This window comes from Somniosus microcephalus, unplaced genomic scaffold (genome assembly GCF_052327205.1).
Source record: "Somniosus microcephalus isolate GS21.2 unplaced genomic scaffold, FLI_Smic_1.0 unresolved_chr2, whole genome shotgun sequence".
NCBI classification, from domain to species: domain Eukaryota; kingdom Metazoa; phylum Chordata; class Chondrichthyes; order Squaliformes; family Somniosidae; genus Somniosus; species Somniosus microcephalus.
The window spans coordinates 12,847,030-12,917,678 of NW_028225180.1; the positions used below are offsets into that span (position 1 = coordinate 12,847,030).

Consider the following 70,649-nt stretch of genomic DNA (forward strand, 5'->3'; position numbering starts at 1 on the left):
AAGTTGCTCTATCTGTAGTTGTGAGGTGACTATTGAAGAGCCTGAGGCAGGTAACGGGGGATGAGACACAATCTGAGTGGTGAACTGCGCCCTGCCTCATTCTTCAAACGCACAGCACTGTTCAATTCAATTATATTCAAATCGCTTTATTGGCATGATGACAAGGTACATCTTATGTTGCCAAAGCATCGAAAAACATTCATGGTTGAACACATAAACACTGATCTATCCATACAGTGTAGAAACAGATATATCCCTGAGTGTATAAATATACATTCAAATATAATTTGTATATACTCTTTTCTTATATTCAGTGGTTGTCCCTCTGTTTATGGCAAGCTGTAACATAGTGTGCCGCTAAGGTTACACAATTTCTCTCTTCCCCTAATAGGTATGGGAGTTTTTGGTCATCATTCAAATTTCTGAATTCCGGGCATATTTTTGTGAATTTTGGGTAGAAATTCTCCCTTATGCCCTGATATTTTCTACAAGCTGTGAGGAAGTGCATCTCTGTCTCCACCACACCCTGACTGCAATGAGAACATATCCTGTCCTCTCTTGGTAGCCGGGTCTGCCTGTGTCTACCTTTTTCGATCGCCAGGCTATGTTCACTAAGGTCTGTACATTGTCAAGGTTTTTCTCAGTTTGCTATCCTTTACCATGGTCAGGTAATCAGCCATGTTGTGTTGCACTAACGGGAATGAGAGCAATCCTGTATCAGTGGCTCCATAGCTCAGGGGTTAGAGCACTGGTCTTGTAAACCGGGGTCGTGAGTTCAAATCTCACTGGGGCCTGCAGCAAAGTTAGTTTTCTGTTTCTGAACTAGCCATTAATCCACCACATGTTTTCTTTTAAGTATGAAACAGTTCAGAGACCATCCCAAGAACAGGCGCTCACTCCCTCCCCCTCTCCTTCCATTCAAATCCCCTGTTCTCCCCTTCACCCTCGCTACCATTCTCTCACCTTCTCCCTCCCCTCTCTACCCTCCCCTCCCACTCTGTCCTTTCCTCTTGGGGAGACAAGAAGGCGGATGGGGAGAGGGAGAGTAAAGGGAAGGAGAGAGACTGTGGGTGAAGTGCAGAGAGGGCCAGAGATAGAGAGAGGGAAGGAGAGAGAGTGTGGGGAAAGGGATAGAGAGAGGGGAAGGGGAGAGAGTGTGGGGAAAGGGATAGAGAGAGGGGAAGGGGAGAGAGTGTGGGAGAAAGGGATAGAGAGAGGGAAGGGGAGAGAGTGTGGGGAAAGGGATAGAGAGAGGGGAAGGAGAGAGAGTGTGGGGAAAGGGATAGAGAGAAGGGAAGGAGAGAGAGTGTGGGGAAAGAGATAGAGAGAGGGGAAGGAGAGAGAGTGTGGGGAAAGGGATAGAGAGAGAGTGTGGGGAAAGGATAGAGAGAGGGGAAGGAGAGAGAGTGTGGGGAAAGGGATAGAGAGAGGGAAGGGAGAGTGTGGGGAAAGAGATAGAGAGAGGGGAAGGAGAGAGAGTGTGGGGAAAGGGATAGAGAGGGGAAGGAGAGAGTGTGGGGAAAGGGATAGAGAGAGGGGAAGGAGAGAGAGTGTGGGGAAAGGGATAGAGAGAGGGGAAGGAAGATTGGGGATAGAGAGAGGGGGAAGGAGAGAGAGTGTGGGGAAAGGGATAGAGAGAGGGGAAGGAGAGAGTGTGGGGAAAGGGATAGAGAGAGAGGAGATGTGGGAAAGGGATAGAGAGAGGGGAAGGAGAGAGAGTGTGGGGAAAGAGACAGAGAGAGGGAAGGAGAGAGAGTGTGGGGAAAGGGATAGAGAGAGGGGAAGGAGAGAGAGTGTGGGGAAAGGGATAGAGAGAGGGGAAGGGGAGAGAGTGTGGGTGAAGTGGAGAGAGGGAAGAGATAGAGGAAGGGGCGAGAGTGTGGGTGAAGTGGAGAGAGGGAAGGCAGATAGAGGGAGGGGAAGTGGAGAGATGGAAGGAGAAAGGCGGAATGGGAGAGAGAGAGTTAAGCGGAGAGACAAGAGTGAAAAGAATAGAGAGGGAGAAGAGAGGAGGGAGGGAGAGCGAGGGGAAGGGGAGAGAGAGGCGGATGGAGGAGGGGAAAATGAGAGAGGGGAAATGGGAGAGACAGATTGGGAAGGGAGGGAGAGAGAAAAGGAGGGAAGGAGATAGAGAGAGGGAAGGAGAGAGGTGGAAGGGGAGAGAGAGCGAAGCAGAGAGACAGAGTGAGAAGGGGAGAGAGAGAGAAAGCGAGAGAGCGAGTGCAAGTCAGAGAGAGGGAGAGAGAAAGTAAGAGAGAGAAAGAGAGAGAGAGAATGTGAGAGAGAAAGTGAGAGTGAAAGTGAGAGAGAGTAAAAAGAGCAAGAGAGAAAGAGAGAGACAGTGACAAAGGAGAGAGAAAGTGATAGAGAATGTGATAGAGAAAGTGAGAGTAATAAAGCAAGAGAGATAGAATGTGAGTGAGAGAGAAAGTGTGCGAGAGAGAGAATGAGAAAGTGAGAACAAGAGAGATATAGAGAAAGGGATGGAGGAGAGAAAATGAGAGATAGAGAAAGTGAGAGAGTGAAAGAGAGAGAAAGAGAGAGGAGGTAGCGAAAGTGAGAGAGAGAAATTGAGTGGGAGAGAAAGTGAGAGTGAGAGAGAAGAGAGAGTGTGAGAGAGAAAAGAGAGAGAAAGTGAGAGAGGGAGAGCAAGTGAGAGAGAGCAATTGAGATAGTCAACGCGAGAGAGAGAGAAAGTGAGAGAGAGAGAGAGAGAAAGTGAGGTAGAGAAAAATTGAGAGAAACTGAGAGAAAGAGAGAGAGAAAGTGACAGAGAAAAACTGAGAGAGAGAAAGAGAGAGGAGAGAGAGAAACTGAGAGAAAGAGAGAGAGAGAAAGTGACAGAGAAATTGAGAGAGAGAAAGAGAGAGGAGAGAGAGAAACTGAGAGAGAGAGAGAGAGAACAAGTGAGAGGAGAGAGGTAAAATGAGAGTGAGAAACAGAGAGAAAGTGAGAGAGACACAGAGAAAAAGAGAAAGAGGTAGAAAGGGAGTGACAGAGATGACCAAAAACTCCCATACCTACTAGGGGAAGAGAGAAATTGTGTAACACTAGCGGCACACTATGTTACAGCTTGCCATAAACAGAGGGACAACCACTAAATATAAGAAGAGAGTATATATAAATTATATGAAAGTATATTTATACACTCAGGGATATATCTGTTTATACACTGTATGGATAGATCGGTATTTTTGTGAGCAAACATGAATGTTTTTCGATGCTTTGGCAACATAAGATGTAACTTGTCATGCCAATAAAGCGATTTGAATTGAATTGAATTGAATTGAATTGAGTGACAGGAAGATAGAGAGAAAGATAGAGAGAGAGTGGTAGAGACACAAAGAGGGAGAAATATAGAAAGAAGGAGGCAGAGAGACTGAGAGAGAGATAGAGTGTAACTGAGTTGCCTTCGGACGTTTTAGCATGGGAAAGTTGCTCTATTGTAGTTGTGAGGTGACTATTGAAGAGCCTGAGGCAGGTAACGGGGGATGAGACACAATCTGAGTGGTGAACAGCGCCCTGCCTCATTCTTCAAACGCACAGCACTGTTCAATTCAATTCAAATCGCTTTATTGGCATGATGACAAGGTACATCTTACGTTGCCAAAGCATCGAAAAACATTCATGGTTGAACACATAAACACTGATCTATCCATACAGTGTAGAAACAGATATATCCCTGAGTGTATAAATATACATTCATAATAATTTGTATATACTCTTTTCTTATATTTAGTGGTTGTCCCTCTGTTTATGGCAAGCTGTAACATAGTGTGCCGCTAAGGTTACACAATTTCTCTCTTCCCCTAATAGGTATGGGAGTTTTATGGTCATCATTCAAATTTCTGAATTCCGGGCATATTTTTGTGAATTTTGGGTAGAAATTCTCCCTTATGCCCTGATATTTTCTACAAGCTGTGAGGAAGTGCATCTCTGTCTCCACCACACCCTGACTGCAATGAGAACATATCCTGTCCTCTCTTGGTAGCCGGGTCTGCCTGTGTCTACCTTTTTCGATCGACAGGCTATGTTCACTAAGTCTGTACATTGTCAAGGTTTTTCTCAGTTTGCTATCCTTTACCATGGTCAGGTAATCAGCCATGTTGTGTTGCACTAACGGGAATGAGAGCAATCCTGTATCAGTGGCTCCATAGCTCAGGGGTTAGAGCACTGGTCTTATAAACCAGGGGTCGTGAGTTCAAATCTTACTGGGGCCTGTGTAAAGTTATTTTCTGTTTCTGAACTAGCCATTAATCCACCACATGTTTTCTTTTAAGTATGAAACAGTTCAGAGACCATCCCAAGAACAGGCTCTCACTCCCCTCCCCCTCTCCTTCCATTCAAATCCCCTGTTCTCCCCTTCACCCTCTCGAACTTCCCCTCTCTCTCACCTTCTTCACCTCCCTCTCTACCCTTCCCCCTCCCACTCTGTCCTTTCCTCTTGGGGAGACAAGAAGGCGGATGGGGAGAGGGAGAGTAAAGGGAAGGAGAGAGATTGTGGGTGAAGTGCAGAGAGGGCCAGAGATAGAGAGAGGGGAAGGAGAGAGAGTGTGGGGAAGGGAGAGAGTGTGGGATAGAGAGAGGGGAAGGGGAGAGAGTGTGGGGAAAGGGATAGAGAGAGGGGAAGGGAGAGAGAGTGTGGGGAAAGGGATAGAGAGAAGGGAAGGAGAGAGAGTGTGGGGAAAGGAATAGAGAGAGGGAGAGAGAGAGTGTGGGAGAGGGAAGGAGAGAGAGTGTGGGGAAAGGAATAGAGAGAGGGGAAGGAGAGAGAGTGTGGGGAAAGGGATAGAGAGAGTGTGGGGAAAGGATAGAGAGAGGGGCAGGAGAGAGAGTGTGGGGAAAGGGATGGAGAGAGAGTGTGGGGAAAGGAATAGAGAGAGGGGAAGGAGAGAGGTGTGGGGAAAGGGATAGAGAGAATGTGGGAAAGGATAGAGAGAGGGGAAGGAGAGAGAGTGTGGGAAAGGGATAGAGAGAGGGGAAGGAGAGAGAGTGTGGGGAAAGGAATAGAGAGAGGGGAAGGAGAGAGAGTGTGGGGAAAGGGATAGTGAGAGGGAAGGAGAGAGTGTGGGGAAAGGGATAGAGAGAAGGGAAGGAGAGAGAGTGTGGGGAAAGGGATAGAGAGAGGGGAAGGAGAGAGAGTGTGGGAAAGGAATAGAGAGAGGGAAGGAGAGAGAGTGTGGGGAAAGGGATAGAGAGAATGTGGGGAAAGGATAGAGAGAGGGGAAGGAGAGAGAGTGTGGGGAAAGGGATAGAGAGAGGTGAAGGAGAGAGAGTGTGGGGAAAGGATAGAGAGAGGGGAAGGAGAGAGAGTGTGGGGAAAGGGATAGAGAGAGGGGAAGGAGAGAGAGTGTGGGGAAAGGGATAGAGAGAGGGAAGGAGAGAGAGTGTGGGGAAAGGGATAGAGAGAAGGGAAGGAGAGAGAGTGTGGGGAAAGGGATAGAGAGAGGGGAAGGAGAGAGAGTGTGGGGAAAGGGATAGAGAGAGGGGAAGGGGAGAGAGTGTGGGTGAAGTGGAGAGAGGGAAGGAGATAGAGGGAGGGAAGGGGAGAGAGTGTGGGTGAAGTGGAGAGGGAAGGCAATAGAGGGAGGGAAGTGGAGAGATGGAAGGAGAGAGGCGGAATGTGAGAGAGAGAGTTACGCGGAGAGACAGAGTGAAAAGAATAGAGAGGGAGAAGAGAGGAGGGAGGGAGGAGAGAGAGGCGGATGGAGGAGGGGAAAATGAGAGAGGGGAAATGGGAGAGACAGATTGGGAAGGGAGGGGAGAGAGAAAAGGAGGGAAGGAGATAGAGAGAGGGAAGGAGAGAGGTGGAAGGGGAGAGAGAGCGAAGCAGAGAGACAGAGTGAGAAGGGGAGAGAGAGAGAAAGCGAGAGAGCGAGTGCAAGTCAGAGAGAGGGAGAGAGAAAGAGAGAGAGAGAATGTCAGAGAGAAAGTGAGAGTGAAAGTGAGAGAGAGTAAAAAGAGCAAGAGAGAAAGAGAAAGACAGTGAGAAAGGGAGAGAGAAAGTGATAGAGAATGTGATAGAGAAAGAGAGAGTAATAAAGCAAGAGAGATAGAATGTGAGTGAGAGAGAAAGTGTGCGAGAGAGAGAATGAGAAAGTGAGAACAAGAGAGATATAGAGAAATGGATGGAGGGAGAGAAAATGAGAGATAGAGAAAGTGAGAGAGTGAAAGAGAGAGAAAGAGAGAGGAGGTAGCGAAAGTGAGAGAGATAAATTGAGTGGGAGAGAAAGTGAGAGTGAGAGAGAGAAAGTGAGAGAGAAAAAGATAGAGATAAAGTGAGAGAGAGAGAAACAGAGAGAGAGAGAGAGAAAGAGAGTGTGAGAGAGAAAAAGAGAGAAAGTGAGAGAGGGAGAGCATGTGAGAGAGCAATTGAGATAGTCAACGCGAGAAAGAGAAAGTGAGAGAGAGAGAGAGAGAAAGTGAGGTAGAGAACAATTGAGAGAAACTGATAGAAAGAGAGAGAGAAAGTGACAGAGAAAAATTGAGAGAGAGAAAGAGAGAGGAGAGAGAGAAACTGAGAGAAAGAGAGAGAGAGAAAGTGACAGAGAAATTGAGAGAGAGAAAGAGAGAGGAGAGAGAGAAACTGAGAGAGAGAGAGAACAAGTGAGAGAGAGAGAGGTAAAATGAGAGTGAGAAACAGAGAGAAAGTGAGAGAGACACAGAGAAAAAGAGAAAGAGGTAGAAAGGGAGTGACAGAGACGACCAAAAACTCCCATACCTACTCGGGGAAGAGATAAATTGTGTAACACTAGCGGCACACTATGTTACAGCTTGCCATAAACAGAGGGACAACCACTAAATATAAGAAGAGAGTATATATAAATTATATGAAAGTCTATTTATACAATCAGGGATATATCTGTTTATACACTGTATGGATAGATCGGTATTTTTGTGAACAAACATGAATGTTTTTCGATGCTTTGGCAACATAAGATGTAACTTGTCATGCCAATAAAGCGATTTGAATTGAATTGAATTGAATTGAGTGACAGAAAGATAGAGAGAAAGATAGAGAGAGAGAGGTAGAGACACAAAGAGGGAGAAATATAGAAAGAAGGAGGCAGAGAGACTGAGAGAGAGATAGAGTGTAACTGAGTTGCCTTGGGACGTTTTAGCATGGGAAAGTTGCTCTATTGTAGTTGTGAGGTGACTATTGAAGAGCCTGAGGCAGGTAACGGGGGATGAGACACAATCTGAGTGGTGAACTGTGCCCTGCCTCATTCTTCAAACGCACAGCAATTCAAATCGCTTTATTGGCATGATGACAAGGTACATCTTATGTTGCCAAAGCATCGAAAAACATTCATGGTTGAACACATAAACACTGATCTATCCATACAGTGTAGAAACAGATATATCCCTGAGTGTATAAATATACATTCATATATAATTTGTATATACTCTTTTCTTATATTTAGTGGTTGTCCCTCTGTTTATGGCAAGCTGTAACATAGTGTGCCGCTAAGGTTACACAATTTCTCTCTTCCCCTAATAGGTATGGGAGTTTTTGGTCATCATTCAAATTTCTGAATTCCGGGCATATTTTTGTGAATTTTGGGTAGAAATTCTCCCTTATGCCCTGATATTTTCTACAAGCTGTGAGGAAGTGCATCTCTGTCTCCACCACACCCTGACTGCAATGAGAACATATCCTGTCCTCTCTTGGAAGCTGGGTCTGCCTGTGTCTACCTTTTTCGATCGCCAGGTTATGTTCACTAAGTCTGGACATTGTCAAGGTTTTTCTCAGTTTGCTATCCTTTACCATGGTCAGGTAATCAGCCATGTTGTGTTGCACTAACGGGAATGAGAGCAATCTTGTATCAGTGGCTCTATAGCTCAGGGGTTAGAACACTGGTCTTGTAAACCAGGGGTCGTGAATTCAAATCTCACTGGGGCCTGTGCAAAGTTAGTTTTTGTTTCTGAACTCGCCATTAATCCACCACATGTTTTCTTTTAAGTATGAAACAGTTCAGAGACCATCCCAAGAACAGGCTCTCACTCCCCTCCCCCTCTCCTTCCATTCAAATCCCCTGTTCTCCCCTTTACCCTCTCACTACACATTCTCTCTCACCTTCTTCACCTCCTCTCTCTACCATTCCCCCTCCCACTCTGTCCTTTCCTCTTGGGGAGACAAGAAGGCAGATGGGGAGAGGGAGAGTAAAGGGAAGGAGAGAGACTGTGGGTGAAGTGCAGAGAGGGCCAGAGATAGAGAGAGGGGAAGGAGAGAGAGTGTGGGGAAAGGGATAGAGAGAGGGGAAGGGGAGAGAGTGTGGGGAAAGGGATAGAGAGATGGGAAGGGGAGAGAGTGTGGGGAAAGGGATAGAGAGAGGGGAAGGGGAGAGAGTGTGGGAAAGGGATAGAGAGAGGGGAAGGAGTGAGAGTGTGGGGAAAGGGATAGAGAGAAGGGAAGGAGAGAGAGTGTGGGGAAAGAGATAGAGAGAGGGGAAGGAGAGAGAGTGTGGGGAAAGGGATAGAGAGAGAGTGTGGGGAAAGGGATAGAGAGAGGGGAAGGAGAGAGAGTGTGGGGAAAGGGATAGAGAGAGGGGAAGGGGAGAGAGTGTGGGGAAAGAGATAGAGAGAGGGGAAGGAGAGAGAGTGTGGGGAAAGGGATAGAGAGAGGGGAAGGAGAGAGAGTGTGGGGAAAGGGATAGAGAGAGGGGAAGGAGAGAGAGTGTGGGGAAAGAGATAGAGAGAGGGGAAGGAGAGAGAGTGTGGGGAAAGGGATAGAGAGAGGGGAAGGAGAGAGAGTGTGGGGAAAGAGATAGAGAGAGGGAAAGGAGAGAGAGTGTGGGGAAAGGGATAGAGAGAGGGGAAGGAGAGAGAGTGTGGGGAAAGGAATAGAGAGAGAGTGTGGGGAAAGGGATAGAGAGAGGGGAAGGAGAGAGAGTGTGAGGAAAGGGATAGAGAGAGGGGAAGGGGAGAGAGTGTGGGGAAAGAGATAGAGAGAGGGGAAGGAGAGAGAGTGTGGGGAAAGGGATAGAGAGAGGGGAAGGAGAGAGAGTGTGGGGAAAGGGATAGAGAGAGGGGAAGGAGAGAGAGTGTGGGGAAAGAGATAGAGAGAGGGGAAGGAGAGAGAGTGTGGGGAAAGGGATAGAGAGAGGGGAAGGCGAGAGAGTGTGGGGAAAGAGATAGAGAGAGGGAAAGGAGAGAGAGTGTGGGGAAAGGGATAGAGAGAGGGGAAGGAGAGAGAGTGTGGGGAAAGGGATAGAGAGAGGGGAAGGAGAGAGAGTGTGGGGAAAGGGATAGAGAGAGGGGAAGGAGAGAGAGTGTGGGGAAAGGGATAGAGAGAGGGGAAGGGGAGAGACTGTGGGGAAAGGGATAGAGAGAGGGGAAGGAGAGAGAGTGTGGGGAAAGGGATAGAGAGAGGGGAAGGAGAGAGAGTGTGGGGAAAGGGATAGAGAGAGGGGAAGGGGAGAGAGTGTGGGTGAAGTGGAGAGGGAAGGCAATAGCGGGAGGGGAAGTGGAGAGATGGAAGGATAGAGGCGGAATGTGAGAGAGAGAGTTAAGCGGAGAGACAGAGTGAAAAGAATAGAGAGGGAGAAGAGAGGAGGGAGGGAGAGCGAGGGGAAGGGGAGAGAGAGGCGGATGGAGGAGGGGGAAATGAGAGAGGGGAAATGGGAGAGACAGATTGGGAAGGGAGGGGACAGAGAAAAGGAGGGAAGGAGATAGAGAGAGGGAAGGAGAGAGGTGGAAGGGGAGAGAGAGCGAAGCAGAGAGACAGAGTGAGAAGGGGAGAGAGAGAGAAAGCGAGAGAGCGAGTGCAATTCAGAGAGAGGGAGAGAGAAAGTAAGAGAGAGAGAGAATGTGAGAGAGAAAGTGAGAGTGAAAGTGAGAGAGAGGAAAAAGAGCAAGAGAGAAAGAGAGAGACAGTGAGAAAGGGAGAGAGAATGTGATAGAGAAAGTGAGAGTAATAAAGCAAGAGAGATAGAATGTGAGTGAGAGAGAAAGTGTGCGAGAGAGAGAATGAGAAAGTGAGAACAAGAGAGATATAGAGAAAGGGATGGAGAGAGAGAAAATGAGAGATAGAGAAAGTGAGAGAGTGAAAGACAGAGAAAGAGAGAGGAGGTAGCGAAAGTGAGAGAGAGAAATTGAGTGGGAGAGAAAGTGAGAGTGAGAGAGAGAAAGTGAGAGTGAGAGAGAGAAAGTGAGAGAGAAAAAGATAGAGAGAAAGTGAGAGAGAGAGAAAATGAGAGAGAGAAACAGAGAGAGAGAGAGAGAAGAGAGAGTGAGAGAGAAGAGAGAAGAGAGAGAGAGAGAAGTGAGAGAGCAATTGATATAGTCAACGCGAGAGAGAGAAAGTGAGAGAGAGAGAGAGAGAAAGTGAGGTAGAGAAAAGAGACTGAGAGAAAGAGAGAGAGAAAGTGACAGAGAATAATTGAGAGAGAGAAAGAGAGAGGAGAGAGAGAAACTGAGAGAAAGAGAGAAAGTGACAGAGAAATTGAGAGAGAGAAAGAGAGAGAGAGAAGAGAGAGAACTGAGAGAGAGAGAGAGAACAAGGAGAGAGAGAGAGGTAAAATGAGAGTGAGAAACAGAGAGAAAGTGAGAGAGACACAGAGAAAAAGAGAAAGAGGTAGAAAGGGAGACAGAGACCAAGAGACAAAACTCCATACCTACCAGGGGAAGAGAGAAATTGTGTAACACTAGCGGCACACTATGTTACAGCTTGCCATAAACAGAGGGACAACCACTAAATATAAGTAGAGAGTATATATAAATTATATGAAAGTCTATTTATACACTCAGGGATATATCTGTTTATACACTGTATGGATAGATCGGTATTTTTGTGAGCAAACATGAATGTTTTTCGATGCTTTGGCAACATAAGATGTAACTTGTCATGCCAATAAAGCGATTTGAATTGAATTGAATTGAATTGAGTGACAGAAAGATAGAAAGAAAGATAGAGAGAGAGTGGTAGAGACACAAGGAGGGAGAAATATAGAAAGAAGGAGGCAGAGAGACTGAGAGAGAGATGTGTAACTGAGTTGCCTTGGGACGTTTTAGCAAGGGAAAGTTGCTCTATTGTAGTTGTGAGGTGACTATTGAAGAGCCTGAGGCAGGTAACGGGGGATGAGACACAATCTGAGTGGTGGACTGTGCCCTGCCTCATTCTTCAAACGCACAGCACTGTTCAATTCAATTCAATTCAAATCGCTTTATTGGCATGATGACAAGGTACATCTTATGTTGCCAAAGCATCGTGCCAAAGCATCGAAAAACATTCATGGTTGAACACATAAACACTGATCTATCCATACAGTGTAGAAACAGATATATCCCTGAGTGTATAAATATACATTCATATATAATTTGTATATACTCTTTTCTTATATTTAGTGGTTGTCCCTCTGTTTATGGCAAGCTGTAACATAGTGTGCCGCTAAGGTTACACAATTTCTCTCTTCCCCTAATAGGTATGGGAGTTTTTGGTCATCATTCAAATTTCTGAATTCCGGGCATATTTTTGTGAATTTTGGGTAGAAATTCTCCCTTATGCCCTGATATTTTCTACAAGCTGTGAGGAAGTGAATCTCTGTCTCCACCACACCCTGACTGCAATGAGAACATATCCTGTCCTCTCTTGGTAGCCGGGTCTGCCTGTGTCTACCTTTTTCGATCGCCAGGTTATGTTCACTAAGTCTGGACATTGTCAAGGTTTTTCTCAGTTTGCTATCCTTTACCATGGTCAGGTAATCAGCCATGTTGTGTTGCACTAACGGGAATGAGAACAATCCTGTATCAGTGGCTCCATAGCTCAGGGGTTAGAGCACTGGTCTTGTAAACCAGGGGTCGTGAGTTCAAATCTCACTGGGGCCTGTGCAAAGTTAGTTTTTGTTTCTGAACTCGCCATTAATCCACCACATGTTTTCTTTTAAGTATGAAACAGTTCAGAGACCATCCCAAGAACAGGCTCTCACTCCCCTCCCCCTCTCCTTCCATTCAAATCCCCTGTTCTCCCCTTCACCCTCTCGCTACACATTTCTCTCACCTTCTTCACCTCCTCTCTCTACCCTTCCCCCTCCCACTCTGTCCTTTCCTCTTGGGGAGACAAGAAGGCGGATGGGGAGAGGGAGAGTAAAGGGAAGGAGAGAGACTGTGGGTGAAGTGCAGAGAGGGCCAGAGATAGAGAGAGGGGAAGGAGAGAGGGTGTGGGGAAAGGGATAGAAAGAGGGGAAGGGGAGAGAGTGTGGGAAAGGGATAGAGAGATGGGAAGGGGAGAGAGTGTGGGGAAAGGGATAGAGAGAGGGGAAGGGGAGAGAGTGTGGGGAAAGGGATAGAGAGAGGGGAAGGAGAGAGAGTGTGGGGAAAGGGATAGAGAGAAGGGAAGGAGAGAGAGTGTGGGGAAAGAGATAGAGAGAGGGGAAGGAGAGAGAGTGTGGGGAAAGGGATAGAGAGAGAGTGTGGGGAAAGGGATAGAGAGAGGGGAAGGAGAGAGAGTGTGGGGAAAGGGATAGAGAGAGGGGAAGGGGAGAGAGTGTGGGGAAAGAGATAGAGAGAGGGGAAGGAGAGAGATTGTGGGGAAAGGGATAGAGAGAGGGGAAGGAGAGAGAGTGTGGGGAAAGGGATAGAGAGAGGGGAAGGGGAGAGAGTGTGGGGAAAGGGATAGAGAGAGGGGAAGGAGAGAGAGTGTGGGGAAAGGGATAGAGAGAGGGGAAGGAGAGAGAGTGTGGGGAAAGGGATAGAGAGAGGGGAAGGAGAGAGAGTGTTGGGAAAGAGATAGAGAGAGGGGAAGGAGAGAGAGTGTGGGGAAAGGGATAGAGAGAGGGGAAGGGGAGAGAGTGTGGGGAAAGGGATAGAGAGAGGGGAAGGAGAGAGAGTGTGGGGAAAGGGATAGAGAGAGGGGAAGGAGAGAGAGTGTGGGGAAAGGGATAGAGAGAGGGGAAGGGGAGAGAGTGTGGGGAAAGGGATAGAGAGAGGGGAAGGAGAGAGAGTGTGGGGAAAGGGATAGAGAGAGGGGAATGGGAGAGAGTGTGGGGAAAGGGATAGAGAGAGGGGAAGGAGAGAGTGTGGGTAAAGGGATAGAGAGAGGGGAAGGAGAGAGAGTGTGGGGAAAGGGATAGAGAGAGGGGAAGGAGAGAGACTGTTGGGAAAGTGATAGAGAGAGGGGAAGGAGAGAGAGTGTGGGGAAAGGGATAGAGAGAGGGGAAGGAGAGAGAGAGTGTGGGGAAAGGGATAGAAAGAGGGGAAGGAGAGAGAGTGTGGGGAAAGGGACAGAGAGAGGGGAAGGAGAGAGAGTGTGGGAAAGAGAAAGAGAGAGGGGAAGGAGAGAGAGTGTGGGGAAAGGGATAGAGAGAGGGGAAGGGGAGAGAGTGTGGGGAAAGGGATAGAGAGAGGGGAAAGAGAGAGAGTGTGGGGAAAGGGATAGAGAGAGGGGAAGGAGAGAGAGTGTGGGGAAAGAGATAGAGAGAGGGAAGGAGAGAGAGTGTGGGGAAAGGGATAGAGAGAGGGGTAGGAGTGAGAGTGTGGGGAAAGGGATAGAGAGAGGGGAAGGGGAGAGAGTGTGGGGAATGCGATAGAGAGAGGGGAAGGAGAGAGAGTGTGGGGAAGGGATAGAGGGGGGAGGTGAGTGTGTGTGGGAAAGGGATCGAGGAGGGGAAGGAGAGTGAGTGTGGGGAAAGGGATAGAGAGGGGGAAGGAGAGAGAATGTGGGGAAAGAGATAGAGAGAGGGGAAGGACAGAGAGTGTAGGGAAAGGGATAGAGAGTGGGGAAGGAAGAGTGTGTGGGGAAAGGTTGTGATGAGGGGAAGGAGAGAGAGTGTGGGGAAGGGATAGATAGAGGGGAAGGAGAGAGTGTGGGGAAAGGGATAGAGTGGGGGTTGGGGAGAGAGTGTGGGGAAGGGATAGAGAGTGGGGAGGAGAGAGAGTGTGGGGAAAGGGATAGAGAGGGGAAGGAGAGAGAGTGTGGGGGAAAGGGATTGAGAGAGGGGAAGGAGTGAGAGTGTGGGGAAAGGGATAGAGAGAGGGGTTGGAGAGAGAGTGTGGGAAAGGGATAGAGAGAGGGGAAGGAGAGAGAGGGGAAGGGGGAGAGAGTGTGGGGAAATGGATAGAGAGAGGCGAGGTGGAGTGTGTGGGAATGGATAGTGAGAGGCGAAGGTGAGAGAGTGTGGGGAAAGGGATAGAGAGAGGGGAAGGAGAGAGAGTGTGGGAAAGGGAAGGAGAGAGACTGTGGGGAAAGGGGAGACAGGGAAGGAGATGGAGAGATGGAAGGAGAGAGGCGGAATGGGAGAGAAAGAGGGAAGCAAAGAGGAGAGAGGGAGAGAGAAAAAGAGAGGAGGTAGCGAAAGTGAGAGAGAGAAAGAGAAATAGAGAGAGGGAAAGTGAGTGAGAGAGAAAGAGAGAGATAGAAAGGGAGCGACAGAAAGATAGAGAGAGAGTGGTAGAGACACAAAGAGGGAGAAATATAGAAAGAAGGAGGCAGAGAGATTGAGAGAGAGATAGAGTGTAACTGAGTTGCCTTGGGACGTTTTAGTACGTGAAGGTTGCTCTATTGTTGTTGAGAGATGACTATTGAAGAGACTGAGGCAGGTATTGGGGGATGAGATACAATCTGAGTGGTGAACTGCGCCCTGCCTCATTCTTCAAACACACAGCACTAACTGGAATGAGAAGCAATGCAGTGCAGGTGGCTCCATAGCTCAGGGGTTAGAGCAGTCGTCTTATTTAAACCAGGGGTCGTGAGTTCAAATCTGACTGGTGCCTCTGCAAATTTGTTAATTCACAGCATGTTTACTTTTCAGTGTGAAACAGCTCCGAGACCAACACGAGAACAGGCGCTCTCTCTCCCTTCCCAATCTCCATCTCTCTCCCTCCTTCCGTTCAATTCCCCTGTGCTCCCCCCTTTGCCTGCCTCTCTCTCACCACATCTCTCCCCTTTCCTCTCTCACTCTGTCCTTTCCTCTTGGGGAGAGTAGAAGGAGGAGGATGGGGAGAGAAAGAGGTGAAGGGAAAGAGATAGAGAGAGGGCAAGTGGACAGCTGGAAGGAGGGAGGCGGTAAGACAGCGTGAGGAGAGAAGAGAAAGAAAAAGAAGAGAGAGGGGGGATGCCGAGAGCGGCAAGGTGAGATAGAGCAAGGGGAGAAGGAGGCAGATGGAGGAGGGGGAAATGAAACAGGGGAGACAAAGTGGGAAGAGAGAGAAGGGGAGGGAAGGAGATAGAGGCAAGAGGGAGTGACAGAGTTAGAAGGGGAGGGAAGAGAAGAATGAAGGGGAGGGAAGGAGATAGAGAGAGAGGGGAAGTGTAGGGGTTCGCAAAATTCCCCTATTTTCCTTGAAGATCGGGAAATATTGGTCCACATCGTGGTTGAAGAATTATGTGTTTTGAATTGCCTCTGGGTTGGATCAATGTTTTTAAAGCATACTCAGAGCCACGAAAGACTGCTCTGAGATGGACAGCACGTGGACAACACCGGAATCGAGGAGTTCTGTGGAAATATTCGCACACATTAAGACAGTACATTTGATTTGAATTTGTGCCCTTAAGCCTGGTCAATCACAAAAAGGTTTCAAAATGGCCGTCACAAAGCATTGGCCAAGAACAGTGCAGCTGGGAAAAGCAGCTTGTACAGCTTGTAATGTGTCTGTGTGAAAGACCTGTCAATCAAACCAGGGAGTTTCCCTTTTGTGGAGAGGCAAGGTTTGTTTATACGAAACTGCAGGATGTTGATTTACTTCAGGGATTAGCCCACTTGAACCGAAACAGCAGAACAATTGGCTTCTATTTACACAGAAAATCCAAACCCATTCAAAGCACTTACACACAATAGATACATCTAAACTCAGGAAAAAGGACTTTTGACATGCAACAGTTCAGGAATGAATGGGTTTTTGAATCACCCAATTCTAAACAATAAGGCAGTTGGATTCCCTTTTGTTTTAGCCCAGGTGAACTCCGGCTGTGGGCGGGTACACTTCGGCCCCAGAGTGCAGACACATTAAATCACTCACTTTGAATCAGCCAGTCATGGCTTTCTTTTGTGTATTGGAACTTTTGGGCGCGAATTTTGCACACAGACCTTTTCAGCGCCAAACAGGAGTTGGCAGGATAAAAAAGAGAGCTCCTGAGAAGCTATCTCTCTCTCTTACTTCGCTGGACCACAGGTGAGCAGGGTTTCTGACTCCTCAGCAAGGCCACCTAGTCAGGAGTTAGGGGGGGGGTGATTTAGGGGAAATTGCTAAGATTGTTTAATCAACATTGTAGCCATCAATCCCTCGTTTTTGCCGTCTGCCTTCCCCCATTTAAGCAATTTTACTGTAATTACTGTGTTCATGTGGTATAGTTTAAATTTGCTTACAGTTTCTTTAGGTTAATAAAGTTTGACTTTCTCACACCCAGACCAGTTGTCTGCTTTTAATATATCATTAATTATAAGTCCTTCAGTCAGAACTGGAAGGTGGGGTAGCGATTCGAAACCGCTGTTTGAATTGGTTTAAGGGTAGCAGGCAAAGGCTGCTGACCAGGTAAATTACCGTAAACCAGGTAAAAGGTTGGAATTGGTCAGGGTGCGGGCAAAGCTGCCTGACCAGGCAAATTACCGTAAACCAGTTAAAGATGCCCCCCTACAGAAGGAGAGAGGTGGAAGGGCGCAAGAGACAGAGTGAGAAGGGGAGAGAGCGGGAAAGTGGAGAGTGTGAGAGAATAGATGAGAGAAGGGTGGATGGAGGAAGAGCAATGAGACTGAGGAAGGGCGAAGGGGAGAGAGAGAGAAAGTAACAGAGAGGGAGAGAGAGAGAGAGAAAGTGAGAGAGCCACAGAGAAAAAGAGAAAGAGCTAGAAAGGGACAGAGAGTGACAGAAAGATAGAGAGAGAGTGGTAGAGACACAAAGAGGGAGAAATATAGAAAGAAGGAGGCAGAGAGACTGAGAGAGAGATAGAGTGTAACTGAGTTGCCTTGGGACGTTTTAGTCCGTGAAAGTTGCTCTATTGTTGTTGAGAGGTGACTATTGAAGAGCCTGAGACAGGTATCGGGGGATGAGACACAATCTGAGTGGTGAACTGCGCCCGGCCTCATTCTTCAAACGCACAGCACTAACTGGGAATGAGAAACAGTCCAGTGCCGTTGGCTCCATAGCTCAGGGGTTAGCGCACCGGTCTTGTTAAATCTAGGGGTTGTGAGTTCAAACCTTACTGGGGCCTGTGCAAATTTGTTAATTCACAGCATGTTTACTTTCAAGTATGAAAAATCTCTGAGGCCAACACGATAACAGGCTCTCTCTCCCTTCCCAATCTCCACCTCTCTCTCTCCTTCCATTCAATTCCCCCTCTTTGCGTCTCTCTCTCACCTCCCATTCACCTCCTCTCTCTACACTTTCCCCTCTCTCTCACCACTTCCCTTCCTCCTACTCTCTCCCCTCTCACTCTCTCCTTTCCTCTTGGGGAGAGTAGAAGGAGGATGGGGAGAGAAGAGGCGAAAGGGAGAGAGTGTGTAGGGGAGAGAGAAAAGGGAAGGAGATAAAGAGGGGAAATGGGAGGCGGGAAGCGGTAAGACAGCGTGAAAAGAGGAGAGAGGGAGAGAAGAGAAACGAGGGGAAAGGGAGAGAGAGAGGCGGATGGAGGAAGTGGGAGTTGGAGAGGGGGTTGCCGAGAGCGGGAAGGTGAGATAGAGCGAGGGGAAGGGGAGAGTAGAGGCAGGTGGAGGAGGGGGAAATGAGAAAGGGGAAACAGGAGAGACAAAGTGGGAAGGGAGAGAAGAGGGAAGGAGATAGAGGGAAGAGGGAGTGACAGAGTGAGAAGGGGGAAGAGGGGAAGGAGAGAGGTGGAAGGGGGCGCAAGAGAGAGAGTGAGAAGGGGAGAGAGCGGGAGAGTATGAGAGAACGGCGGATGGAGGAAGAGCAATGAGACTGAGGAAGGGCGAAGGGGAGAGAGAGAGAGTAAAAGTGAAATAGAGTAAAAGAGGTAGAAAGGGAGTGACAGAAAGATAGAGAGAGTGTTAGAGACATAAAGAGGGATAGAGTGTAACTGAGCTGCCTTGGGATGTTGTTGTTGAGAGGTGACTATTGAAGAGCCTGAGGCAGGTATCGGGGGATGAGACACAATCTGAGTGGTGAACTGCGCCCTGCCTCATTCTTCAAACGCACAGCACTAACTGGAATGAGAAACAGTTCAGTGTGCGTGGCTCCATAGCTCAGGGGTTAGAGTACTGATCTTGTAAACCAGGGGTCGCGAGTTCAAATCTCACTGGAACTCTGTGCAAATTTGTTAATTCACAGTGTGGCAAAGCCATTAAGAAGCTCCAAACAACTGTACATAATTCGCATTAGTGATGTGTTAACTACAGACTGAATCTGTACCATTGTATATACTGTTTGCATGTACAGAACATGGCCCTTTTAAGAGTGCAAGCAAACATGATGATGTCATGCTGCTAATCATGTGATCACCCAAAGGTGGGAAAAATGTGATGACATCATGATGCCATCCACAGGACCGCCCTGGTAGTCCTCGTGGTGCTTCAGACCTTTATTTATAGTTCTCTTGCATCAATCTGTTTAAACTCATTAGTTTGACATTATAAACCTTTTTGATTGATTGCCTGCATTGGACTCAATCTCTAGATAGGAATTTGACCATTCCTACATTGGTGACCATGACTTTTGTGAACGGATTTCGCGAAAGGAACACAGCATGGAGGCAAACGCCATTTTGTTGAAGCTGCCGCAGTTCTGGGAGCAACAAGCGACCTCGTGGTTCATCCAAGTTGAAGCCCAGTTCGTCCTGAGAGGCATCGTTGCGATCAGACCCGATACTTATACGTGGTCTCCGCTCTCGACGGCTCTGCCACCTCGCGGATCGTCAGTCTTCTCGAGAATCCACCTACTGACCGTAAGTATGAGACCCTCAAGGCGCGGTTGCTACAGGTTTTTGGGCTCACGAAATTGGAGCGCGCCCGGCGTCTGCTCGCTATGCCCGGGATCGGGGACTCCAAACCTTCCGAGCTGATGAGCCAGATGCTCACACTCCTCGGCTCCGAACCGCAATGCTTTCTCTTCAGAGAGTTATTCCTCAGCCAATTACCGGAGCAGGTGCAAGCGGCCTTGCCGAGATTCGAGGTCGAAGACTGCGCAACGCTCGCTGCTGAAGCAGACAAAATATTCAGTGTTACGCAACAGCACTGCGCTGCCACAAGGCGCCCATCCCCACAGCCGCCGCCCCAGCTCCTCAGCCTGCGGGGCTGTGCTTCTACCACGCGCGGTTTGGCACGAAGGCAAGATGTTGCCGCCCTCCCTGCAGCTTCTCTCAAAAAAAATCAACAACTCCGTCCAATGAAGAACGGGTCTAACGGGTGCCCCACAGCCGCGATGGCAATCGGCAATGCAGGCAAGCTTCTCTTCATCACAGATGCCATCTCCGGTCGTCGGTTCCTGTGCGACACCGAGGCGCAGTACAGCATTCTACCCGCATCAGCTCTTGATGTACAGGCTGGGAAGCACGGCCTCCCCCTCGAAGCGGCTAACGGCGTTTCTATTCGGACCTTCGGTAGACGGCGGGTCCAGGTGTGTTTCGGCGGCCAGCGGTTGTTCTGGGAATTCGTTATGGCCAAGGTTTCGCAAGCCATTCTCGGTGCAGATTTCCTGTGCGCCAACGGCCTCCTGGTCGATGTAAGGAACCGGCGGCTGATCAACGCGGCCACGTTTCACTCTATCCCTTGCCACCGTAGTAACACCATGTCACGCACCGTCTCCTGCGCTTTCCCGACTCCGGATGAGTTCGCTCACCTGCTGGGCGAATTTCCAGACCTGACCAGGCCCACGTTCTCCTCCACGGCCACGAAACATGGTGTGGAACACCACATCAGCACCACCGGCACCCCAGTCCACGCGCGGGCCCGACGCCTCGAACCTGGCAAGCTAGCGGTCGCGAAGGCGGAGTTCGCAACGATGGAGCATTTAGGGATTATTCGCATGTCAAATAGTCCCTGGTCTTCACCTCTTCACATCGTACTGAAACCTGGCGGCGGATGGCGGCCCTGCGGCGACTATCGGTGCCTCAACGACGCCACCACTCCTGATCGATACCCGATCCCCCACATCCACGATTTCTCTGCCCATTTGGCAGGAAACACCGTTTTTTCCAAGGTTGACCTTGTCCGGGGCTACCACCAGATCCCGGTGCACCCGCAAGACGTCCAGAAGACTGCAGTCATCACCCCTTTCGGTCTCTTCGAATTTTTAAGGATGCCGTTTGGGTTGAAGAACGCCACCCAGGCTTTCCAGTGCCTCATGAACTCCGTGCTGCGGGACCTCAAGTTCCTCTTCGTCTACTTAGACGACATTCTCATTGCCAGTCCTAATAAGGAGGAACACATCTCTCACCTCCGCATCCTCTTTCGACGCCTCAGCCAAAATGGCCTGATTATCAACCCAGCCAAGTGTCAGTTTGGTCTGCACCAAATCGATTTCCTGGGACATCGCATTACCTTAGAGGGAGCAGTTCCTTTGCAAGCAAAGGTAGAGGCGGTGACCTCCTTTCCACGCCCGCAGAACACAAAGGCCCTTCTAGGAATTCCTCGGCATGGTAAACTTTTACCACCGTTTCGTGCCTAAGGCAGCACTATTCATGCAGCCCCTGTACGAGGCCCTCAAGGGCAAGTCTGGCAAGGACCTGGTAAGCTGGATGGTTGACATGGACCGGGCATTCTTCAATACCAAGCGCGCCTTAGCCAACGCGACCGTGCTGGCCCACCCGCTACCAGGAGCCACCATCGCCCTCACCACCGACGCATCAGATTACACAATCGGCGCCATTCAGGAGCAGTGGGTGAATGGGACGTGGCAGCCGTTGGCACTCTTCAGCCGTCAACTGCGGCGTAATGAGCGGGCGTACAGTACTTTCGACATGGAGCTACTAGCCCTTTTCTGGCCATCCGCCTTTCCGGTTCTTGTTGGAAGGACGTCCTTTCACAGCCTTCGTCGACCACAAGCCACTGATGTTTGCCATGGCCAAGACCGCCGAACCGTGGTCATCTCGACAACAACGTCAGCTGACATACATCTCTGAATTTACCACAGACATTCAGCACGTGGCCGGTAAAGACAACCTGGTGGTAGATTGCCTCTCCCGCGCGACCATGCATGCGGTCCAGCTGGGCATCGACTACGTCCTCATGGCAGCAGACCAAGTCTCAGACCCAGAAGTGCAGGCTTACCACACCAACATCACTAGCCTCCAGTTGGCTGACGTCAGGTTCCATTCGGCTGGTACCACGTTGCTGTGTGACGTCTCTGTTCGGGACCCTCGCCCTATTGTGCCGGCCGCCTGGCGCCGCAAGGTGTTTGACGCCGTACATGGGTTGTCACACCCGGGAATGAAGGCTTCTCAGAAGCTAATGTCTTCTAAGTTCGTTTGGCGGGACATGCATAAAGATGTCCGCGACTGGGCTAACACCTGCGTGGTATTCCACAAGGCCAAGGTTCAGCGCCACATCAAGGCTCCATTGGCCACCTTTGCAGTTCCTGAGCGACGGTTTGACCTCGTCAATGTGGACCTGGTAGGACCACTTCCAACTTCCCACGATTTGACGCACATCCTGACCATAGTAGATCGCACCACCAGATGGCCAGAGGCGGTTCCCCTGTCATCTACTACTTCGGCGGACGTGGCCAGGCGTTCATCTCTTCATGGGTCACCCGTTTTGGAGTGCCTGCTGACATCTCTTCGGTCTGGGGCCCACAGTTTTCCTCTGAGCTCTGGAATGCGGTGGCTCAAGGACTCGGTGTCAAGTTACACCGCACCACAGCCTACCACCCACAAGCAAACAGTCTGTGCGAACGTTTTCACAGGTCGCTTAAGGCCGCACTGAGGGCCAGCCTCCAAGACACTGGATGGACAGACAAGCTGCCATGGGTCATGTTGGGCCTTCGCACGGCCCCCAAAGAAGATCTTCACACTTCCGCGGCAGAGCTCGTTTATGGTCAGCCGCTGCGAGTGCCAGGGGATTTCCTGCCAACACCAACGGAGCCATGGTCCGCCTCACGCCAGCTTATCAGCCACCAGGAAGCAGCCAGATGTTATGCGCTGGTTCCCACATCGCATCACGGGGTTCAGGGCTCTCACGTTCCAGTGGAGCTGAAACAAGCTGATTACATGTTCATCCGCCACGATGCTCACCGGGATCCGCTCAAGGCCCCATACACTGGACTTTTCCATTTGTTAGAGGCAGGAGACTAAATCTTCAAGGTGGGTGTCGGTGGTAAACCGGACCACATTTCGGTCGACCGTTTGAAGCCGGCACACCTGGACCTTGACCGTCCCATTGAGACCGCACAGCCACCGAGACGGGGTCGGCCGCCCACTGTCGTCACGCCAGAGCAAGTGCAACCACCTGGCAGACCGCCCGCCGTCCAACAGCTTCCGCTTCGGGAATACAGGAGTCGTTCTGACAGGCTTGTCAGACCCCCTCACCGTTTGACTTTTTCCATTAAAGACAATTCTGGGGGGGCACTTGTGGCAGAGCCACTGAGGGACTCTGAACAACTGTACATAATTCCCTTTAACCACAAACTGAATCTATACCATTGTATATACTGCTTGCGTGTACAGGGCGCGGTCCCTTTAAGAGCACAAGCAAACGCGATGACGTCATGCCGCTAATCACATGATCACCCAATCGCGGGAAAAACGTGATGATGTCATGACGCCATCCAGGGGACCGCCCTGGCAGTCCTCGTGGAGCTTCTGACCTGTTAAGACCTGTATTCATAGTTCTCTTGCAACAATCTGTTAAACTCATTAGTTTGACATTAAAAACCTTTTTGATTGATTGCCTGCGTCGGACTCAATCTCTAGATAGGAATTTGACCATTCCTACAACAGCATGTTTACTTTTAAGTATGAAACAGCTCCGAGACCAACACGAGAACAGGCTCTCTCACCCTTCCCAATCTCCATCTCTCCCTCTCCTTCCATTCAATTCCCCTGTGCTCCCCCTCTTTGCCTGTCTCTCTCTTCCTTACCCCTCTCTCTACCTATCTTCCCTCTCTCTCCCTCCGCCTCTCTCTCACCTTCCCCATCTCCCATTCACCTCCTCTCTCTACACTTTCCCCTCTCTCTCACCACTTCCCTTCCTCCTACTCTCTCCCCTTTCCTCTCTCTTTCCCCCTCTCACTCTGTCCTTTCCTCTTGGGGAGAGTAGAAGGAGGAAAGGGAGAGGAGGATGGGGAGAGAAGAGGCGAAAGGGAGGGAGAGGGTGTAGGGGAGAGAGAAAAGGGAAGGGGGTAGAGAGAGGGGAAGTGGTGAGGTGGAAGGAGAGAGGTGGGAAGCGGAGAGACAGCATGAAAAGAGGAGAGAGGGAGAGAAGAGAAAGAAGAGGGAGAGACAATGAGGGGAAAGGGAGAGAGAGGTGGATGGAGGAAGAGGGGGAGGGGGGATTCCGAGAGCGGGAAGGCGAGATAGAGCGAGGGGAAGGGGAGAGAGAGGCAGATGGAGGAGGGGGAAATGAGACTGAGGAAGGGCGAAGGGGAGAGAGAGAAAGTAAAAGTGACAGAGAGGGAGAGAGAAAGAGAGAGAGACACAGAGAACAAGAGAAAGATGTAGAAAGGGAGTGACAGAGAGTGACAGAATGATAGAGAGAGAGTGGTAGAGACACAAAGAGGGAGAAATACAGAAAGAAGGAGGCAGAGAGACTGAGAGAGAGATAGAGTGTAACTGAGTTGCCTTGGGACGTTTTAGTACGTGAAAGTTGCTCTATTGTTGTTGAGAGGTGACTATTGAAGAGCCTGAGGCAGGTATCGGGGGATGAGACACAATCTGAGTGGTGAACTGTGCCCTGCCTCATTCTTCAAACACACAGCACTAACTGGAATGAGAAACAAGGCCAGTGCAAGTGGCTCCATAGCTCAGGGGTTAGAGCACTGGTCTTGTGTAAACCCGGAGTTGCAACCCAGTAGTCGTGAGTTCAAACCTCACTGGTGCCTGTGCAAATTTGTTAATTCACAACATGTTTACTTTTAAGTATGAAACAGCTCCGAGACCAACACGAGAACAGGCTCTTTCGCCCTTCCCAATCTCCACATCTCTCTCTCCTTCTGTTCAATTCCCCTGTCCTCCCCCTCTTTGCCGGCCTCTCTCTACACAGCCCCTCGCTATTTAACCCTAATAAGAACATAAGGAGCAGCAGTAGACCATACGGCCCCTCGGGCCTGCTCCGCCATTCAATAGGATCATGGCTGATCCGAACCTAGACTCACGTCCACTTCCCTGCCCTCTCCCCGTAACCACTAATTCCCTTATCAGCTAGGGAACTGTCTATCTCCGTTTTAAATTTATTTAATGTCGCAGCTTCCACAGCTCTCTGAGGTAGCAAATTCCATAGATTTACTACCCTCTGAGTGAAGAAGTTTCTCCTCATCTCAGTGTTAAAAGGGCAGCCCCTGATTCTAAGATGATGCCCCCTAGTTCTAGTCTCACCCATCAGTGGAAACATCCTCACCGCATCCACCCGATCAAGCCCCCTCACAATTTATATGTTTCGATAAGATCATCTCTCATTCTTCTGAATTCTAATGAGTAGAGGCCCAACCTACTCAACCTTTCCTCATAAGGCAAGCCCTTCATCTCTGGAATCAATCAAGTGAACCTTCTCGGAACTGCCTCGAGAGCAAGTATATCTTTTCTTAAATATGGAAACCAAATCTGTACGCAGTATTCCAGGTGTGGCCTCACCAGTACCCTTTATAACTGAAGCAAGACTTCCCTGCTTTTATACTCCATTCCCCGTGCAATAAAAGCCAAGATTCCATTGGCCTTCCTGATCACCTGCTGCACCTGCATACTAACCTTCTGTGTTTCATGCACCAGGACCCCCAGATCCCTTTGTACTGTAGCACTTTGCAGTTTCTCTCCATTTAGATAAGAACTTGCTCTTTGATTTTTTCTGCCAAAGTGCATAACCTCACACTTTCCAACATTAGATTCCATCTGCCAAATTTCTGCCCACTGACTTAGCCTCTCTATGTCCTTTTGCAGGTTTTATATGTCCTCCTCACTCACTGCTTTCCCTCCCATCTTTGTATCGTCGGCAAACTTGGATATGTTGCACTTGGTCCCCTCCTCCAAATCGTTAATATAGATTGTAAAGAGTTGGGGTCCCAGCACTGACCCCTGCGGAACACCACTAGTTACTGATTGCCAACCCGAGAATGAACCATTTATCCCAACTCTCTGTTTTCTGTTAGATAGTCAATCTTCCACCCATGCCAGTATATTACCCCCAATCCCGTGATTTTTTTAATCTTGTGCAATAATCTTTTGTGTGGCATCTTGTCAAATACCTTTTGGAAGTCCAAATACACTACATCCACTGGTTCCCCTTTATCCACCCTATTTGTTACGTCCTCAAAGAAGTCGAGCAAATTTGTCAAACATGACTTCCCCTTCATAAAATCATGCTGACTCTGTCCGATTAAATTATGCTTATCCAAATGTCCTGTTACTGCTTTCTTAATAATGGACTCCAACATTTTACCAAGCACAGATGTTAGGCTAACTGGTCTATAGTTTCCAGCCTTTTGTCTACCTCCCATTTTAAAAAGGGCGTTACTTTAGCAGTTTTCCAATCTGCTGGGACCTTTCCTGAATCCAGGGAGTTTTGGAAAATTGCCACCAATGCATCCGCAATCCCTACCACTACTTCTCTCAAGACCCTAGGATGTAAGCCATCAGGTCCAGGAGATTTATCCACCTTTAGTCCCATTATCTTACTGAGTACCACCTCCTTAGTGATTTTAATCGTGTTTAGCTCCTCCCCCCCATTGCCTCCTGTTTGTCCAGTGTTGGGATATTTTTTGTGTCCTTTACTGTAAAGACTGATACAAAATATTTGTTCAGCGTTTTTGCCATCTCCATGTTCCCCACCACTAATTTCCCGGTCTCGTCCTCTAAGGGACCAACATTCACTTTAGCCACCCTTTTTCTTTTTATATAACTGTAGAAACTCTTGCTATCTGTTTTTATATTTTATGCTAGTTTACTTTCATAATCTATCTTCCCTTTCTTAATTAATCTTTTAGTTATTCCTTGCTGGCTTTTAAATGCTTCCCAATCTTCTATCATCCCAGTAGATTTGGCTACTTTATATGTCCTTGTTTTCAGTCGGATACTATCCTTTATTACTTCACTTAGCCACGGATGGCTGTCTTTTCTTTTACGCCCCTTTTTCCTCAGTGGAATATATTTTTCTTGAAAGTTGTGAAATATCTCCTTGAATGTACACCACTGCTCAAGTACCGTCTTACACCTTAATCTATTTTCCCAGTCCACTTTAGTCAACTCTGCTCTCATACCTTCATAGTCTCCTTTATTTAAGCTTAATACGCTGGTTTTGAGAGCCAACTCTCTCACCCTCCAACTGAATTTGGAATTCAACCATGTTATGATCACTCATTCCAAGGGGATCCTTTCCTGGGACATTTTTTATTAATCCTGTCTCATTACACAGGACCAGATCTAAGATTGCCTGCCCCCTGGTTGGTTCAGTAACATACTGCTCAAGGAACCCATCCCTAATGCACTCTATAAACTCTTCCTCAAGGCTGCCCTGCCCAATTTGATTTGTCCAGTCAATATGAAAGTTAAAATCCCCCATGATTATAGCTGTTCCCTTATTACAAGCCCCAACTATTTCCTGATTAATACTCCGACCAATAGAGTTGCAACTGTTAGGAGGCCGATAGACTACGCCCACTAGTGACTTTTTCCCCTTATTATTCCTTATCTCCACCCAAACTGTTTCACTATCCTGATCCTTTGACCCAATATCATTTCTCACTATTGCAGTGATTCCATCCTTTATTAACATAGCCACCCCACCTCCCTTTCATTCCTGTCTGTCCTTCCTAATTGTCAAATACCCCTGGATGTTTCGTTCCCAGTCATGGTCACCTTGCAGCCATGTTTCTCTAATGGCCACCAGATCATACCCATGTGTAGTTATTTCTATCATCAACTCGTCTATTTTGTTACGAATGCTGCATGCATTCAGATAAAGAACTTTTAAATATGTTTTGTGTCAATTTATTCCTGCTTTTACCCCCTTTACTACTTTACCTTTAGCTTTATACATTCTGTCCCTTCCTGACACGCTCTGGTTATTAATTCCCCCACTGCTACCTTGCTCTATTGCCGTCTCCGCTGACATTTTTATTTTTCGCTCTCTTGATACCTCCCACCCACTAATTAGTTTAAAGCCCTCTCTACAGCCCTAGTTATTCAATTCACCAGAATTCTAGTCCCAGCACTGGCCAAGTGAAGTCTGTCCCAACGGAACAGCTCTCTCCCATCCCAGTACTGGTGCCAGTGTCCCAAGAAGCAAAACCCATTTCTCCCACACCAGTCTTTGAGCCACGCATTTAACTCTCTGATTTTATTTACCCCAGCCAAATTTACTCGTGGCTCAGGTAGTAATCCAGAGATTATTACCCTTGTGGTTCTGTTTTTTAATTTGGCCCCTAGCTGCTCATACTCCCTCAGCAGAACCTCTTTCATTGTCCTATCTATGTCATTGGTACCAACATGGACCACGACAACTGGATCCTCCCCCTCCGACTCCAAGTTTCTCTCTAGCCCAGAGGAGATGTCCTTAACCCTGGCACCGGGAAGGCAACACAGCCTTCGGGACTCTCGCTCTCAGCTGCAAAGAACCCTCTCTCTCCCTCTGCCTCTCTCTCACCTTCCCCACCTCCCCTTCACCTCCGCTATCGACACTTTCCCCTCTCTCTCACCACTTCCCTTCCTCCTACTCTCTCCCCTTTCTTCTCTCTTTCCCCCTCTCACTCTGTCCTTTCCTCTTGGGGAGAGTAGAAGGAGGAAAGGGAGAGGAGGATGGGGAGAGAGTGTGTAGGGGAGAGAGAAAAGGGAAGGAGATAGAGAGAGGGGAAGTGGAGAGCTGGAAGGAGAGAGGTGGGAAGCGGAGAGACAGTGTGAAAAAAGGAGAGAGGGTGAGAAGACAAAGAAGAGGGAGGGAGAATGAGGGGAAAGGGAGAGAGAGGCGGATGGAGGAAGGGGGAGTTGGAGAGGGGGAGTGCTGAGAGCGGGAAGGCGAGATAGAGTGAGGGGAAGGGGAGAGAGAGGCAGATGGAGGAGGGGGAAATGAGAGAGGGGAAACAGGAGAGACAAAGTGGGAAGGGAGAGAAGAGAGAAGGGGAGGGAAGGAGATAGAGGGAAGAGGGAGTGACAGAGTTAGAAGGGGAGAGGGGGAGGGAAGAGAAGAATGAAGGGAAGGGGAAAGAGGGAAGGAGGTAGAGAAAGGGGAAGGAGAGAGGTGGAAGGGGGAAGAGACAGACTGAGAAGGGGAGAGAGCGAGAGAATAGATGAGAGAAGGGCGGATGGAGGAAGAGCAATGAGGCTGAGGAAGGGCGAAGGGGAGAGAGAGAGAGTAACAGTAACAGAGAGGGAGAGAGAAAGTGAGAGAGACACAGAGAAAAAGAGAAAGAGGTAGAAAGGGAGTGACAGAAAGATAGAGTGAGAGTGGTCGAGACACAAGAGGGAGAAATATAGAATGAAGGAGGCAGAGAGACTGAGAGAGAGATAGAGTGTAACTGAGTTGCCTTGGGATGTTTTAGTACGTGAAAGTTGCTCTATTGTTGTTGAGAGGTGACTATTGAAGAGCCTGAGGCAGGTATCGGGGGATGAGACACAATCTGAGTGGTGAACTGCGCCCTGCCTTATTCTTCAAATGCACAGCACTAACCGGAATGAGAAGCAATCTAGTACAGGTGGCTCCATAGCTCAGAGGTTAGAGCACTGGCCTTGTAAACGAGGGGTCGTGAGTTCAAATCTCATTGGTGCCTGTGCAAATTTGTTAATTCACAGCATGTTTACTTTTAAGTACGAAACTGCTCCGAGACCAACACGAGAACAGGCTCTCTCGCCCTTCCCAATCTCTCTCCTTCCGTTCAATTCCCCTGTACTTCCCCCTCTTTGCCTGTCTCTCTTCCTTACCCTTCACCCTCTCTCTACACATCCCGCTCGCTATCTTCTCTCTCTCACCTTCCCCAAATCCCATTCACCTCCTCTCTCTACACTTTCAGTGCGGGCCCTGTGGTTCAGTCTGGGCCCTGTGTTCAGAGCGGGGCCTGTATTCGGTGAGGGCCCTGTGTTCAGTGCGGGCCTGTTTTCAGTGGGGGCACCGTGTTCAGTGTTGTTGTGTCGGTACCTTTTTACCAAGACACAATTAGAACTCAGAGGTTCAAAAATGAAGCGCTTTATTGGAAGGGAAAGGGAAGTTCTGGAGAGCTCTGAACAAAGGGAGCTAAACTTAACCAAGAGAACACCCAACCATTTATCTGCTGTGACAGCGCCACCACAGGTGGGAGGAGAACACACAATACATAACATATTCCTCCCCTCTTAAATGGAAGGTCCACATTATTCCTTAACAGGTAAGTTACTTTCAATGCACTCAACTAACCTAGGGTAGAGGCAGACTGCCTCAGCCCCTGATTTTACCCTGGGGTTTATTCTGCCCCAGTCTTGTGAGTAAGTCGCTAAGCCTACAGATCCAAGCGTCTTGGAGGCCGCCGCTCTCTGTCAGGATACCGGCGGTCATCACTGGCTTCCACAGCAGTAGGCATTGCCACAGGCCTAGATAGAGAAGGTGCCTGCATCAGTCGAAAGTCAGGAGTTTGCACAGGTGGAACAGTCTCTTTGACTTCCTGTGTTGGAGAAGAGCACTGTGGCAAAGGATGCTGGTTTGCGGTATCATCCGGAAACAGTTCAGGCCAACCAGCCGTTGGAGCCTCTGTGGCTGTCTCTGCTCCGAGCAACAGTTGATCTGTGTGTCTTTTCCAGACGACATCCTCAGCAGTCTCAACCATATAAGACACAGGGCCTGTCTGCGCGATCACCGTAGCAGGAACCCATTTCGGTCCAGTGTTGTAGTTTCGAGCTAGGACGTGATCTCCCGGATGAAACCGTCTCTCCTTGGCTCTTTTCTCTCTCTTTTTAACTTGAGCTTGTTGTTGATGATGGACAACCTGCTCTGCCCTTGGAGGTTTAAGCAAGTCAAAACTTGTCCGCAACTGCCTCTTCATCATGAGCGAAGCGGGGGAAGTTTTGGTTGTGGCATGCGGCTCGTTCCTGTAGGACAACAGGAAGCTGTTCAGACGTTGGTGGATTGAGCCCTGACCTTGCGATGCCTTCAAGGCGTGCTTCAAAGTTTGCACGAACCTTTCTGCCTGGCCGTTAGTAGAGGGAAGATAGGGCGCAGACCTGATGTGTTGGACACCATTCACATGCAGGATGGTTGCAAACTCCTGTGATACAAATTGTGGACCGTTGTCACTTACGAGTTGTTCTGGTGAGCCATAACGGCTGAACATCTCACCAAGTTTCTCAATTGTTTTCTCTGCCGTGGTAGACCTCATCACAGTGACCTCCGGCCACTTGCTACGAGCGTCCACAACCACCATAAACACCTTCTCTTCGAAAGTGTTAAGTCCGTGAATGATTGAGACACGGACTAGCAGGAGAGAAAACAAACAGAACTTTACTGGTGAAAGGCATAAACGAAACTAAACAGAGTCTCTCTAGCGCCTTTTATACAGGGGTGGTCACTGCCGGTACTGCAGTCTGAGACCAGTTATTCTCTTAAAGGTACATACACAACAATTCCACCCCTTTTAGATAAACAGTACATAACATTCATTTAACAACTAATGATAACGAATTACAATCACAATTACTGTTGCTAGATACATTGGTTAAGTTTAAGCAATTATAAGTTCAGTCTTTGAGGAGGCTTCCTGATTCTGTCTGGATAACGCCTCTTTGGAGTATCAGGTTCTTCTGGCAATGTTGAGTCGGAATCAATGTCGTTGTTTGGTTCATCTGCTTCCAATATTACCGGTTCTGCGGTAGCTGCAATTGGAACGTCGATTTAATTACCAGGTGTATCAGATCGTGGTGTGGAGTTGACGTTTTCCAGTGACTCTAGAATCTGGTCAGCATGGCGTCTTACAATGCTCTCCCCAACGTCCACGGTATACATGAGAGGTCCTTGTCGTGTACAAATCGTTCCTGGCTGCCATTTCTCAGTGTGGTAGTCCCGGGCCAAACTGGTTGACCTATTTTAAAACTCCTGGTCGGCCTTTCATTCATATTCTGAAACTGCCTGTTCTCCACATCTCTTCGGACGTTTGGCTTAACCAAATCCAAGCGGCATCGTAGTCTTCGATTGAAGAACATCATTGCTGGAGTTTGGTTGGTAACCGCATGTGTCGCATTCCGGTAGGCAAACAAGAAGTTGTCCACCTTGTGTTGTAGGGGTATATCTTCATTAGACATTGCCTTGATAGCCTTCTTGAATGTTTGGACAAACCTCTCAGCCAATCCATTAGTGGCTGGATGATATGGGGCAGATGTGTAATGCTTAACACCATTGTTCTTTAAGAACCTCTGGAACTCTTCAGACACAAACTGTGGTCCATTGTCAGAGCAAATCTGTTCAGGCAGCCCGTTCCTGGCGAATATGGTTCATAAAACTGCGATAGTTTTTTCCGTGGTGGTTGAGGACATTTTTATTACCTCTGGCCACTTTGAATGTGCATCCACCTCAATTAAAAACATCGAGTCCATGAAGGGACCAGCAAAATCAATGTGCACCCTTTGCCATGGAGATGAGGGCCACTCCCATGGATGCAGAGGAGCTTGTGGTGGGGCGTTTTGGACCTTCTGGCATCCTGCACAGCTCTTGGTCATCTCTTCGATTTTTCTATCGATTCCCGGCCATCACACAAACGCTCTGGCTAAGCTCTTCATTTTTACCCCACCCAGATGACCCTCATGAAGCTCATTGAGCACTCTATCTGTCAACTTAGGTGGAATTACTACTCTGGATCCACACATCAAGGTTCCTCTGCACACTGACAGCTGTTCTCTTCTTGACGAAAATGCTGGCAGCAGTGGTTCGCCATGTGCTGGCCATCCCTTCACCATTAAATCATAGACCCGTGATAGTGTCAGGTCATTCCGTGTTTCCTTTTCTATGTTTGCATTCGTCACAGGGAGACATTCGACTATGGTCGAGTGGAATAACTCCATTGGATCCACTGCAAGGTCTTCTTCTTCCACCGTCGGCAACGGTAGACGTGACAATCCATCAGCATTTCCATGCTGCTTAGTTCCCCTGTACTCGATGTCATATTGGTGTGCCCCTAGGAAAAGGGACCATCTCTGCAGCCGTTGTGCTGTCATTATCGGTACGCCCTTCTGAGGGTTGAAAATGGAGACAAGAGGTTGATGATCGGTTAGTAGAGTACATTTTTGACCGTGCAGATAGTGATTGAACTTCTTCACCCCCCACACTAGGCTGAGGGCCTCTCTGTCAATCTGGGCATAGTTACGCTCGGCAGAAGTTAACGAGCGTGACGCAAAAGCTATCGGCCTCTCCAAGCCATCAAGGAATTTATGTGACAGTACCGCCCCAATGCCGTAGGGAGACGCATCACACGCCAGCCTGATTGGCAGTGCTGGGTTGTAGTGAGCCAATATTTCCTTCGAAGTGATTAAGTCCTTATTCTTCTGAAAAGCACGTTTACAATCATCGCTCCATTTCCATGCTACCCCCGTTCGTAGCAGGGCGTTCAGTGGATGCAGAATTGTCGACAAATTCGGCAAAAACTTATGATAGTAATTCACCAACCCGAGGAATGACCTCAGTTGCGACACATTTTCAGGCGCTGGGGCCTTCACAACCGCTTCAATTTTGTCAGGGGACTTATGTAACCCCTCTTCATCAATCACGTGGCCACAATACGATACCTGTTTCTTAAAAAATTCGCACTTGGGGCGGTTGGCTCACAGCCCATGTTCCCATAGTCTAGTGAGCACCTGTTCTAGGTTGTTAAGGTGTTCACTGTCATCTTCACCTGTTACAAGGATGTCGTCCAAGTAACACTGAGTCCCCGGAATCCCTTGCAGGACTTGTTCCATCGCTCTTTGCCGTATCGCCGGAGCCGATGCTACTCCGAATACCAATCGATGATACTGGTAAAGACCTTTGTGAGTGTTTATCATGAGATACTTCCTAGAGGACTCTTCAACCTCCATCTGCAAATATGCTTGTGCTAGGTCAATTTTTGTAAAACGCTTCCCTCCAGACAGTGAGGCGAAGATGTCTTCTATCCTTGGAAGAGGATATTGTGCTGTGTGAAGGACAGGGTTCACCGTCACCTTGAAATCCCCTTTGGCGTTAGCTAAGATTGTTGACAATCGTCCAGGAGTGACGTCTTCATCTTTTTTACCATCCACCGTCATTGCATGAATGGAATGCCAATCTAAGTTTATCTTCCTGATCCACTCCTGTTCCAATAACGGTGGTCCACCATTTGGCAGTATGTAGAGATCCAATTTCCGTATTTTCTTGCCATTGTATTCGAAAGGCACCCTTATTTTTCCTCTGGGGTATACTTTTTGCCCCGTATACGTCATCAAGACGATGGATGTCTCTCTCAAGGGTATGTGTGAAAATAGCCGCTCATAGTCTCGTCGATTCATGACGGTTAGCGCTGATCCTGTATCCAATTCCATTTTAACTTTGGACACTGCTATCGTGAGGGTGACCCAAATGGTTCGGTGATCCTCTTTTGCGATTACATTGTGAAGTTTGAGACAGCTTAATCTCCTGTTCTCGGATTCACTATCGCTCATCTGGTCTTCGGAACTACTGTCCGTCATCTTTTGTACTTTCTTGGACGGTTCCTTAGTAGACTTTTTGTTGTCACTGGTCTTCTTCCCAGACCTACAAGCTTGTACAATGTGTCCAATCTTCCCGCATTGTCTGCATATTTTGTCTTTGGACCAGCAGTCCTTCTGGTCATGGTTAGTTCTGCCGCAGCAATAACATTTTGCAAATCCCCGTGTCATTTCGCGGGTGCCATATTCCTGTGGTTTTTGTTGAATTTCTGCAGCTCCCCTGGCTGCTGCTTCACACGATACTGCCACGCTGAAAGCCTTATCTAGCGTCAGCTCTTTTTCTGCGAGTAACTTCTTCTGTGTTCCTTCACTCAGGAGTCCACAGACAAATTAGTCCCATAGGGTATCTGCCAGTCCTGCTCCGAACTGGCAGTGCTTTGATAGCTTGCGTAGTTCCGTAAGATACTCAGCATTGCTCTCATCTTTGTGCTGAGTTCTCCTGTGGAATTTAAATCTTTCTGCTATCAACAGCGGTGCAGGGTTTAAGTGCTCCTGTAGAATAGCAACAATTTCATTAAAACTCTTCGCCTTCAGTTTGGCTGGAGTAATCAGATCCCGCAATAGGCCGTACGTTCTAGCGCCCATTACGTTTAGCAATATTGATGCCTTTTTCCCCTCCGCTATTTCATTTGCCTCGAAATATACCTCGACTCTTTCCACATACGTGGTCCAGTCTTCTAATGTATTATCAAAAGCAGTGATACAGCCAGTCTTCGGCATCTTGCAAATCTAAAATGGCGTCTCCCGCGCTTTGCCTTCCTCCCCGATTTAACAAAATGGCACCTCCCGTGCTTTGTCTTCTTCCCCGCTGTTGTTAGCGCTGCTTTCCACGGTTTCCTGCGCGTTAAATATTAATTCATTTTCTTTTATTATCTTCCCGTCGTGGAGCGGACCGTCTGGGACAATTCCCTTCCTCTTCTGAGGTCCGAACGCTGCCCAGCTTTGAAACACCGGTCGCGCCCTGTGTGCTCCACCCTCTCTCTCTCTCCTTGCTTCCCGACTCGCTGCCCGGCCCCATTGAAAGGCCACCCGATCAAGCTTCAGCCCGCCGCAGCCCAGGAAGGATCAGAGCACTACCTGCCACCAGCCCGATTAGCTGGGAAACCACGGACCGAGGAACCCAGCCTGGCTCTGAACAGTCTCTCCTGCAAGTTTTGAACTCGATGATTGATGGTCGACGCCCGTTTCTCGAGTTTCATTGGCCTATTTTTTTTTTTTCTTTCTTCTGGCTCCAACCTTCAACAACGTCGTCGGAGCTGCTGCTGGTTTGCAGGTAAGTTCGTTTCTAACTCGTTGCCAGTGTTAAGTCCGTGAATGATTGAGACACGGACTAGCAGGAGAGAAAACAAACAGAACTTTACTGGTGAAAGGCATAAATGAAACGAAACAGATGCTCTCTAGCGCCTTTTATACAGGGGTGGGCACTGCTGGTACTGCAGTCTGAGACCAGTTATTCTCTTAAAGGTACATACACAACAGAAAGGATCGGCGAAGTCCACATGTACTCGCTGCCACACTTCAGCAGGCCAATCCCAGGGGTGTAGGGTTGCCAGCTGTGGAACATTCCGGACCCTTTGACATGGGGAACATGTTTTGGCTTTCTCCTCAATATTCCCATCGAGACCTGGCCACCAGAAGGAGCTTCTTGCCATTTCCTTTATCCGAACCATCCCACTGTGGCCTGTATGAAGTTGTTGCAGTATAGGTTCCCTCAGAGGTGGCAGAATGATGACACGGCGTCCCCAAAGAAGACAACCTGCCTGGACAGAGAGCTCATTCCTTTTTGAAACGTAAGGTTTCAAACTAGGAGAATCTCCTATAGATCTCCCTCGGATGACATCATCCATTACCTCAGACAGGACTGGATCATTGCGGGTGAACCTTCGCACCTGAACTGCAGTGACAGATTTGATGTCGTATGTGTGTCCTGACAACAGTAAAGCCCACCTTTGCATCCTGCTTGCAGCGAGAGATGGAATTCCGGTGTGGGGCCCGAAGATTGAAGTCAATGGACGGTGGTCCATCAGGAGTGTGAACCTTCTCCCAAACAGGTACTGATGAAATTTTCGAATTCCAAAAACGATTCCCAAGGCCTCGCGCTTGATCTGCGCATAGTTACTCTCGGCCTTGTTCAAGGTGCGTGATGCGAAGGCGATAGGTTTCTCTTCACCCGAAGGCATGATGTGGGATATGACTGCTCCCACACCATATGGTGATGCATCACATGCTAGCTGCATGGGTAGCTTTGGGTCGAAGTGTGTCAGGACCTCCGATTTCAGCAATGCTTTCTTTGCTTGGGCGAAAGCTTCGTTGCACAGTTCAGTCCATTTCCATGTTTTGCCTTGACGTAGCAACTGATGTAACGGCTTCAGCAATGTTGCTAAGTCTGGAATAAACTTCCCATTGTAGTTAAGTAGCCCCAGAAATGAATGTAACTGGCTCACATTCTGTGGTGCTGGGGCCTCCACGATCGCCTTGACCTTTGACAGCGCCTTATGCAGGCCAGTAGCGTCAATCACATGCCCCAGGTACTCAACTGAAGACTGAAAGAATTCACATTTGTCTTTACGAACTCTGAGTCCATACTCTTTCAGTCATTGTAGTGTCGCATCCAAGTTCAGAAGATGATCCTCCTCTTTTGTCCCAGTGACAAGGATGTCGTCCAGGTAGCACTGGACTCCTGGCAGTCCACTCAAAATTTGATCCATTGCCCTTTGGAATAGAGCAGGGGCCGACGTATTTCCAAACGGAAGGCGGCAGTACCTGGAAAGCCCCTTGTGTGTCACAATTGTCAGCAGCTCCTTTGATTTGTCATCGACATGCATTTGTAGATAAGCCTGGCATAAGTCTATTTTGCTGAATTTTTGCCCTCCGGCCAGGCCCGTAAAAAGATCATCAATGAGGGGAAGAGGGTACTGTTCCGCAGACAGCACCGGGTTAATAGTCACTTTAAAATCCCCGCAGATTCGAACAGATCCATCTGTTTTCAGGACAGGAACAATGGGTGTGGCCCATTTGCTCATGCTCACAGGCTCCAGGACTCCATTCTCTACTAAGGCCTCCAAGTTAGCCTCAACCTTTGGCCTAATTGCATAGGGTACAAGTCGGGCTTTGTGAAACTTCGGCTTGCTGTCAGGTTTTTTGTCCAGTCTCACGCTAATCTTTTTCATGCTCCCAAGTTCCCCATTGAAGAGTTCTGCATGTTTGTTTAACACTGCAGTCAGGCCTGACTCCCCTTTTGACATCATGTGGACTGCAGGCCAGTCCAGTGTGATTTTCTCTAGCCACGCACGTCCCAGTAGTGATGGGTAATTTCCCTTTACCACATATAGTGGCAGTTTTGCAGTCTGTCCGTTCAATTTAACTGTCACCTCAATGGCGACTCTCCAGGTCACAGGTTCGCCGGTATACGTCTTTAGCACAATGTTTGTTGGCTGAAGGGTAAGATGCTTTAGCATTTTGCTGTAGACAGTATCTGAAACAAGGGGCACAGCCGCGCCTGTGTCCACCTCAATCCGCACTGATTGTCCCTCCACCAGTGGTGACACCCAGTAGCCATTTGAGCCACCTGCAACCGTCAGTATGTGCACCTCTTCCTCCTCAAAGGTGTCGCTCCCCTCTGTTTTGCTTGTTCCATCATACTGCACTGAATGAACACTCTTTTTCCTCTCTTGTCCAAATACAGACATTTTGCTTCCATGCTTCCCAGCTCTGTCTGTTCTTTTTTTACCTCTACAGGCACGTTCAATGTGACCCTTTTTGCCACAATTTCGGCATTCCAGCTCCGTACACCAGCAGTCATTAGCGTGATGGCCCATTTTCCCACAACGGTAACATGTGCCGTTCCGCGCACCTTTAGGCTCAGACGACACCTTGTGAACTCTCCCTGTTGAACTCAACTGGTGAGCCTCCTTTTCCGCCATCTCCATGGAAACACTAACTTCAATGGCCTTTTCAAGAATAAGGTTGTCCTCAGTAAGAAGGCACTTCTGTGTGGCTGCACTTTGCAGACCACACACAAGTCTGTCACTAATGGTATCATTCAGCACCTCCTTGAACTGGCAGTGTTCCGACAACCTTTTTAAAGCAGCAATAAACATCGTCACTGATTCCCCCTCCTCTTGATTCCATTTGTGAAATCTAAATCTCTCAGCAATAACCAGAGGTTTTGGTGAAAAATGTGCGCCAAGAATTTCCACTAGTTGCTTCTGTGTTTTAGTTCCTGGCTTATCTGGCTGCACAAGGCTGCGAAGTAAATTGAATGTCTTCGGCCCCATTACACTCAAAAAGATAGGCATGACCTTTTCGTTTGCCACCGCATTCGCCAAGACAAAATAGTCAAAACGTTCCTTATAAGTGCTCCATTGCTCCACATTTTCATCAAAATCACCGATGTTTCCTAATATAGTAGCCATCTCACGTTTCAAATTTAAATTTCTGTTTACTCACTGCACCCGTAACGTACGCAGATTCATCCCATCCTCGTCGCCACTTTGTTGTGTCGGTACCTTTTTACCTAGACACAATTAGAACACAGAACTCAGAGATTCAAACATGAAGTGCTTTATTCGAAGGGAAAGGGAAGTTCTGGAGAGTTCCGAACAAAGAGAGCTAAACTTAACCAAGAGAACACCCAACCATTTATCTGCTGTGACAGCTCCACCACAGGTGGGAGGAGAACACACAATACATAACAAGTGTGGGCCCTGTGTTCAGTGCGGGCCCTGTGTTCAGTTCGGGCCCTGTGTTCAGTGCGAGCCCAGTGTTCAGTGTGGGCCCTCTGTTATCTTCTGATTCTTTACCTACCTGGACAGGAGAAACGCTGTTATCGGGTAGACAGCTACCTGAAGGACGGTCCTGAGGGGAACGACATGCAGAGGTCCAACCTGTCCCAGATCCATGTTGCATTCTGCTTCGAAACCTGGAGCCACGAGCTCAAGATCCTGGTGCAAACTTTGGAACTCTGAACACATCCAACTCTCCGCCCAGACCCATGGATCTCCACATTCCCCTCCTCCTCCCCCTCACTCAACCCCCTCCACAGAACACTGAACACATCCAACTCTCCAGCCAGACCCGCCTATCTGTGTAATCCCCTCCCCCCTGCAGCCCTCGTCCCCCTCCCTCCCCCTCCACTCCTCCTCCACCACCAACTCCGATCAACACTGAACGAAATCCAACACTCAGTCACGGCCTAGACCAGCAGAACTCTGCAATCTCCTCCTCCACTCCGTCCCCCTCCAACCGTCCCTCCTCCAACCCTCCAACACCCCACTCTGTGAAACTCTGCACATATCCAACTAACCGCCCAGACCCGCATTTCTCTGCAATCTCCCCCGACCGCAGCCCTCCTCCCCTCCCTCCTCCAGCGTGCCTCCTCCCTCCTTCCTCCAACCCCTCCATCCTACAGCCCTCCCCTCCCTCCTCCAGTTCTCCCTCCTCCTGCCCTCCCTCCTCCAGCCCTCCTCACTCCTCCATCACTGCCTCGACCCTGAGCTCTGGAATTCTCTCTCTAGTCCTCTCTCCCTCTCTCTCCTCCTTTAAGACGCTCTTTAAAACCTTCCTCTTTGATCACCTGTCCCAATATCTGCTTATATGTCTCGGTGTCAGTCTGTGGCTGATAAACACTCCTGTGAAGCGCCTTGGGATGATTCACTACGTTAATGGCGCCGTATAAATCGAGTTGCAGTTTTTCTCCGAGCGCATTAGACGACAATGTCAATTTGGAATGAATAGTTTGGATTCTGGGTGAATCGACACATTAAAACAGAGCGCACAGTCAGATAGTTCGCAGAGAGTCCCCGCTGGTGAAATGCTCCTGGGCCTTGAATTTCTGACTCTTTCCCTCCCTCTGTCTCTCTGTGTGTCTCTCTCGCTCTCTCTCACACACTCTCTCTCTATCTCTCTCGCTCTATCTATATCTGTCCCTCTGTCTGTCTCTCTTTGCTTCTCTCTCTGCCTCTTTCTTTCACTCACTCTGTCTCTCTCTTTCTCTCTCTCTGCCTCTTTCTGCCTCTCTCTCTCTCTGCCTCTCTCTCTCTCACTCTGTCTCTCTTATACTTTCTCTCTTTCTGTATCTTTATCCCTGTACCTCAGTGAAGTCAATAATTTGAATGTTTACATTTTCTGACTATCAAGAAAGCACAGGTGATGTTCAGGGATAATTAGCTGTTTTTCAAAATTCAATGCGGGCCCTGTGTTCAGTGCAGGCCCTGTGTTCAGTGCTGGCCCTGTGTTCAGTCTTGGCCCTGTGTTCAGTGCGGCCCTGTGTTCAGTCTAGGCCCTGTGTTCAGTGCGGCCCTGTGTTCAGTCTAGGCCCTGTGTTCAGTGCGGGCCCTGTGTGCAGTGCGGGCCCTGTGTTCAGTGCGGCCCTGTGTTCAGTGCAGGCCCTGTGTTCAGTGCAGGCCCTGTGTTCAGTGCGGGCCCTGTGTTCAGTGTGGACCCGGTGTTCAGTGTGGGTCCTGTGGGTCAAAATTCACAGGGCCGCACTGAACACAGGACCCACACTGAACACAAGGCCCAGATTGAACACAGGGCCCAGATTGAAAACAGGGCCCAGATTGAAAACAGGGCCCACACTGAACACAGGACCTAGACTGAACACAGAGCCCATGCTGAACACAGGGCCGTGACTGAACACAGGGCCCACACTGAACATAGGGCCCGCACTGAACACAGGGCCGAGACTGAACACAGGGCCCGCACTGAACACAGGGCCCACACTGAACACAGGGCCCGCAGTGAACACAGGGACCGCACTGAACACAGGGCCCGCACTGAACACAGGGCCTGCACTGAACACAGGGCCGCACTGAACACAGGGCCCACACTAAACACAGGGCCCACACTAAACACCGGGCCCACACTGAACACAGGGCCCGCACTGAACACAGTGCCCACACTGAACACAGGGCCGCACTGAACACAGGGCCCACACTGAACACAAGGCCCAGACTGAACACAGGGCCCAGATTGAACACAGGGTCCACACTGAACACAGGGCCTAGACTGAACACAGGGCCCACGCTGAACACAGTGCCGTGACTGAACACAGGGCCCGCACTGAACACAGGGCCCGCACTGAACACAGGGCCCACATTGAACACAGGGCCTAGACTGAACACAGGGCCCGCACTGAACACAGGGCCCGCACTGAACACAGGGCCCGCAGTGAACACAGGGACCGCACTGAACACAGGGACCGCACTAATCACAGGGCTCTCACTGAAAACATGGCCCACACTGAACACAGGGCCCGCACTGAACACAGGGCCCACACTGAGCACAGGGCCCGCACTGAACACAGGGCCCACACTGAACACAGGGCCCGCACTAAACACAGGGCCCGCACTGAACACAGGGCCCACACTGAGCACAGGGCCCACACTGATCACAGGGCCCTCACTGAACACATGGCCCACACTGAACACAGGGCCCGCACTGAGCACAGGGCCCACACTGAACACAGGGCCCGCACTGAGCGCAGGGCCCACACTGAACACAGGGCCCGCACTGAACACAGGGCCCGCACTGAACACAGGGCCCCCACTGAACACAGGGGCCATACTGAACAAAGGGCCTGCACTGAACACAGGGCCCACACTGAGCACAGGGCCCGGACTGAACACAGGGCCCGCACTGAACACAAATCCCGCAGTGAACACAGGTAGGTCAGTCTGGGGGATACGAGGTGGGTCACCTTTATCTCTCTCCCTCTGCTGGTGTCTCTCTCTTTCACTGTACTCAGTCTCAATTACGGCATCTCTGAGATCCCCTGGCATGCTCTCCTCCTTCCAGATAAGAGAAATTCGTTCATGAATTCGCGCCAGTAATGCTTCTCCGCCATGCTTTAGTGCCTCGGTGGGGATTCCATTTGCTCCTGAGGCCTTGTTGTTCTTCAGTTGTCGAATGGCCTTTTCAACCTCATGCTGGGCTGGGGTTGTGCTGAGATGGTGGCGGATAGCATGCTGTGGGATGGAGCTGAGGACACTCGCATCCAAGACAGAGTCTCGGTTAAGGAGATCTTAGAAGTGCTCCTTCCAGCGGGCACTGACTGCCTCTCTGTCCTTGATGTGCACCTCTCCATCCTTGGCCCGCAGTGGGGTAGGGCCTTGGGTGCTTGGGCCGTAGATGGTCTTGACTGCGCTAAAGAATCACGCACATTGTCCACGACAAGGCCTTGGACAACGTGGACCACTTTCCATACCTCGGGAGCCTACTGTCAACAAGGGCAGACGTCGATGACAAAGTCCAACACCGCCTTCAGTGTGCCAGTGCAGCCTTCGGTCGCCTGAGGAGGAGAGTGTTTGAAGACCAGGACCTCAAACCCGGCACCAAGCTCATGGTCTACAGAGCAGTAGTGAAACCCGCCTTCCTGTATGCCTCAGAGACATGGCCCATGTACAGCAGGCACCTCAAAGCACTGGAGAGGTACCACCAATGCTGCCTCCGCAAGATCCTGCAAATCCATTGTCAGGATAGATGCACCAACGTCAGTGTTCTTGCTCAGGCCAACATCCCCAACATTGACCACGCACAATCAGCTCCGATGGACGGGTCACATTGTCCGCAGGCCCGATGCGAGACTCCCAAAACAAACACTCTACTCGGAGCTCCGACACGGCAAGAGAGCCCCAGGTGGGCAGAGGAAACGCTTCATGGACAGCCTCAAAGCCTCCTTGGAAAAAGTGTAACATCCCCACTGACACCTGGGAATCCCTGGCCCAAGACCGCACAAAGCGGGGGAGAGGCATCCAGGAAGGTGCCGAATACCTCGAGTCTATTCGCCGGGAGCAAGCGGAAGCCAAGCGCAGGCAGCGCAAGGAGCGCACGTCAACCCAAGCACCACACCCACCCGCCCCTTCAACCACCGTCTGCCCCACCTGTGACAGAGACTGTAGGTCCCACATTGGACTCATCAGTCACCTGAGAACTCATTTTTAATGCGGAAACAAGTCATCCTCGGTTCCGAGGGAGTGCCTCAGAAGAAGACTCAGTCGCATCTTTATCTAACTCCCTCTGCTGGTGTCTCTCTGTACCACAGTACTCAGTCTCACCTTTATCTATCTCCCTCTGCTGGTGTCTCTTTGTATCACAGTACTCAGTCTCACCTTTATCTATCTCCCTCTGCTGGTGTCTCTTTGTATCACAGTACTCAGTCTCACCTTTATCTAACTCCCTCTGCTGGTGTCTCTTTGTATCACAGTACTCAGTCTCACCTTTATCTATCTCCCTCTGCTGGTGTCTCTCTGTATCACTGTACTCAGTCTCACCTTTATCTATCTCTCTCTGCTGGTGTCTCTTTGTATCACAGTACTCAGTCTCACCTTTATCTAACTCCCTCTGCTGGTGTTTCTTTGTATCACTGTACTCAATCTCACATTTATCTCTCTCCCATGATAGGGTTCCCCTTGTCCTTACCTTTCACCTCACCAGCCTTCACTTTCAACGGATCATCCTCCGCCATTTCCGCCACCTCCAGCGTGATCCCACTACCAAACACATCTTCCCCTCATTTCCCCGTTCAGCATTCCAAAGGCAACGCTCCCTCCGCGAAACCCTGGTCCACTCCTCTATCACCCCCAGCACCCCTTCGCCTTCATTCAGCACCTTCCCATGCAAGCACAGGAGATGCAACACCTGCCCTTTTACCTCCTCCCTTCCCACTGTCCAGTGCCCCAAACACCCCTTCCAGGTGAAACAGCGATTTACTTGTACTTCTCACAATCTAGTGTACTGTATTCGCTGCTCACGATGCGGGCTCCTCTACATTGGGGAGACCAAATGCAGATTGGGTGACCACTTTGTGGAACACCTCCATTCAGTCCGTACGGGTGAACCCGAGCTTCCGATTGCCTGTCACTTTAATTCACCGTTCCACTCCCACTCTGATCTCTCTGTCCTCGGGCTATTGCATTGTTCCAATGAAGCTCAACGTAAGCTCGAGGAACAGCACCTCATCTTTCGATTGGGCACTTTACAGCCTGCCGGACTCAACATCTCTCCTGCCTTCCGCCCTATCACAGACCTTGCCTTTTGTTCTTTCCTCCCCTCCCCCTTTCCCTGCCCGTACACTTGCTTAAAAACCTGCTCCATCTCCAACTTTTTCCAGCTCTGACGAAGGGTCATCGACCTAAAACGCTAACTGAAAGAAATTTGTATTAGTAAAAAAAAGTACTGGAGAGATTAATGGGACTGAAAGCCAATAAATCCCCTGGACCTGATGGCCTACATCCTAGGGTTTTGAAAGAGTTGACTATAGAGATAGTGGATGCATCGGTTGTCATTTTCCAAAATTCCACCGATTCTGGACCAGTTTCTGTGGATTGGAAGGTAGCAAATGTAACCCTATTCTTTAAGAAAGGAGGGAGAGAGAAAACCGGGAACTACAGACCAGTTAGCCTGACATCAATAGTAGGGGGTAGCAAAATACTGCCGATGCTGGAAATCCGAAGTAACAACAGAAAATGCTGGAAAAACTCAGCAGGCCAGGGAACATCTGTGGAGAGAAAATAGAGTCAACGTTTCGAGTCAAACTCTGTGTCAAGACTGGAAAGGCCCAGGAAATGGAATAGATTGAGAGGCCAGGCTGGGAGAGAACAAAAGAGAAGTGAAGAGACATTAAGAGGTATTCAAAGCGAGACGCGATGGTGATAGGACTAGTGGAGACAAAAGACGGCTCGAGATTAGGTGTGAAATGTGCTGGCAGAATGGGAGACAGCTGCCATGTGGGAGAGAGAAAAAAAAGGAAAGTGCGGGGGGTGGTGGCGGGGGGGGGGGGCGGGGGGAAACCAAAACAAAGGTGTGGATAAAAATATAAGTAAAAATGTAATGGGGGCCGAGGTTATGATCTGAAATTGTTGAACTCGATATTGAGTCCGGAAGGCTGTAAAGTGCCTAATCGGAAGATGAGGTGCTGTTCCTCGAGTTTACGCTGAGCTTCCGTGGAACAATGCAAGAGACGGAGGACGGTGAGGTCCGAGTGGGAATGGAGTGGTGAATTAAAGTGACAGGTGACCGGAAGCTCAGGGTCACCCTGACGGACTGAACGGAGGTGTTCCGCAAAGCAATAGTAGGGAAATTGCTCGAATCTATTATTAAGGACGTGGTAACGGGGCACTTAAAAAATAATAATAGGATTGGGCAGAGTCAGCACGGATTTATGAAAGGAAAATCGTGTTTGACAAATCCGTTAGAGTTTCTTGAGGTTGTAACGAGCAGAATAGATAAGGGTTAACCAGTGGATGTGGTGTATTTGGATTTTCAGAAAGCATTCAATAAGGTGCCACACAAGAGGTTATTAAACAAAATTAGGGCTCATGGGATTGGGGGAAATATATTAGCATGGACTGAGGATTGGTTAACGGACAGAAAACAGAGAGTAGGAATAAACGGGTCATTTTCGGGTTGGCAGGCTGTAACTAGTGGGTACCGCAGGGATCAGTGTTTGGGCCTCAGCTTTTCACAATCTACATCAATGATTTGGATGAGGGGACCAAATGTAATATCTCCAAGTTTGCTGATGATACGAAGCTGGGTGGGAATGTAAGTTGTGAGGAAGATGCAAGGAGGCTTCAAGGGAATATAGACTGGCTAAGTGAGTGGGCAAGAACATGGCAAATGGAATATAATGTGGAGAAATGTGAAGTTATCCACTTTGGTAGGAAAAACAGAAAAGCAGAGTATTTTTAAATGGAGAGAGATTGGGAAATGTTGGTGTTCGGAGGGACCTGGGTGTCCTTGTACACGAATCACTGAAAGTTAACATGCAGGTACAGCAAGCAGTTAGGAAAGCAAATGGTATGTTGGCATTTATTACAAGAGAATTTGAGTATAAGAGTAAAGATGTCTTACTGCAATTATCTAGGGCCCCTGGTGAGACCACACCTGGAGTATTGTGGACAGTGTTGGTCTCCTTACCTAAGGAAGGATATACTTACCATAGAGGGAGTGCAGCGAAGGTTCACCAGACTGGTTCCTGGGATGGGGGGATTGTCCTATGGGGAGAGGTTGAGTAGACTAGGCCTATATTCTCTAGACTTTAGAAGAATGAGAGGTGATCTCATTGAAATATGCAAAATTCTTACAGGGTCTAACAGGGTAGATGCAGGGAGGATGTGTCTCCTCGCTGGGGAGTCTAGAACCAAGGGTCACAGTCTCAGAATAAGGGGTCGACCATTTAGGACTGAGGTGAGGAGAAATTTCTTCACTCGGAGGGAGGTGAATCTTTGGAATTCTCTACCCCAGAGGCTGTGGAGGCTCAGTCGTTGAGTATATTCAAGACAGACATCGATAGATTTTTTAATATTAAGGGAATCAAGGGATCTGGGATAGTGCAGGAAAGTGGAGATGATGTAGAAGATCAGCAATGATCTTATTGAATGGTGGAGCAGAAAGAGGGGCCAAATGGCCCGCTCCTGCTCCTATTTCTTATGTTGGTGAGGACGAGATCAAGTAGGTTTTTCCCTCGTGCTGGTTCTCTCACCACCTGTCGCAGGCCCAGACTGGCAGTTATATCCTTCAGGACTCTGCCAGCTCGCTCAGTAGTGGTGATACCGAGCCACTCTTGGTGATGGACATTGAAGTCCCCAACCCAGAGGACATTCTGTGCCCTTGCTACCCTCAGTGCTTCTTCCAAGTGGTGTTCAACATGGAGGAGTACTGATTCATCAGCTGAGGGAGGGTGGTAGGTGGTAATCAGCAGGAGGTTTCCTTGCCCATGCTTGACCTGAAGCCATGAGGCTTCATGGGGTCCAGAGTCTGTTGAGGACTCCCAGGGCCACTCCTTCCCGACTGTATACCGCTGTACCGCCACCCCTGGTGGGTCTGTCCTGCCAGTGGGACAGGACATAACCCGGAATGGTGATGGAGGAGTCTGGGATATTGGCTGAAAGGTCTGATTCTGTGAGTATGTCAGGATGTTGCTTGACTAATCTGTGGGACAGCTCTTCCAATTTTGACACAAATCCCCAGGTGTTATAATGAGCAGGACTTTGCAGGGTCGACTGGGCTGTCTGTGCCTTGGTCGTGTCCGAAGCTGGTGCCAAGGTCGATGCCGTTTGGTCTGTCCATTTTTATTCTCATTATTGTTTCTCGTAGACATTTGTTACAACTGAGTGGCTTTCTAGGCCATTTCAGAGGGCAGTTAAGAGTCAACCACATTGCTGTGGGTCTGGAGTCACATACCGGCCAGACCGGGTAAGGGCGGCAGATTTCCTTTGCTAAAGGACATTAGTGAACCAGATGGGCTTTTCCGACAATCTGGTATTTTCATGGGCCCTGATGGGCCTTCAATAACCACAAAACTAGAAGTTATAGACTTTAACAAGTTGGCTTTTAATCACTAAGATCAGAGCTAACATCTCAACACGCCGACTGGTTCACAGGAATGAGTCATACAGATCCTGGGATCTTTATGTAAGAGAAGTCAGGGGCAGAGCCAAGAGCCAAGACCTGGAACCTCCCAGGTTAGTCGGGAAAGAGGAAGTGAAACTATACACAGTGGGGGAGGGTAATATACATGAGTGCAAAACGAATACAGGATCAAGACAAACAGATTTCATTACAACTACGAGATGGAGGACCACCATTATTGGGACGTGAATGGATCCGAAGACTACAATTGAATTGGCATTCCATTCTGGCACTAACTGTGACTGACAAAAAAGATGATGACGTCGCACCTGGACGTCTGTCACAAATTCTATCTGATGCGGAAGAGGTGTTCCAACAAGGACTTGGGACTCTAAAAGGAGTAAAGGCAACCATAAAGATTGAGGATAACGCAACCCCAAAATTTTTCAAGGCCATACGCGATACGCCCAGCTGTGGAAGCTGAACTGGAGAGTCTGGAGCGTTCGCGGGTGCTGTCTAAGGTGGACTGGAGCGAATGGGCCACACCCATCGTTCCTGTAATGAAGACAGCATTGAGCAGCACGCCTGGGGAGCCAAGGAAGGTTCGCATCTGTGGGGACTTCAAGGTGACTGTGAACACAGTCCTGCACACAGTACAGTATCCGCTTCCGCGGATAGAAGATATTTTCGCCTCACTATCTGGAGGGAAACGTTTTACAAAGATTGACCTGGCTCAAGCGTATCTACAAATGGAGGTGGAAGAAGCATCTAGGAAATACCTCACGATAAACACTCACAAAGGCCTTTACCAGTACAATCGACTGGTATTTGGGGTAGCATCGGCCCCGGCTATGTGGCAGAGGGCAATGGAACAAGTCCTGCAAGGGATCCTGGGGACCCAGTGTTATTTGGACGACATCCTGGTTACGGGCGAAAATGACAATGAACACCTTGCCAATTTGGAACAGGTGCTCATGAGATTGCAGGAATATGGGCTACGAGCCAACCGTCCCAAATGCGAGTTCTTCAGGAGACAAATCTCGTATTGTGGCCACATGATTGATGAGGAAGGGTTGCATAAGTCGCCGGACAAGATTGAGGCTGTAGTCAAGGCTCCAGCACCAGAAAATGTGTCGCAACTGAGGTCGTACCTCGGGTTGGTGAACTACTACCATAAGTTCTTGCCGAATTTATCTACAATTCTGCACCCACTGAATGCCCTCCTTCAAACTGGTGTAACATGGAAATGGAGTGATGAGTGTAAGCATGCCTTTCAGGACTGTAAATGCCAAATCACTTCAAAAGAAGTATTGGCCCACTACAACCCAACACTACCGATTCGGTTGGCTTGTGATGCGTCACCTTACGGCATTGGAGCGGTGCTGTCACACAAATTCCGTGACGGTTCAGAGAGGCCAATAGCCTTTGCATCGCGCTCGCTAACCTCAGCCGAGCATAACTACGCCCAGATTGACAGGGAGGCCCTCAGCCTGGTGTGGGGGGTGAAGACGTTCAATCACTATCTGCACGGGCAGAAATTCACCCTACTGACTGATCATCAACCCCTGGTCTCAATTTTTAACCCAAAGAAGGGCGTTCCGGTGATGACGGCGCAACGGCTGCAAAGATGGTCACTTTTTCTAGGGGCACATCAGTATGACATGGAGTACAAAGGTACAAAACAACATGGAAACGCTAATGGGCTGTCGCGCCTACCGTTGCCTACGGCGGAAGAAGCACCTGCAGTGGACCCTGTGGAGATATTCCATGCGACCATAGTCGAATGTTTGCCTGTTACAAACGCAAGTATTGAGAAGGAAACCCGAAATGATCCAACACTCTCTCGGGTCTATGATTTGACGGTGAATGGATGGCCAGCATATGGCGACTCACTGTTGCCAGCATTCTCGCCAAGGAGGGAACAGCTGTCAGTGTGCCAGGGAACCTTGATGTGTGGATCCCGAGTGGTAATTCCACCCAAGTTGAGAGATAGAGTACTCAATGAGCTTCACGAGTGTCATCTGGGAGGGGTAAAAATGAAAAGCCTAGCCAGGGCGTTTGTGTGGTGGCCGGGAATCGATAAAGAAATCGAGGATATGACCAAGAGATGCACAGGATGCCAGAAGGTCCAAAACGCTCCACCACAGGCCCCGCAACATCCATGGGAGTAGCCCTCATCTCCATGGCAACGGGTACACATTGATTTCGCTGGTCCATTTATGGACTCAATGTTTCTACTCGCTGTGGACGCCCATTCGAAATGGCCAGAGGTCATTAAAATGTCCTCCACCACCACGGAGAAAACTATTGCAGTCCTAAGGACCATCTTCGCCAGGAATGTTTTGCCAGAACAGATCTGTTCCGACAATGGCCCACAGTTTGTGTCTGAGGATTTCCGGAGGCTCCTGAAGAATAATGGGGTGAAACATTACACATCTGCCCCATATCATCCAGCCACAAATGGATTGGCTGAGAGGTTTGTTTTATGACATAACACTGTAACACAAGGTGGATAACTTCCTGTTTGCTTTCCGGAATGCGACACATGCAGTAACCAACCAAACTCCAGCTGTACTGTTTTTCAACCGGAGACTAAGATGTCGCTTGGATTTGCTCAAACCAAACATAAGACGAGATGTTGAGGATAAGCAGTTCCAGCACATAAATGAGAAGCCAACCAGGAGCTTCAAGATAGGGCAACCAGTCTTGGCCCGCGACTACCGAACAGAAAAATGGCAGCCAGGCACGATATGCACACAGCAGGGACCACTAATGTACACAGTGGACGTTGGAGAGAGCATCGTGAGATGCCATGCTCACCAGATTCTAGAGTCACAGGAACAAGCCAAACCTGTACCACAAGCATGTGTACCTGGTAATGAGCCCGAAGTACAGATTGTGTCTACCTCAGAAGCCGGGGTATTGGAAGCTGACGAACCAACCAATGACAATGAGCCAGAATTGACTCCACCGCCAGAACAGGATACGCGAGAAAGGCGCTATCCAGTCCGGATCAGGAAGCCTCCTCAAAGACTGAACTTATAAATGACAATTTCAGTTGATGTATATATTACTGAGAAAATTGTAATTGTAATTAGTTATTATTTAGTTGTTAAATGAATGTTATGTACTGTTTATCTAATAGGGGAGGAATTGTTGTGTATGTACCTTTAAGGGAATAACTGGTCTTAGGCTGCAGTACCAGCAGTGACCACCCTTGTATAAATGGCCCTAGCAGGCTTCTGTAGTTTCAGTTTCAAGCTGCCTCTTGTTCAGTAAAGTACCTGTTAAACTGTTCTCCCGAAGTCTGTGTATTATTAAGGAGCGGACTTTACAGGGGAGAGAGGGAGAGGGGGAGCGAGAGCAAGGGGGGTGAGAGAGAGAGGGGGAGAGACAGAGAGGGGGAGAGAGAGAGAGTGACAGAGAGAGAGTGGGAGGGGGGGTTAGAGAGAGAATGAGTGAGAGAGAGGGGAGAGAGAGAGTGAGGGGAGAGAGAGAGAGAGAAGGGGAGGGAGAGGGGGAGAGAAAGGGGGCCCTGTGTTCAGTACGGCCCCTGTGTTCAGTGCGGGTCCTGTGTTCAGTGCGGGTCCTGTGTTCAGTGCGGGGCCTGTGTTCAGTGAGGGTCATGTGTTCAGTGCGGGCCCTGTGTTCAGTGCGGGCCCTGTGTTCAGTGTGGGCCCTGTGTTCAGTGCGAGCTCTGTGTTCAGTGAGTGCCCTATGTTCAGTGCGGGCCCTGTGTTCACTGCGGGCACTGTGTTCAGTGCGGGCCCTGTGTTCAGTGCGGGCACTGTGTTCACTGCGGGCCCTGTGTTCAGTACGGGCCCTGTCTTCAGTGCAGGCCCTGTCTTCAGTGCGGGCCCTGTGATCAGTGCGGTCCCTGTGTTCAGTGTGGGCCCTGTGTTCAGTGTGGGCCCTGTGTTCATTACGGCCCCTTTGTTCAGTGCAGGCCTTGTGTTCAGTGCAGGCCTTGTGTTCAGTGCGAGCTCTGTGTTCAGTGAGTGCCCTTTGTTCAGTGCAGGCCCTGTGTTCAGTGTGGGCCCTGTGTTCAGTGTGGGCCCTGTGTTCAGTGCGGGCCTTGTGTTCTGTGTGAGCCCTGTGTTCAGTGCCGACCCGAAACGTTGACTCTATAATTTCTCTCCAAGGGTGTTGCCTGGCCTGCTCAGTTTTTCCATCCTTTTCTGTTGTTATTTCGCATTTCCAGCATCTGCAGTATTTTGCTATTGAGAGTGTAACTGTGTTGCCTTGGGACGTTTTAGTACGTGAATGTTGCTCTATTGTTGTTGAGAGGTGACTATTGAAGAGCCTGAGGCAGGTATCGGGGGATGGGACACAATCTGAGTGGTGAACTGCGCCCTGCCTCATTCTTCAAACGCACAGCACTAACTGGAGTGAGAAGCAATCCACTGCAGGTGGCTCCATAGCTCAGGGGTTAGAGCACTGGTCTTGTAAACCAGGGGTTGTAAGTTCAAATCTCACTGCGGCCTGTGCAAATTTGTTAATTCACAGCATGTTTACTTTTACGTATGAAACAGCTCCGAGACCAACACGAGAACAGGCTTTCTCTTCCTTCCCAATCTCCACCTTTCCCTCTCCTTCCATTCAATTCCCCTGTACTCCCCCTTTTTGCCTGTTTCTCTCTTCCTTACTGTTAAGTCTGTGTGTCCCAGTTATGCTTATTATAAATCACTGGACACAGACAACAAGAATAACTTTAACAGGTCTTTACTATTCGGAGGTCAGGGCTGAACTGCCCAGCAAATCCCTACACAACGTTTATATACCGGTGTGGTCACCACCGGTATTACAGTATACAGCAGCCAAGAAAAAGTAGTACATCTCTTAAGGTAGTTCTCTTAAGGTGGAACAGGTTACAAACACCACAATCCTCCCTTTTTAGCTTAACAGTTATATCCCCATTTAACATAACATAATAACATATAGATATATATCTATACAACTTCATGCAAAACAGTTCAAAGATTCAGTCTCTGAGGAGGCCTCCTGATTCAAGTTGGATAACGCCTTTCAGGGGTCTCTGATTCTCGTTGCTGGGGTGACTCATCTAGTTGATCTCTTATGGATTGGACATCATCCTCAGGTACATTCACTTCTGAGGTAGATGCTTCAGGTTCACTAACTTCTTCCACGGTTGTCTCTGCCGTAACCCTGGGTTCGACCCTTGTTCTCGATTCTACCAGTTGGTCAGCATGACGCTGTATTACATTTTCACCAATATCTACCGTGTACATCAGGGGTCCTTGTCTGGCCCGAATTGTTCCAGATTGCCATTTCTCGTTTTTATAGTCCCGGGCTAACACTGGTTGTCCTATTTCGAAACTCCGAGTGGTCTTGTTATTTATATGCTGGAACTGTTTGTTTTCAACTTCCCTCCGCACATTTGGTTTTAACAAGTCCAACCTGGACCGCAACCTCCTGTTATAGAATATCATGGCAGGACTTTGGTTTGTCACTGCATGAGTGGCGTTTCGATATGCCAGTAGGAATTTGTCCAACTTGTGTTGTAGTGGAATCTGATCTTCGCTCATGGCCTTTATTGCTTTTTTGAACGTTTGTACAAATCTCTCGGCCAACCCGTTTGTAGCCGGATGATATGGGGCAGAGGTATAATGTTTCACCCCATTCTTCTTCATGAATTTCTGGAATTCTTCTGACACGAACTGCGGTCCGTTGTCTGAACATATTTGTTCTGGCAATCCATTTCTTGCAAATATCGTTCTTAGCACCGCGATCGTCTTTTCCGAGGTAGTGGTAGTCATCTTAATCACTTCTGGCCATTTAGAATGTGCGTCCACCGCAATTAAAAACATGGAGTCCATGAAAGGACCAGCAAAGTCAATATGTACACGTTGCCATGGGGTTGAAGGCCATTCCCATGGATGCAGCGGTGCAATCGGAGGTGCATTTTGCACTTTTTGGCACCCTGAGCAGCTTTTCGTCAGATCCTCTATCTGTTGGTCGATACCCGGCCACCACACATAAGCCCTAGCAAGGCTTTACATCTTGACTCCCTCCAGATGACCTTCATGCAGTTCCTTTAGAACTCTCTCTCTTAACTTAGGAGGAAGAATCACCCTTGTTCCATACATCAATGTTCCTTGACAGACGGACAGCTGTTCTTGTCTTGCTGAGAATGCCGGTAACAGTGGATCACCATGTGCTGGCCATCCCTTCACTGTCACTTCGTAGACCCGGGACAGTGTCGGGTCGTTCCTGGTTTCTCTTTCAATACTTGCATTGGTGACTGGTAAACATTCGATGATGGTCGAGTGAAATAACTCAACAGGGTCAACCGTCGGTGCCTCCTCCTCTGTAGGTAATGGCAGGCATGACAGCCCATCAGCATTACAATGCAGCTTTGTACCTTTGAATTCGATCTGATATTGATGTGCCCCTAGGAAAAGGGACCATCTCTGGAGTCTCTGTGCTGTCATCACCGAAACACCCTTCTTAGGGTTAAAAATGGATACCAACGGCTGGTGGTCTGTCAGAAGCGTAAACTTTTGGCCCTGCAGGTAATGATTAAACTTATTTACTCCCCACACAAGGCTGAGAGCCTCCCTATCTATCTGAGCATAGTTGCGCTCAGCGGAGGTCAATGATCTGGATGCGAACGCAACTGGCCTCTCCAGGCCATTTGGCAACTTGTGTGAGAGTACTGCCCCAATACCATATGGAGAAGCATCACAAGCCAAACGAATAAGCAGCGTTGGGTTGAAGTGAGCCAACACTTCCTCTGAGGTGATTGTCAGGTCTGTGTGTTATAGTGAGAATTACTACACAGACCACAAGAGTAAATTCAACAGGTCTTTACTGGTTGGAGGTCGGACTATACTGAATACAATATTATTACACTGTGCTTATATACCGGTGTGGTCACCACCGGTATTACGTATACAGCAGCCAAAGAAAGTAGTACCTTTCTTAAGGTGGACCAGGCTTAAGTTCTCTTAAGGTGTAACAGGTTACATACACCACAGTGATCAATGCCTTGCTTTTGCGAAAGGCCCTCTTACAGTCCTCGCTCCACTTCCATGGTACTCCCTTCTGCAAAAGAGCGTTCAGCGGGTGCAGCACCGTGGATAAATTTGGCAGAAACTTATGGTAATAGTTAATCAACCCTAGGAACGACCTCAACTGGGATACATTATCCGGAGCGGGAGCCTTCACAACAGCTTCGATCTTGTCAGGAGAATTATGAAGCCCCTCCTGGTCAATGACATGACCACAGTACGAGATCCGCTTCTGAAAGAATTCACATTTCTGGCGATTAACTCGAAGTCCATATTCTTTCAATCTGGTGAGCATCAGTTCCAAATTTGCAAGGTGTTCCTCGTCATCATCTCCTGTAATCAGAATATCGTCCAGGTAACATTGTGTGCCTGGAATTCCCTGTAATACCTGCTCCATGGCCCTCTGCCAAATTGCTGGAGCTGATGCCACTCCAAAAACCAGTCTATTATACCGGTACAAGCCTCTATGTGTGTTGATCGTGAGATACTGGCGTGACTCTTCCTCAACTTCCATCTGTAAGTACACATACGCCAAGTCTATCTTGCTGAAGTGTTTCCCACCAGACAACGAAGCGAAGATATCCTCAATCCGCGGAAGCGGATACTGCACCGTGTGAAGCACCGGATTAACAGTGATCTTGAAATCTCCACAGATGCGAACCTTCCCCGGTTCCCCCGGCTTGTTGCTCGATGAACGCTTCATGATGGGGACAATGGGCGTGGCCCACTCACTCCAGTCTACCTTAGACAGTACTCCTGAACATTCTAGCCCTTCCAGCTCAGCTTCCACAGCAGGTCGTATCGCATAAGGTACCGGTCTGGCTTTAAAAAAGTTTGGGTTTGCATGTTCTTCAACCTTGATGTTTGCCGTAATTCCTCTCAGTGTTCCCAGTCCCTGTTGGAACACCTCTTTAGCATCGTCCAATATTCTGGACAATCGTTAAGTTTGACATCTTTTGTACCGGAATCTACCGTTATTGCTTTTAAGGAATGCCAGTCCATATTTATTTTCCTAATCCACTCCCGTCCCAGTAGTGGTGGACCTCCCTCAGGTAGCACATATAAGTCCATTCCTCGGCTTTCTTTGCCCTTGTGGACCACCTTTACCTCTATCTTCCCGATGGGGTATACTCTTCGCCCCGTGTATGTTTTCAATACAATCTCCGTATCCCGTAGGGGAATATGTGGGAATAACCTTTTGTAATCTTGCTTATTCATGACCGTCAATGCCGATCCAGTGTCCAATTCCATCTTCACTTGGACTCCTGCTATCTGAAGTGTGACCCAGATTGTTTGGAGGTCTGCTTCATTACCAACATTGTGTACTCTTAGACTACCCAGTTCATTACTGCTGGAGTCTGAATTTGACTTCTGTTCATTCGAACTGTTCTCTGTCACCTTGTGTACCTTTCTGTACTTTTCCTGTGGTGACTTTTTGTTGCTGGTCTTCTTTCCTGACCGGCATACTTTAGCTATGTGACCAAGCCTGCCACATTTTCTGCATTCCTGATTTTTGAACCAGCACTGGTTCTGATCGTGCGTTGTCTTTCCACAACGATAACATTTTACTGTACCCAAGACCATTTGATTGGTGCTGAGTTCCGGTGACCGTAGCTGCATTTCCGCAGTGCCTCTCGCTGTGGCTTCGTGCGATGCTGCAATAGTGACAGCTTTATCAAGCGTAAGATCATTTTCCTCAAGCAGTCGCTTTTGTGTTCCTTCTTTTAACAATCCACACACAAATTTATCTCTCAGCGCATGTGCTAGTCCTGTTCCAAACTGACAGTACTTTGATAGCTTACGCAGTTCAATGAAAAATTCAGCGTTGCTTTCGTCTTTCAGCTGCGTTCTTCTGTAAAATTTAAATCGTTCCGCTATCATCAGCGGCGTGGGGTTTAAATGATTTTTCAGGACAGTAACAATATTCGCGAAAGTCTGATCCGCTGGTTTATCTGGTGATAGAAGGTGCTTCAATAGCCCGTATGTCTTTGCACCCATTGAGCATAATAAGGTTAGTGCTTTCTCATCATCTGGTACCTTATTTGCTTTACAATAAACTTCCATGCGTTCTACATACGTGGTCCAATCTTCGATATCGCTATCAAAGGTATTAATGTTCCCATGTTTAGGCATCCTTGCAAGATTTTAAATTTTTCTTTTTCTCAAAATGGCGGCTTCCCGCGCTTGTCTTCTTCCCCCGCCTACTAAAATGGCGGCTTCCCGCGCTTGGCGGTCTTTCCCACGCTCGTCTTCTTCCCCCGCCGACTACAATGGTGGATTCCCGTGTTTGCCTTCTTCCCCCGCTGGCTGCAATGGCGATTGCCGTGCTGCTGCCGTTCTCGCCTCCCCAGCGGTTCTCAATTCCCCGACGCTGCTTTACTCCCCCGCGGTTCCAGTGGGCATTCACGCTTCCCCTGCTGTTGCGCCTCTCAGCCCCGCATGCAGCCCGGTCCTTTACACCGGCTGCGTTCGAGTTCTCCGCGGCTCTCGTGCCTTAAGCTGCCCCAGTCGCTGCGCCCGTCGGCCTCGATTGCAGCCCGGCCCTTTTCACCGGCCGTGGTCGAGTTCTCCGCCCTTTTTCCTCCGTTTTCCCTCCCCCACTCCACAGTCAACGCGGCCGACTTTCTGCTCGTGGTGCTGATCGGCTTACCCACCACCGTGGTAGAAGGGATGATCACTGCCTGTCGCTGATGGAGGGCTTCGTGGTCAGAATTTTTCTTTTTAACCCGGGTTCTCGATGCCTCCCGTGCGATGGTGCTCAGCAGGATGATGAGGGCGGATGCCCCTTCTCGACGCCCGTTCTGAGGACGAAGCTGCCTTGGATGTAAAACTGCCGCAGGGTAACATCGGACTCGTCGCCACTGTTAAGTCTGTGTGACCCAGTTATGCTTATTATAAATCACTGGACACAGACCACAAGAATAACTTTAACAGGTCTTTACTATTCGGAGGTCAGGGCTCAACTGCCCAGCAAATCCCTACACAATGTTTATATACCGGTGTGGTCACCACCGGTATTAAAGTATACAGCAGCCAAGAGAAAGTAGTACATCTCTTAAGGTGGTTCTCTTAAGGTGGAACAGGTTACATACACCACACTTACCACTCTCTCTCTCGCCTTCACCCTCTCTCTACACATCCCCCTCAGAATATTCCCCCTCTCTCACCTTCACCCCCTCTCTCTACCATTTCACCACGTCCCTTCCTCCTGCTCTTTCCCCTTTCCTTTCTCTTTCCCCCTCTCACTCTGTCCTTTCCTCTTGGGGAGAGTAGAAGGAGGATGGGGAGAGAAGAGGCGAAAGGGAGAGAGAAGGTGTAGGGGAGAGATAGTGTTGGTGAAGTGGAGAGAGTGAAGGAGATAGAGAGAGGGGAAGGAGAGAGTGTGTGGGTGAAGGGGAGATAGAGGGGAAGTGGAGAGATGGAAGGAGAGAAGCGGAATGGGACAGAGAGAGGTAGAAGCATAGAAGATAGGAGCAGGAGTAGGCCATTCGGCCCCTCGAGCCTGCTCCGCCATTCAATGAGATCATGGCTGATCTCCCAACTCAGTACCCGGTCCCTGCTTTCTCCCCAGATCCCTTTAGCCTTAAGAAATATATCTAACTCCTTCTTGAATATAGTTAATGAATTGGCCTCAACTGCCTTCTGTGGTAGAGAATTCCACAGGTTCACCACTCTCTGGGTGAAGAAATTCCTCCGCCTCTCAGCCCTAAATGGCTTACCCCTTATCTTTAGACTGTGACCCCTGGTTCTGGACTCCCCCACCATCAGGAACATCCTTCCTGCATCTAGTCTTTCTAGTCCTGTTAGAAATTTATAAGTTCAATGAGGTCCACCTCTCATTCTTCTAAACTCCAGCAAGTATAAGCCCAATCGACCCAATCTCTCCTTATACGTCATTCCTGCCATCCCAGGTATCAGTCTGGTAAATCTTCGCTGCACTCCCTCCATGGCAAGAACATCCTTCCTCAGATAAGGCGACCAAAACTGCACACAATGCTCAAGGTGTGGTCTCACCAAGGCCCTGTACAACTGTAGCAAGACATCTTTGCTCCTGTACTCGAACCCTCTCACTACGAAGGCCAACATACCATTTGCCTTCTTAACCGCCTGCTGCACCTGCATGCTTACCTTCAGAGACTGGTGCACAAGGACACCCAGATCTCGTTGCACTTCCCCTTCTCCCAATCGATTGCCGTTCAGATAATAATCTGCCTTCCTGTTTTTACCACCATAGTGGATAACCTCACATTTATCCACATTATACTGCATCTGCCATGCATCTGCCCAATCACCCAACCTGTCCAAATCATACTGGAGTTTCTCGGCATCCTCCTCAAAGCACACACGCCCACCTAGCTTTGTGTCATCTGCAAACTTGGAGATATTACATCTAGTTCCCTCGTCTAGATCATTAATATATATTGTGAATAGCTGGGTTCCTAGGACTGATCCCTGCGGTACCCCACTTGTCACTGCCTGCCACTCGGAAAACGACCCGTTTATTCCAACTCTTTGCTTTCTGTCTGCCAACCAGTTCTCTATCCAAGTCAGTACTTTGCCCCAATCCCATGTGCCTTACATTTACATGCTAATCTCTTATGCGGGACCTTATCGAAAGCCTTCTGAAAGTCCAAATACACCACATCCACTGGTTCTCCCTTATCTTTTCTACCAGTTACATCCTCAAATAATTCCAGTAGATTAGTCAAGATTAGTCAAGCATGATTTACCTTTTGTAAATCCATGTTGACTTTGTCCGATCCTGTCACTGTTTTCCAAGTGCTATTCAATTACATCTTTTATAATGGACTCTAGCATTTTCCCCACTACCTCTACAAATTTAGCTTCTGTTTCTAAACTCACTGTTAATTCACAGCATGTTTACTTTTAAGTATGAAACAGCTCCGAGCCCAACCCGAGAACAGGCTCTCTCTCCCTTCCCCACCACCACCTCCCCCTCTCCTTCTGTTCAATTCCCCTGAACTCCCACTCTTTGCCTCTCTCTCCTCCATACCCCTCTCTCTCTCTCCCCTTCACACTCTCTCTACACATCCCTCTTCACACTCTCTCTCCCTCCGCCTCTCTCTCACCTTCCCCACCTCCCCTTCCCCTCCTCTCTCTACACTTTCCCCGCTCTCTCAGCACTTCCCTTCCTCCTACTCTCTCCCCTTTCCTCTCTCTTTCCCCCTCTCACTCTGTCCTTTCCTCTTGGGGAGAGTAGAAGGAGGGAGAGAGAAAAGGGAAGGGGAGAGAGTGTGGGTGAAGTGGAGAGAGGGACGGAGATAGAGGGAGGGGAAGGGGAGAGAGTGTGGGTGAAGTGGAGAGAGGGAAGGAGATAGAGGGAGGGGAAGGGGAGAGAGTGTGGGTGAAGTGGAGAGGGAAGGCAATAGAGGGAGAGGAAGTGGAGAGATGGAAGGAGAGAGGCGGAATGGGAGAGAGAGTTAAGCAGAGAGACAGAGTGAAAAGAAGAGAGAGGGAGAAGAGAGGAGGGAGGGAGAGCGAGGGGAAGGGGAGAGAGAGAGAAAGTGAGAGAGCGAGTGCAAGTCAGAGAGAGGGAGAGAGAAAGTAAGAGAGAGAAAAAGAGAAAGTGAGAGAGAGAATGTGAGAGAGAAAGTGAGAGTGTTAAAGAAAGAGAGAGAAACTCAGAGAAGGAGAGAGAGAGAGAAAGAGAGAGTGAAAGTGGGAGAGTGTAAAAAGAGCAAGAGAGAAAGAGAGAGACAGTGAGACAGAGTGAGAAAGGGAGAGAAAGAAAGTGATAGAGAATGTGATAGAGAAAGTAAGAGTAATAAAGCAAGAGAGATAGAATGTGAGTGAGAGAGAAAGTGTGCGAGAGAGAGAATGAGAAAGTGAGAGCAAGAGAGATAGAGAGAAAGGGATGGACGGAGAGAAAATGAGAGAGATAGAAAGTGAGAGAGTGAAATAGAGAGAGAAAGAGAGAGGAGGTAGCGAAAGTGAGAGAGAGAAATTGAGTGGGAGAGAAAGTGAGAGAGAGAAAGTGAGAGAGAAAAAGATAGAGAGAAAGTGAGAGAGAGAAAACGAGAGAGAGAAACAGAGAGAGAGAGAGAGAAAGAGAGTGTGAGAGCGAAAAAGAGAGAGAAAGTGAGAGAGGGAGAGCAAGTGAGAGAACAATTGAGATAGTCAACGCGAGAGAGAGAAAGTGAGAGAGAAAGTGAGAGAGAGATAGAGAAAGTGAGGTAGAGAAAAATTGAGAGACACTGAGAGAAAGAGAGAGAGAAAGTGACAGAGAAATTGAGAGAGAGAAAGAGAGAGGAGAGAGAGAAACTGAGAGAGAGAGAGAGAGAGAACAAGTGAGAGAGAGAGAGGTAAAATGAGAGTGAGAAACAGAGAGAAAGTGAGAGACACAGAGAAAAAGAGAAAGAGGTAGAAAGGGAGTGACAGAGAGTGACAGAAAGATAGAGAGAAAGATAGAGAGAGAGTGGTAGAGACACAAAGAGGGAGAAATATAGAAAGAAGGAGGCAGAGAGACTGAGAGAGAGATAGAGTGTAACTGAGTTGCCTTGGGACGTTTTAGCATGGGAAAGTTGCTCTATTGTAGTAGTGATGTGACTATTGAAGAGCCTGAGGCAGGTATCGGGGGATGAGACACAATCTGAGTGGTGAACTGCGCCCTGCCTCATTCTTCAAACACACGGCACTATTCAATTCAATTCAATTCAAATCACTTTATTGGCATGATGACAAGGTACATCTTATGTTGCCAAAGCATCGAAAAACATTCATGGTTGAACACATAAACACTGATCTATCCATACAGTGTATAAACAGATATATCCCTGAGTGTATAAATATACATTCATATAATTTGTATATACTCTTTTCTTATATTTAGTGGTTGTCCCTCTGTTTATGGCAAGCTGTAACATAGTGTGCCGCTAAGGTCACACAATTTCTCTCTTCCCCTAGTAGGTGTGGGAGTTTTTGGTCGTCATTCAAATTTCTGAATTCCGGGCATATTTTTGTGAATTTTGGGTAGAAATACTCCCTTATGCCCTGATATTTTCTACAAGCTGTGAGGAAGTGCATCTCTGTCTCCACCACACCCTGTCTGCAATGAGAACATATCCTGTCCTCTCTTGGTAGCCGGGTCTGCCTGTGTCTACCTTTTTCGATCGCCAGGCTATGTTCACTAAGTCTGTGCATTGTCAAGGTTTTTCTCAGTTTGCTATCCTTTACCATGGTCAGGTAATCAGCCATGTTGTGTTGCACTAACTGGAATGAGAAACAATCCTGCATCGGTGGGTCCATAGCTCAGGGGTTAGAGCAGTGGTCTTGTATACCAGGGGTCGTGAGTTCAAATTTCACTGGGGCCTCTGTAAATTTAGGCTCTGTTTCTGAACTCGCCATTAATCCACTGCATGTTTTCTTTTAAGTATGAAACAGTTCAGAGACCATCCCAAGAACAGGTTCTCACTCCCCTCCCCCTCTCCTTCCATTCAAATCCCCTGTTCTCCCCTTCACCCTCTCTCTACACATTCCCCTCTCTCTCTCACCTTCTTCACCTCCTCTCTCTACCCTTCCCCCTCTCACTCTGTCCTTTCCTCTTGGGGAGACAAGAAGGCGGATGGGGAGAGGGAGAGTAAAGGGAAGGAGAGAGACTGTGGGTGAAGGGCCAGAAATAGAGAGAGGGGAAGGAGAGAGAGTGTGGGGAAAGGGATAGAGAGAGGGGAAGGAGAGAGAGTGTGGGGAAAGGGATAGAGAGAGGGGAAGGAGAGAGAGTGTGGGGAAAGAGAATAGAGAGAGGGGAAGGGGAGAGATTGTGGGAAAAGGGATAGAGAGAGGGGAAGGAGAGAGACTGTGGGGAAAGGAGAGACAGGGAAGGAGAAGGAGAGAGGCGGAATGGGAGAGAAAGAGGGAAGCAAAGAGGAGAGAGAAAGAGATCACCAGAGATGGTGTAAACATGGCCATAGAGGATATAAATATGATCTTCCATGAGGCAGCTGTAAAAGCCGACCTTGTGAAACAGAAGAGGAAGCGTCACAAAAGACAAAATAAAAATAAGAAATGGTTTGACCACGAATGCAAAAATGCCAGAAAAGACCTGAGAAAAATATCAAACCAAAAGCATCGCCAACCAAACAATCCGGACCTACGTACTAGATACAATGAAACCCTCAAAAGATATAAACACACCATTAGGAACAAAACACAAAACTATACCCACAAAATACTCGAAGAAATTGAAAACTCCACCAATCCAAAACAATTCTGGGAAATGTGGAATAACCTGAGTACAACACAATTGCAAGCATTACCAATCCAAGATGGCGACATCTGGAGAACACATTTTGAAAACCTCTACAAAGACATCCCAATAAACGATACAAACCCAAGTCAACATCAGGTCACAGAAAAACTCCACACATTAGAAGCAACAATTAAAGACAACCAAAACACTCTAGACTCCCCAATCACATGGAAAGAACTGGCCACAAAAACATAATCTCTCCACCTAAAGAAAGCCTGTGGCCCAGACAACATCAAAAATGAAATGCTCAAGTTCAGCAATATGGAGATGCAGGGTGCAGTACTCAAATTATTCAACATCATATTACGTTCAGGCTGTTTTCCCGATATCTGGTGCCAAGGACTAATCTCCCCCATATATAAAAGTGGAAACAAATCAGACCCAAATAATTACCGCGGCATCTGTGTCAACAGTTGTCTAGGGAAGTTATTCTGCAGTATTCTAAATAGTAGATTACTTGATTTTCTTAACAAACATAATATCCTCAGAAAAAAACAAATAGGCTTTCTTCCAAAACACCGCACCGCCGACCATATCTATACCCTTCACACCCTCATTGAAAAACATATACACCAAACAAAAAATGGGAAAATATTTGCCTGTTTCATCGACTTCAAGAAAGCCTTTGACTCTATATGGCACGAAGGGCTCTATTATAAACTTCTTCAGTGTGGAATAGGGGGCAAAGTCTATGACCTTATCAAATCAATGTATCTGAAAAACAAATGCGGGGTCAAAATTGGAGACAAACGCACCGATTTCTTCACCCAGAGAAGAGGCGTCCGGCAGGGCTGCAATTTGAGCCCAACCCTGTTCAACATATACATAAATGAATTAGCAGACATGCTGGAGCAAAGCGAGTCACCAGGTCTCCATCTCCTGGATGGAGAAGTGAAATCCCCATTCTATGCGGACGACCTGGTTCTGCTGTCTCCCACAGAACAGGGATTACAGCAACAACTAGACCTACTCGACAACTACTGCCAAAATTGGGCTCTAACAGTAAATCTAAAGAAAACCAACATCATGATTTTTCAAAAAAGGCCCAGATGTCAGGAAAACAAATACCAGTTTACCCTCAGTGATACCACTATAGGACACACTATGAGCTACACCTACCTTGGTCTAACTATTACAGCATCAGGGAGCTTCAGCATAGCAGTGAATGCACTAACAGAAAAAGCCCGAAGAGCCCTATATGCAATAAAAAGAAAATTCTACAACATCCAAATCCCAATCAAAATCTGGCTCAAAATATTTGACAGCATAATCCTGCCCATTGCACTGTACGGTAGTGAAGTATGGGGCCCGCTAAATCACCAAAGCTACACTAAATGGGAAAAACACACAATAGAAGCCCTACATGCAGAATTCTGCTGAAGCATCCTTCGCACCCAAAGAAAAACGCCAACAAATGCATGCAGAGCCGAACTAGGCAGATACCCACTGATAATAAACATCCAAAAACGAGCACTAAACTTCCTAAATCACCTCAAATCTAGCTCCCCAGACACCCTTCATTTCAAAGCCTTTCAGACCCAAGAGCTAAACCCAGAAAAGAGTCCCCTGAGTCAGCTGCTACTGAAACTAAGTACTCAGCCGGACCCTGACCAGCCCCAGACCAACACAGCCGTCCAAACACCAATCCGAGTGAACCAAATCATTAAACAATGCAAAGGAACATACCTGGAACATTGGAACAAAATAACCGAAAGCCAAAGCAGATTAGAATGTTACCGGGCCCTAAAAAGAGAATATAAACTGGCAGACTACCTCACGACCATCAGAGACACAAAACAGAGACAGACCCTCACCAGGTACAGACTAAGCGACCACCAACTGGAAATTGAAAAAGGCAGATACAAGAAATCCTGGCAGCCTAGAGAGAATAGAATATGCGATCAATGTCTGGCCGGCGAGGTTGAAAAAGAAATGCATTTCCTCCTAAAATGCGAAAAATTCAACACATCAAGAAACATATTATTCAACAAGCTAAGCCAAACAACCCCAGATTTCAAGGAATTGGATGACCTGTCAAAATTGAGATTAGTCCTAGGAGAAGGAGACAGACCATACCTTGGGGCCAAATATGTAACAACATGTCACAACCTGAGGACTGTTTAAAATTAAGACTGTTTAAAATTAATATTGAACGTACCAAATGAAGTACAAAGACTGTTTAAAATTAATATTGTTTAAAATAATATTGTATGTACCCAACAAATGTCAAATCGATTGACACCTACAGAATGTTGGAAAACTGTACCTTTTTGCTATGTAAGCTTTGGCAATATTGTTCTCTGTAAACTTTCATGCCAATAAAGCATTTGAATTGAATTGAATTGAATTGAGAGAGGAGGTAGTGAGAGAGAGAAAGTGACAGAGGGGAGAGAGAGGCAAAGTGAGTGAGACAGAAACAGAGAAAAAGAGAGAGATAGAAAGGGAGTGACAGAAAGATAGAGAGAGAGTGGGAGAGACACAAAGAGGGAGAAATATAGAAAGAAGGAGGGAGAGAGAGAGAGTGGACCTGAGTTGCCTTGGGACGTTTTAGTACGTGAAAGTTGCTCTATTGTTGTTGAGAGGTGACTATTGAAGAGCCTGAGGCAGGTATCGGGGGATGAGACACAATCTGAGTGGTGAACTGCGCCCTGCCTCATTCTTCAAACGCACAGCACTAACTGGAATGAGAAATAATCCAGTGCAGGTGGCTCCATAGCTCAAGGGTTAGAGCACTGGTCTTGTAAACCAGGGGTCGTGAGTTCAAATCTCACTGGTGCCTCTGCAAATTTGTTAATTCACAGCATGTTTACTTTTAAGTGCGAAACAGCTCCGAGACCAACACGAGAAAAGGCTCAATCTCCACCTCTCCCTCTTCCGTTCAATTCCCCTGTCCTGCCTCTCTCTCACCACATCTCTCCCCTTTCCTCTCTCACTCTGTCCTTTCCTCTTGGTGAGAGGAGGAGGATGGGGAGAGAAGAGATGAAGGGAAGGAGAGAGAGAGAGAGGGGAAGTGGACAGCAGGGAGGCGAGAGGAGAAAGAAGAGGGGGAGAGAGAGAGGCAGAAGTGGGAGTTGGAGAGGGGGATGCCGAGAGCGGCAAGGTGAGATAGAGCGAGGGGAAGGGGAGAGGAGAGGCTAGATGGTGGAGGGGGAAATGAGACAGGGGAACAAAGTGGGAAGGGAGGGAAGGGAAGGAGATAGAGGCAAGAGGGAGTGACAGAGTTAGAAGGGGAGGGAAGAGAAGAATGAAGGGAAGGGGTGAGAGGGAAGGAGATAGAGGAAGTGTAGGGGTTTGCAAAATTCCCCTATTTTCCTTGAAGATCGGGAAATATTGGTCCACATCGTTGTTGAAGAATTATGTGTTTGAAATGCCGCTGGGTTGGATCAATGTTTTTAAAGCATACTCAGAGCCACGAAAGACTGCTCTGAGATGGACAGCACATGGACAACACCGGAATCGAGGAGTTCTGTGGAAATATTCGCACACATTAAGACAATACATTTGATTTGAATTTGTGCCCTTGAGCCTGGTCAATCACAAAAAAGTTTTTAAATGGCCGTCAGAAAGCATTGGCCAAGAACAGTGCGGCTTGGAAAAGCAGCTGGTACAGCTTGTAATGTGTCTGTGTGAAAGACCTGTCAATCAAACCAGGGAGTTTCCCTTTTGTGGAGAGGCAAGGTTTGTTTATACGAAACTGCAGGATGTTGATTTACTTACGGATTAGCCCACTTGAACCGAAACCGCAGAACAATTGGCTTCTATTTACACAGAAATCCAAACCCATTCAAAGCACTTACACACAATAGATACATCTAAACTCAGGAAAAGGTCTTTTGATATGCAACAGTTTAGGAATGAATGGGTTTTTGAATCACCAATTCTAAACAATAAGGCAGTTGGATACCCTTTTGTTTTAGCCCAGGTGAACTCTGGATGTGGGCGGGTACACTTCGGCCCCAGAGTGCAGACACATTAAATCAGTCACTTTGAATCAGCCAGTCATGGCTTTCTTTTGTGTATTGGAACTTTTGGGCGCGAATTTTGCACACAGACCTTTTTCAGTGCCAAACAGGAGTTGGCAGGATATAAAAGATAGCTCCTGAGAAGCGATCTCTCTCTCTTACTTCGCTGGACCACAGGTGAGCAGGGTTTCTGACTCCTCAGCAAGGCCACCTAGTCAGGAGTTGGGGGGGGGGTTGATTTAGGGGAAATTGCTAAGATTGTTTAATCAACATTGTAGCCATCAATCCCTCGTTTTTGCCGTCTGCCTTCCCCCATTTAAGCAATTTTACTGTAATTACTGTGTTCATGTGGTATAGTTTAAATTTGATTACAGTTTCTATAGTTTAATAAAGTTTGACTTTCTCACACCCAGACCAGTTGTCCGCTTTTAATATATCATTAATTATAAGTCCTTCAGTCAGAACTGGAAGGTGGGGTAGCGATTCGAAACCGCTGTTTGAATTGGTTTAAGGGTAGCAGGCAAAGGCTGCTGACCAGGTAAATTACCGTAAACCAGGTAAAAGGTTGGCATTGGTCAGGGTGCGGGCAAAGCTGCCTGACCAGGCAAATTACCATAAACCAGTTAAAAGATGCTCCCCTACAGAAGGAGAGAGGTGGAAGGGGGCAAGAGACAGAGTGAGAATGGGAGAGAGCGGGAAAGTGGAGAGTGTGAGAGAATAGATGAGAGAAGGGCGGATGGAGGAAGAGCAATGAGACTGAGGAAGGGCGAAGGGGAGAAAGAGTAAAAGTAACAGAGAGGGAGAGAGAAAGAGAGAGAAAGTGAGAGCGCCACAGAGAAAAAGAGAAAGAGCTAGAAAGGGACAGAGAGTGACAGAAAGATAGAGAGAGAGTGGTGGAGACACAAAGAGGGAGAAATATAGAAAGAAGGAGGCAGAGAGACTGAGAGAGAGATGAGTGTAACTGAGTTGCCTTGGGACGTTTTAGTACGTGAAAGTTGCTCTATTGTTGTTGAGAGGCGACTATTGAAGAGCCAGAGGCAGATATCGGGGGATGAGACACAATCTGAGTGGTGAACTGCGCCCTGCCTCATTCTTCAAAAACACAGCACTAACTGGAATGAGAAACACTTCTTTGCAGGTGGTTCTGTAGCTCAGTGGTTAGAGCACTGGTCTTGTAAACCAGGGGTTGTGAGTTCAAATCTCACTGGGGCCTCTGCAAATTTGTTAATTTACAGCATGTTTACTTTTAAACATGAAAAAGTTCTGAGGCCAACACAAGATCAGGATCTCTCTCGCCCTTCCCAATCGCCACTTCTCCCTCTCCTTCTGTTCAATTCCCCCTCTTTGCATCTCTCTCTCCCCTTCACCCTCTCATTCACCTCCTCTCTCTGCACTTTCCCTGCTCTCTCACCACTTCCCTTCCTCCTACTTTCTCTCTTTCCCCCTCTCACTCTGTCCTTTCCTCTTGGGGAGAGTAGAAGGAGGATGGGGAGAGAAGAGGCGAAAGGGAGAGAGTGTGTAGGGGAGAGAGAAAAGGGAAGGAGATAAAGAGGGGAAATGGACAGCTGGAAGGAGGGAGGCGGGAAGTGGTTAGACAGCGTGAAAAGAGGAGAGAGGGTGAAAAGAGGAGAGAGGGAGAGAAGAGAACGAGGGGAAAGAGAGAGAGAGTGAGGGGAAAGAGAGAGAGAGAGTGAGGGGAGGGAGAGGGGGAGAGAAAGCGGGCCCTGTGTTAAGTGCGGGCCCTGTGTTCCGTGAGTGCCCTGTGTTCAGTTCGGGCCCTGTTATCGGTGAGGGCCCTGTGTTCAGTGAGGGTCCTGTTATCGGTGAGGGCCCTGTGTGCAACGCGGGCCCTGTGTTCAGTGCGGGCCCTGTGTTCAGTACGGCCCCTGTGTTCAGTGCGGGCCTTGTGTTCTGTGTGAGCCCTGTGTTCAGTGCGGACCCGAAATGTTGACTCTATAATTTCTCTCCAAGGATGTTGCCTGGCCAGCTCAGTTTTTCCATCCTTTTCTGTTGTTATTTCAGATTTCTAGCAGCATGGTGGCATGGTGGTTAGCACTGTTGCCTCCCAGCGCCAGAGACCTGCGTTCGAATCCGGCCTCAGGTGACCGTCTGTGTGGAGTTTGCACATTTTCCCCGTGTTTGCGTGGGTTTCCTCCGAGTGCTCCGGTTTCCTCCCACAGTCCAAAGATGTGCGGTTAGGTTGATTGGCTATGATAAATTGACCCTTCGTGTTAGGGGGATTAAAGACATGGGGATAGGGTGGGACATGTGTTGGTGTAGGGGTTACGGGGATCGGGTGGGATATGTGTCGGTGCAGACTCGATGGGCCGAAATGGCCTCTATCTGCACAGTGGGGTTTCTGTGATCTGCAGTATTTTGCTATCGAGAGTGTAACTGAGTTACCATGGGACGTTTTAGTACATGTAAGTTGCTCTATTGTAGTTGAGAGGTGAGTATTGAAGAGCCTGAGGCAGGTATCGGGGTATGAGACACAATCTGAGTGGTGAACTGCGCCCTGCCTCATCCTTCATACACACAGCACTAACTGGAATGAGAAACAATCTAGTACAGATGGCTCCATAGCTCAGGAGTTAGAGCCCTAGTCTTGTCAAACCAGGGGTCGTGAGTTCAAATCTCACTGGTGCCTATGCAACTTTGTTAATTTACAGCATGTTTACTTTTATGTATGAAACAGCTCCGAGACCAACACGAGAACAGGCTCTCTCTCCCTTCCCAATCTCTCCACCTCTCCCTTACCTTCTGCTCAATTCCTCTGTAATCCCCCTCTTTGCCTCGCTCTCCTCCTTCGCTCACTCTCTAACCTTACCCTCTCTCTTTCCCCCTCTGACTCTGTCCTTTCCTCTTGCGGAGAGTAGAAGGAGGATGGGGAGAGCAGAGGCGAAAGGGAGAGAGAGGGTGCAGGGGAGAGAGAGTGTTGGTGAAGTGGAGAGAGTGAAGGAGATAGAGAGAGGGGAAGGAGAGAGTGTGTGGGTGAAGGGGAGATAGAGGGGAAGTGGAGAGATGGAAGGAGAGAAGCGGAATGGGACAGAGATAGGGAGAAACATAGAAGATAGGAGCAGGAGTAGGCCATTCGGCCCCTCGAGCCTGCTCCGCCATTCAATGAGATCATGGCTGATCTTCCAACTCAGTACCCGGTCCCTGCTTTCTCCCCAGATCCCTTTAGCCTTAAGAAATATATCTAACTCCTTCTTGAATATAGTTAATGAATTGGCCTCAACTGCCTTCTGTGGTAGAGAATTCCACAGGTTCACCACTCTCTGGGTGAAGAAATTCCTCCTCATCTCAGCCCTAAATGGCTTACCCCTTATCTTTAGACTGTGACCCCTGGTTCTGGACTCCCCCGCCATCAGGAACATCCTTCCTGCATCTAGTCTTTCTAGTCCTGTTAGAAATGTATAAGTTCAATGATGTCCCCTCTCATTCTTCTAAACTCCAGCAAGTATAAGCCCAATCGACCCAATCTCTCCTTATACGTCATTCCTGCCATCCCAGGTATCAGTCTGGTAAATCTTCGCTGCACTCCCTCCATGGCAATTGCATCCTTCCTCAGATAAAGCGACCAAAACTGCACACAATGCTCAAGGTGTGGTCTCACCAAGGCCCTGTACAACTGTAGCAAGACATCTTTGCTCCTGTACTCGAACCCTCTCACTACGAAGGCCAACATCCCATTTGCCTTCTTAACCGCCTGCTGCACCTGCATGCTTCAGTGACTGGTGCACAAGGACACCCAGATCTCATTGCACTTCCCCTTCTCCCAATCGATTGCCGTTCAGATAATAATTTGCCTTCCTGTTTTTACCACCGGAGTGGATAACCTCGCATTTATCCACATTACACTGCATCTGCCATACATCTGCCCAATCACCCAACCTGTCCAAATCATACTGGAGTTTCTCGGCATCCTCCTCACAGCACACACGCCCACCTAGCTTTGTGTCATCTGCAAATTTGGAGATATTACATCTAGTTCCCTCGTCTAGATCATTAATATATATTGTGAATAGCTGGGTTCCTAGGACTGACCCCTGCGGTACCCCACTTGCCACTGCCTGCCACTCAGAAAAAGATCCGTTTATTCCAACTATTTGCTTTCTGTCTGCCAACCAGTTCTCTATCCAAGTCAGTACTTTGCCCCAATCCCATGTGCCTTACATTTACATGCTAATCTCTTATGCGGGACCTTATCGAAAGCCTTCTGAAAGTCCAAATACACCACATCCACTGGTTCTCCCCTATCTATTCTACCAGTTACATCCTCAAATAATTCCAGTAGATTAGTCAAGATTAGTCAAGCATGATTTACCTTTTGTAAATCCATG

At 48.4% G+C, this 70,649-nt stretch overlaps 8 non-coding genes across 8 annotated transcripts; all 8 read left to right on the forward strand.

The window, feature by feature from the left end:
• The first annotated feature begins 722 nt into the window (after nucleotides 1–722).
• On the forward strand, nucleotides 723–794 carry trnat-ugu (transfer RNA threonine (anticodon UGU)). The gene has a single exon. It is a non-coding gene; the product is annotated as a tRNA-Thr (tRNA).
• A 3,353-nt stretch (nucleotides 795–4,147) lies between these two features.
• Nucleotides 4,148–4,220, forward strand: trnai-uau (transfer RNA isoleucine (anticodon UAU)). The gene has a single exon. It is a non-coding gene; the product is annotated as a tRNA-Ile (tRNA).
• Nucleotides 4,221–7,831: 3,611 nt separating this feature from the next.
• Nucleotides 7,832–7,904, forward strand: trnat-ugu (transfer RNA threonine (anticodon UGU)). Its single transcript has one exon. It is a non-coding gene; the product is annotated as a tRNA-Thr (tRNA).
• Nucleotides 7,905–11,753: 3,849 nt separating this feature from the next.
• On the forward strand, nucleotides 11,754–11,826 carry trnat-ugu (transfer RNA threonine (anticodon UGU)). The gene has a single exon. It is a non-coding gene; the product is annotated as a tRNA-Thr (tRNA).
• Nucleotides 11,827–28,718: 16,892 nt separating this feature from the next.
• On the forward strand, nucleotides 28,719–28,791 carry trnat-ugu (transfer RNA threonine (anticodon UGU)). The gene has a single exon. It is a non-coding gene; the product is annotated as a tRNA-Thr (tRNA).
• A 22,667-nt stretch (nucleotides 28,792–51,458) lies between these two features.
• Nucleotides 51,459–51,531, forward strand: trnat-ugu (transfer RNA threonine (anticodon UGU)). The gene has a single exon. It is a non-coding gene; the product is annotated as a tRNA-Thr (tRNA).
• Nucleotides 51,532–65,050: 13,519 nt separating this feature from the next.
• trnat-ugu (transfer RNA threonine (anticodon UGU)) lies at nucleotides 65,051–65,123 on the forward strand. Its single transcript has one exon. It is a non-coding gene; the product is annotated as a tRNA-Thr (tRNA).
• Nucleotides 65,124–67,446: 2,323 nt separating this feature from the next.
• trnat-ugu (transfer RNA threonine (anticodon UGU)) lies at nucleotides 67,447–67,519 on the forward strand. Its single transcript has one exon. It is a non-coding gene; the product is annotated as a tRNA-Thr (tRNA).
• Nucleotides 67,520–70,649: the final 3,130 nt, after the last annotated feature.